Source organism: Ochotona princeps, chromosome 25 (genome assembly GCF_030435755.1).
Source record: "Ochotona princeps isolate mOchPri1 chromosome 25, mOchPri1.hap1, whole genome shotgun sequence".
NCBI classification, from domain to species: domain Eukaryota; kingdom Metazoa; phylum Chordata; class Mammalia; order Lagomorpha; family Ochotonidae; genus Ochotona; species Ochotona princeps.
In genome coordinates, this window is record NC_080856.1 from 16,352,493 (window position 1) to 16,423,977 (window position 71,485).

At 43.5% G+C, this 71,485-nt stretch overlaps 2 protein-coding genes across 6 annotated transcripts; one reads left to right on the forward strand and one right to left on the reverse strand.

Annotated features, from left to right (window-relative positions):
* The first annotated feature begins 6,899 nt into the window (after positions 1-6,899).
* SLC26A3 (solute carrier family 26 member 3) lies at positions 6,900-41,530 on the forward strand. The gene is made up of 21 exons (XM_058655049.1): positions 6,900-7,049; positions 16,482-16,703; positions 17,235-17,374; positions 18,795-18,905; positions 19,122-19,285; positions 20,894-21,058; positions 23,460-23,612; positions 23,992-24,074; positions 27,204-27,351; positions 27,444-27,557; positions 27,664-27,741; positions 32,583-32,678; positions 33,666-33,772; positions 34,730-34,799; positions 34,891-34,983; positions 35,727-35,822; positions 36,492-36,728; positions 38,267-38,321; positions 39,363-39,499; positions 39,624-39,689; positions 41,294-41,530. The coding sequence occupies exons 2-21, from the start codon at positions 16,573-16,575 to the stop codon at positions 41,315-41,317; spliced, it is 2,268 nt and encodes a 755-aa protein (XP_058511032.1). The 5' UTR covers positions 6,900-7,049; positions 16,482-16,572; the 3' UTR covers positions 41,318-41,530.
* Positions 41,531-52,280: 10,750 nt separating this feature from the next.
* CBLL1 (Cbl proto-oncogene like 1) lies at positions 52,281-68,938 on the reverse strand. 5 transcript variants are annotated; one of them, XM_058655051.1, is made up of 6 exons: positions 68,710-68,938; positions 63,271-63,438; positions 58,579-58,676; positions 57,820-57,903; positions 55,986-56,059; positions 52,281-53,724 (listed from the first exon to the last, which is right to left on the reverse strand). In XM_058655051.1, exons 1-6 carry the CDS (start codon positions 68,753-68,755, stop codon positions 52,689-52,691), a joined length of 1,506 nt encoding a protein of 501 aa, XP_058511034.1. In that variant the 5' UTR covers positions 68,756-68,938; the 3' UTR covers positions 52,281-52,688. The 5 variants fall into 5 exon arrangements, with proteins under 5 accessions (XP_058511034.1, XP_058511033.1, XP_004598645.2 ...); XM_058655050.1 differs by having other exon boundaries at positions 58,579-58,679; positions 68,710-68,936; XM_004598588.4 differs by lacking the exon at positions 68,710-68,938 and adding an exon at positions 67,710-68,019.
* Positions 68,939-71,485: the final 2,547 nt, after the last annotated feature.

Sequence of the window (71,485 nt, forward strand, 5' to 3'; positions counted from 1 at the left end):
AGCAGGGAACTGGGTAGGAAGCAAAACAGTCAAGACATGAACTGACACCCATATGGAATGAGTGTTGGCACCAAAGGGTAAAAGATTAGCTTGCTGTGTGACCATGCCAGTCCCTGGATATTAATCCTTTGTAAGACTTACTTGCTACCTGAGTTTCATCCTTTGTGAAATGCCTGTTCATGTCCTCTGTCCATTTCTTAGTTGGGTCCTTTGTTTTATTGTTGTTCAGTTTCTTCAACTCTTTAGATTGTGAAAATCAATCCTTTATCAGTTGCATAGTTTACAGATATTTTTCCCCGTTCTGTCAGTTGGGTCTTCAGCTTGTTGAGTGCTTCTTTTGCCGTATGGAAGCTTCTCAACTTGATGTAGTCTCATTTGTCTATTTTTCCTTTTATTACCTGTGCTTCTAGGTCTTTTCCAAGAAGTCTTTGTCTATGCCAATGTCTTGTAGTGCTTTCCCAAATCTTTCCTCTAGTAATTTGATGGTATCAGGTTATAGCATTTAGATCCCATATCTGTTTAGAGCTGATTTTTGTATAAGGTATAAGGCAGAGGGATCTTGCTCCATACTTCTGCCTACGTATGTCCGGTTTTCCCAGCACTAATTATTTGAAGAGGCTGTCCTTCCTTTCTTGCTGAATTGAACTCAGTTCATTTGTCAAAAACGAGTTGCCTTTAGATATGTAGGTTGATTTCTAGGATTTTTATTCTGTTGCACTGAGCTTCAGGTTTATTTTTGTGCCAGTACCAAGCTGTTTAGATTACAACTTCCCTGTAGCATATTTCAAAGTCTGGCACTGTGGCACTCCCAGATCTGTTTTTATTGTTTAAGATAGGGCTTCTTGTGTTCCAATGCAAATTTCAGCATCATCTTAATCTAGATCTCAGAAGAATGTCACTGGTATCTTGCTTTGTGTCACACTGGATTGGTAAATTGTTTGGGTAGTATGAACATTTTTATTATATTAATTCTTCCAAACCATGAACATGGATGAGGTTTTTTTTTTTTATTTTATGATGTCTCCTATGCTTCTCTCTCTCTTTTTTTTTAATGCTTTGTGATTTCCATTTCAGAGCTATTTCACATTCCTGGTTAAATTTATTTCAAAGTATTTACATTCTTGCAGCTACTGTGAATGGGACGGATCTTGCAAATTTTCTCAGTCAGGATATTACTTAAATAATTGGTTAATTTGAAGAAAATATGCTTATAATATTGAGCCTTATAGTATTTTCAGGTTTTATTTTTATCCTTAGATGGTTTTTTGCTTTTAAGATTTATTTATTTTTATTGGAAAGTCACAGAGAGGAGGAGAGACAGAGAGGAAGATCTTCCGTCCAATGATTCACTCCCCAAGTGGCTGCAATGGCCAGTGCTATGCCAATCCGAAGCCAGGAGCCAGGAACTTCTTCCAGGTCTCCCACATGGGTGCAGGGTCCCAATCCTCTGGTCCGTCCTCAACTGCTTTCCCAGGCCACAGGCAGGGAACTGGATGGGAAGTGGAGCTACCGGGATTAGAACCGGTGCCCATATGGGATCCCGGCGCATTCAAGGCAAGGAGCTTAACCACTACACTATCACGCCGGGTCCCTAGGCCTGTAAATAAGATTTAGTCCTATGGGGCTGGCATCATGGCATAGTGAGTAAGACTCCCAGCTGCGACACCAGCAATCTGTATAAGTGTTGGTTCAAGCCCCAGCTGTTCCACTTATAAGCCAGCTCCCTGCTAATAGCCTGGAACAAGCAGCAGCCGATCATTCATGGGGACCCATTCCCACAGAGGCGACCTGGAGAAAGCTCCAGGCTCCTAACTTTGATCCTGGCCAGGCCAGCTGTTGTGATCATTTAGGAAGTAAGCCAGTAAAAAGAAGATCTCCCCCTCTCTCTCTGTAACTCTGATGTTCAGATAAAGTAAAAAAATATTTTTCTTGTTTTGTAAGTATTCCTATGGATCTTTATAGTGTCTGTTACTATTATCAGTGGTATCTTCCCATTTGATTACTATTAGTATTTACATGTTGTTAATCTGATCAGTGGTTCTGAGGCTACTTTATATACAACTTTTTCCAGTTCCGCCAGCAATCAGACTTAATATACATTTTGATAAATGCAAAGAAGTTCTAAATAAATGTGCTGCATATTTGTTTTAAAAAAAAAGAGTATTTCACGGTAAGTGAAAGCACGAAAAAGCAGGGGCAGTATTTTTGGTACAATGAGTTAAGCCATCACAATCAACATCAGGATGATTGTTCAAGTCCTGGCTGCTCTGTTTCCAATCCAGTTTCCTGCCGATGCACCTGGGAAAGGAGAAGAGCATGGAGTAAGTGCTTGGTCCCCCGTCACTTATGTTGGAGTCCCAGATGGAGTTACTTGCTCCTGGTTTTGGCCTGGCCCAGACCTGGTTCCTACTTTCATTTGAGGAGTGAACCTGTGGATGGAAGACATTCTCTCTCTCTCTCCCTCCCCCCCCCCAATCTCTCAAATCTCTCAATTTCTGTCACTGCCTTTCAAATAAATAAATGAGCGTTTAAAAAGAAAATGCATGATGAAGTTATACGTCTTGGGTTCCAATTTGCTCCATAATTTAAAGAAAACTTCCAGATATTCATTTGTAAAATAGTAATAAAACTATCACAGCATATATGGCTCTTGGGGTTGCCATTGTGTCACAATGGGTTAAGCCACTGTCTGCAATGGCAGAATCCCGTATTCATGCCATTCAGGTCCTGGCTGCTCCACTTCTGATACAGCTCTGCTAATGGTCTGAGAAAGCAACAGAAAATAGCACAAATGCTTTAAGCAATTGCCACATATTTAGGAGACTTGGAAGACACTCCTGGCTCCTGGCTTCAACCTGGCCCATCTCTGGCCATTGTATCCATTTGGGAAGTGAAACAGCAAGTGAAAGATCTCTTCCTCTGCCTTACTTTTTGTAATTCTGCCTTTCAAATGAAGAAATAAATCTTCTTAAATCATGATGTATGTTACTTACAAAAACAAAATCGCGAAGTCCAACAAAATACATTTCACTGTTTCTGGCTCATAGAAAACATTGAACTAATGTTGTCCATTATTAATAAAAGCATGAGATAAATAATTCCACATCAAGTTCAATTACATGGTTGACACATGAGTGAGCCAGATTTAAACATGCAAATTGGATTAATTTAGAAAAAATTCTGGTCTTCTGTCCAAGTTCTTTTAGAATGATACTAAATAAGATATAATTCATTAATTGAACTGTCATTTAAGCAATCATTATTGGGTATTTTTTATGTTAGATTAATTCTAGAACTAGGAACACAATTGTGAATAAGAGAAGGTCTCTGCCTGCATGGTACTTTTTTTATGATAACGTGAACCAAACATTACACAAGTATGCAATTGTGTATTTTAAAATATGGCTATGTTTTAAAAATACAGATCCTGGGGTTGTCATTGTGGTACAATAGATGAAAACATCCCTGCACCCCATGTCAGAGTGATTTGAATCCCGGGTACTCCTTTCTGTCTAGCTTTCTGCTAATGGGTCTGATAAGGCAGTAGAAGATAGCTCAAGTACCTGGGTTACTGCCATGCATGAGGGAGATACAGATGACGTTTCATGCTCTTGACTTCATCCTTGTTCAGACCTGTCTACTCAGAAAATTTGTTTATGTATTTATTTATTTGTATTGGAAAGGCAGATCCACAGGGAAAAGGAGAGAGAGAAAAAGAGAGAGAGAGAGAGAGAGTGCTTCCATGCACTGGTTCACTCCTAAAGTAGCTGCAAAGGCCAGAGCTGAGCCAATCCAAAGCCAGAAGCCAGGAGCTTCTTCCTGGTCTCCCACACAAGTGATGGGTCCCAAGAACTTGAGCCATCTTCTGCTACTTTCCCAGGCCATAAGCAGACAGTAGGATGGGAAGTGGAGCAGCCAAGACATGAACCGGTACCCATATGGGATCCTGGCACTTAACGTTAGTGATTGGTCAGTTGCGCCAACGTGCTGGCCCCAGACTTGTCTATTCAAAGTCAGGTTTTGAAGAGTGAATCAGCAGATGTAAGATCTGTATCTGTCTGTTTCTCTGTGTGTATGCATCTTTCTTTTCATCTCTTTCAAGTATATGCAAATAAATATTTAAAAATAAACAAGTAAGTACAGATACTATGAGAGAATTTTACAAGAGGAGCTAATGGAGACTGGGAAATCAAAGAGGTTCTCTCTGAGAATTTAACGTTGAAATTAAGAAACAAATTTAGCAGCAGGCAGAAGTACATGTAAGCAAAGAAAAGGAGCCAGTAAACCCAGGGGACTAACTGAAACCTCTGTGGCAAGAGTAGATAAAGCAACAGCGAGAGCAGTCCAGAGACAGTTGGAGAGGTTGGCAGGGAAATAACATGCAAGGCTTTGGAGGTCTTTTATCCTAAGTGTAATTACTCCCACGAGGCAAAGTAGCATGAAAAGATCATTCCAACTCTCCTGTTGTCAAGAGAATGGGCAGACCAGCTGAGGAGCAAGAAGTGTAACCAGGAGCAGGCATTTGGACCTAGCGATCCAGACACTTGCAGTGAAGTTCTGGGTTTAAGTCTCAGCTCCAGCTCATGACTCCAGCTCGCTGCCAACACAGACCCTGGGAGACAGTGATGACTGATCGAGCAATGCAGCCCCTGCCACTCACATGGGAGACCCCGATGGTGTTCCTTGCCTTGTGGCTGCAGCTCTGCCTCAGTCCTGGACTTTGCAGTCACCTGGAGAGTGCCCGGGGGTAGGAGTGCTCTCCCTCCCTCCCCTCCTCCTCCTCCTTGCGCTTGCTTTCTCTCTCCCAAATGAATTGATTTTAAACACATTTTTAAAGAAGTATTTTCACAGGTCTTATGAGAAACAGTGCTGTCTTAAGCAAGGGAAGTGAGGACAGAGATGAAAAAATATTATCTTTAGCTGTATGAGGATATAGAGAAACATTTGTGAAAGAAAAGAGAAATTTATTTTGGTAAAAATGTCTTGAAAATCATGTGTAGTTTTTTCATAATTGACATATCCCATCAAGTTTTTAAAAACCACCCCCTGGGGCCTGGCGGCGTGGCCTAGCAGCCAAAGTCCTCGCCTTGAAAGCCCCGGGATCCCAGATGGGCGCCGGTTCTAATCCCGGCAGCTCCACTTCCCATCCAGTTCCCTGCCTGTGGCCTGGGAAAGCAGTTGAGGACGGCCCAATGCATTAGGACACTGCACCCGCGTGGGAGACCCGGAAGAGGTTCCAGGTTCCCGGCTTTCGGATCGGCGCGCATCGGCCCGTTGCGGCTCACTTGGGGAGTGAATCATTGGACGGAAGATCTTCCTTTCTGTCTTTCCTCCTCTGTGTATATCTGGATGTAATAAAATGAATAAATCTTTTTAAAAAACCCACCCCCTGTATGCTTGGATTTTCAAATGTTTGTATGTTAAAATGTATTTGTGTTTTTATTCCGTTTTTCACAAGCACTTTGAGTTTTCCTTGTATTGTGGAGGTGCACTCAACAGAACTTGGGGAGGGATGGATTGGGGGTGGGGCAAAAGCCTACAAGAGGACTTGTCCAGGGTGATTCACAAGCTCCTGATGTGAGTGGAGGGGAGTACTCTTCACAAAAAAATGGAGGAAAACTCGAGATGAGGCTGGCACTGTGCTGGTGTGGGTTAAGCCACTATCTGCAGCACTGGCATCCCATATGGGTGTTGGTTCAAGTTCTGGTTACTGCACTTCCAATTTAGCCTGGGAAAGCAATGGAGGACAACCCAACTGCTTGGGCCCCTCCACTTATGTGAAAGTCATGAGCTGGAGTCATGAGCTGGACAAAAATAGTCTCTTAACTCCTGACTTCGGCCTGGTCCAGCCCTGGCAGCTGTAGCCACTTCAGGAGTAAACCAGCAAATGGAAATGGAATCAATCAATCTCTCTCTCTCTCTCTCTCTCTCTCTCTCTCTTAAGGAAACAAAAAATGATAATAACAAAATTTAAAAACTAGAACTGATGTACATTTGGTTAGATCAGGATTCAGATTTGGATGTGTCAAGGTAGAGATGCTGAAAATGCAACTGAGCAGAGATGTTGAATCTATAAATGCATGGATCTCAAGGGCTGAAGCCAAAAATCTGAATATTACTGGGAATCATGGGATTGCTACTTAGGATGACAGCAGAGAGGAAGAGAGAAGAAAATGTAATGCAGACAGACCTTGTGAAATAACCAAACAGCAAACTGGATCAAGACAGAGTAGTCAATAAGTGCAGGGCACAACCAAAGAAATAAAAAAGGAAAGTATGGATAGAAAAAATTTTTTTCTTTGGCACGTCAGAAAGAAGAGATGTCAACCAAGAGTAGCCATCAGGTTCCAGGGCTAAGTAAGGTGAGGACTGGAGACATTCGTTGGCTATGACTCCACAGCATTGATTGCCCTTAGAAAAAGCAGTGGTAGGGGCAGGAATGGGAATGTGAACAGAGCTCTGTCACCTGGAGCTGGCACGGTGCTCCTCCGTGGGCCCTGGTGGCAACTCTGGTGGCTGTAGCTTGTTAAGAGTGCCATGGCATGAACCAACCAATAAGCAACACCTCTGAACTGCCACTCAAGCTGATAAGGTAAAATGTCAGGAGAGAGTCGTGAGGATGACCTGTCTATATCTTCCTTCCTTTTTTTTTTTTTTTGGCACATGTGTTGTGTTAATCTCTGCAAACCAATGAAATCACACACACACACACACACACACACACACACATGCACAGGTGCAGTGGGTGGTTCAATCTCACAAGAAACTTGGGAAGCTGTTGTCATCATCACTTCTGCTGATCAGAGTCTCAAAGGTCAAGACCAAATTGGACTCTTTCCATTGTTGTAAAAGTTAATGAAAGTTAATTATTAAAACTGACAGAAAGGCAACTTGCCCACTGCTTTATGTAGCCTATATATATAGACACCTCTAAACATATGGAGGCATGTAAAGCCTGATGTGCCAGGTGGTGAGACAGTGCCCATCAAAGCAGGGCTACTTTACTAGAAAATTCTTCTCTCCTGCTGAAGCTCCTACGGACGCATCAGGTAAGAACCCAATTCAGGGTTGTTGTATTCATACTGGTTTTCTATTTTTTAAAAATGCTTTTTTTTCCCAACCAAAGCCTCTTGAGAAATTGTTCTTATATTCTTAAGTTTATGTCATGAGCATGAATATTTCTAATGATTCCACAAGTAGGCTGAGAATGTATCTGGAACCCTGTTGTGTGAAGTAAATATCTAAGAAGTCTTTAAGTTGCCAAGTAAATGACTAGACACTTTGTGAAGGCCAAGATAGCCTTTGCAAAGGCAGCAGTGATATTGACCTTCATGATTCTGATAATTCCTTTAATGATCCAATTAAATCAGACTTTATAGGTGAATCATTTGCAAATCGAGCAAGCTTTTGAGCCAAGTTTCTCCAACAGATAGGATTATCTGTGATGGGGGGATTAAGAAAGCCCATTTGGTCGTAACGAGAGAGATTTATCCACCTGCTAGTGCAGTAAGTCCAAGGTTAAGGGAAGGGGGAGAGGCGAAAGGCAATAGGAGGAGGAAGAACAGAGAGTGAAAAGGGAAAAGGGAGCCAGCACAAAAATTGCCAGGGAAAACTTCTACAATGTTCTTTAGATGTGCAAGTGAGAAACTACTTATTAAGTCATTGGACTGCATCATTTTCTTTTGCAAAACAAAATTGTCATTTGGGAGAAACAGAGAAGTGAGCAAGACTGCCTACAGATCATTCCTATTCAGAAAATAGGCAGTAATGACTTCACTTCAGAGGCAAGGAGTTATACACTCCAGATGAATTAGTAAGTGTAGAAATACATGCGCAGAGGTGTACAAACCTACTAAGCTCACATTCAACTAAGAAGCAAAAGAGGTCACAAAGTGAGAATGGATTAAATTATTGGGAGAAGTAACATCCTACACTAATTCTTCTCCCCCGAAGAAAGGCTTTGAATCTCCAAACACTGAAGGAGTTTCCTCTAGCTTTTTGTGCTTGGGTAAGAGGAAACAAGTCATCTCCAGGCAACTGGACTCTGGATGACCCAGGCTTACAGTTAGGGTGTGCGCACACGCTCATGTGTGTGTGTGTATGTGTGTATATGGTTGACGCAAGGGGATGCTGTGAAGGGCACTCACTTAGGTTCAAAAGCAATGGCACTGAGGGCACCTCACCCAGAGCTCTCTGCTCTTGACTTGTGTCTCTTGGCTGTCAACAAGTCAGATCAGGGCAGAAATCAACCATGTGGAGAGCAGCAGTTATTCACAAGATACAGCTTCTCATCCCAGCTCCATCATTAGCGAGCCAGAGACTTGAGCAAGTGGCACATTCTCCTCTCTGATCTCAATTCTTTGCTTCCTAAGATGGTGGTCTACCTTCTCTGCCTACTTCAGAGGGCAAAGCTCAAGGGGAAAACTGAAAGTGTTTGGAAATACCATAAAGACACACAGAAATGGCCAAGGTTACTCTTGGTTCTTCTGTACGGCCCACTGGCTCAGCAAGCACTTGGCTCTGGTGCCTTCAAACACCTCTCTAAACACTTGGCCTTTTAGCCTCCACTGCTGATGACTTCTGTGTTGGTGTTGGATCTCTCACAATTCTTTAAACATGATTTTCTCATTCCCCACAGCTTTCTCACCACCCCTCCCAAATTTATCTGTTCTTTGAGGTTTAAGAAACCAGGCAGTTCACAAAACGAGGATGGTCAGATCCACAGGTCCTCAATAACAACTCCCTTCTCTGCAACCTGGATTCCCAAACTTTCTCTGAGCAGTTCTTATCTGTACCAATCATTCTGGACACTTCTGCATGTATAAACTTTGGAGTCTGAGATGACAGCATTTTTATATCTTTGGTTCATAATTCAACTTGTTTCGACAAACTTCCCTACATCCTTCAGATAGCAGGGATTTATATAAAATGGGGAAAAGCAATGGTTAAGATTTCAGCCTTGCCCATCAGGATGTCAGTCTTATAGCGGAGAGGAATGTAGACAATGACAGTACAGCACAACGAAGAGGAGAAAATTAACTCTGCTTGAAGGGTTCTACGCAGGCTTCATTCCATCATCTTATCTTCTACATCTGGGTTCCTGACCAACAATAAAACGATTGTCAGGCACAGCTGTGTATTTTTAAGGATGAAAGGAACTTAGCAGATCTTACAGGTGCAGGCTATAAATAAATGTATGCAAAAGAGTGCAAATGATAAATAGTATGGTGCCTTAAGTACCCTCCCTTACTATTGAGGGAACATAGGAGAAACTTAGGATTTAGAGCAAAGTCAAAAATACACAGGGCCTTGAATGCCATGCTTGTCCAGCACACAGATTCTAGAAAAATGATGGTCCAGTAAACTACAGTAAGAACAAAAAACTGCCACTTCTGGAGATAAGCTCAGAGTAAACCTGAAATCCCAGAAACAGCAGCAGCACAAACATTTTCCTGCAGGTTTCATTTGATTTAATCAAGTGCTCACAGTGATGTGCTGGTAACTCATATTAGACAACTTTAAACTCTGTCCTAAATCCATTTTCTATCAAGACAAGGCTAAGAAATCTCTCCTTTCCTTCAGGCTTCACAAGTCTAGTTTAGACTGGGCTTTAGTCTTAGTTTAGAAAAACTTTTTACAATAGCTCATAAAATGGATGTTATGAAATAATTATGCATTGGATTTAAAATGTCTAACAAAATAAACTCATACATTTAATCCTGAAAAAAAAAAAGAAAAACTAAGTTTTCAATCACTTGCCTGAAGCAAAATCTTCTAAGCAATAGCAAAGCCATGATTTGAAGCCAGGTTTATTGAGTTATCAAATAGACCTCATACATAAATCAGACTTGATTTAGTCTTTTCAGCAATCACAGGAAAATAGTGACAGACTCGGTGACTAATAATAATATCAGTGCTTCAACTAATATTTAAGCTAAAACTGCACAAAGTTCCTAGAGCACACTGTGAAGCCACTATGAATTTTAAGAGACTCAAGGAAACTTCTGCTATAGACATGCTTATGTTCTCTCTTACTGTTAAAATTGAACTAGAATTGTGCGTTTTTTTGCCATATACTTTAGTTTTTTAGAAACCTCCATAGCTTTTTCTTTTAGCAGCCTACTGGAGGAAGTGCTCTACCCTGAAGACCCTCACCCCAAATCCACTTTTATTTTTCAATGTTGTTTATTTATTTTAAAGTCAGAATCAAAAAGAGATACGGAGACAGAGATCTTCTGCTCACTGGTTCACTCACCAGACAGCCACAGTGGCTAGAACTAGGCCACGCCAAAGCCAGAAGCTTTACCTGGGTTTCCTGTGTGGCTGCAGGGACGAAGGCACTTGAACCATCTTTATGCTGCTTTTCTCAGGCCACTAGCGGTCACTTTAGATGCCTCCAATGGACTCATCCTCTCTCTGCCAGATGCAACTCTGGCTTCAGGAACAATCTGGGGGAGTTTGTGAGTGGTTAATAGCTTTCACATGATTATCACTCAACAGTAGGGCAAACAGGGGTGTTTCTCATCTTATAATGATAATGGGGTCATTTACCACGCCCACAGATAGAGTTCAGGTGAACATCTCTAACAGCTGAATTCATCTATGACCCCACTATGGTTCAGCATCACTAAAGGACAGGAGAAGGACAGTATTTAACTGGAAAGTATGGCCTACCCCAATCCCTCTGACCCCTGCCAGCGCCAGCCCACCTGCACTCTCCCATGAGTTACTGCTGAGGACCACTTGGAAGTCGTTAATTCTGTAGCTGGGGCCTCTCATCTTCCACCCAGCTTCCAGTGGAGTCCAAAACCCAGGGTAGTGTGTGCCTTTACATTCTAGACCCTCTTGGGCTCCTGACAAGCTCTCCCTCGGGGTGTTCACTGGGGCAATTATCCTGTGTGTTCTCCTCATTTCCCATTGCCTCCTTCCCCAGAGACCCTGATTAAGACATTCCTGTAGCTCCCATGGCCCAAAGACAAACGCAGGGAGCAGGACTGGCTTACCTCTGGGTTTCCACCAATTGGCATGAAAGCATTTTGAGATGCATGAGAAGGGCAGGTGTTTTCAGTGATGGGGCCAAAAAGACACTCCATAACCAGAATGGCTGATGTTAGGGGACGGTGTCATGAAGAGGTGCCTTGGGCCAGAGTAGAGGCAGCATCTGCATGGGCCAGAAAAAACCTCAACAGATCTGTTTGCCTTCTCATTGATGCCTGCCAATGCAAAACAAAGCCTAGCATCGCTTACAAACATTCTGGTCCAAAATCATTGTTTCCCTGTAGAACACACAGAGCTCCTGAAAGCCCGGAATCCACAACAGATCAGTGCGGCCTGCTGGGGAGGGGAAAGGCCAGGGCCACGGGACATCGCTCAGCCAGAGTGCGGCAGGCAGAAAGTTCCCAGGGAACTGGAGGCCATGCGGTGACATTCAGCTTGAAGAAGGGTGGCAGAGGGGCATGTATGTGACAGCCCCTAGGAATAGCAAAATGTTCTTAATAAGCAAACAATAATTAATTTGAGAAATTAAATTTCAGAAATTATTCCCAATATTAAGTTCCTGCTGGAACAAGCAAAAAAGCAAAAGCAAAAACAGAACAGCAAACTGTTAGGAATAAATCCAGCACCAGGAAATAAAGGATGGGGAACTGTCAAAAAGTTCATGGAAGTAATGGAAAAATAAGTGGATTTTGGAGTACAGCATTTTTGAAATCCATGTAAAGCTTTTTTAAGATAAAGCATTTAAAAAGAAAAGATCAAGCATTTCTCTATTAACTTTAAAAAATGTATGTATTTTTATTTGGAAGACAGAGATATAGGGAAAGGAGAGACAGAGATATAGGGAAAGGAGAGACAGAGAGAGACATCCTTCTATTCACTGGTTCACTCCTCAAACGGCTGCAACAGCAGTAGCTGGGCCAGTCTGAAGCCAGGAGCCAGGAGCTCCTTTTAGGTACCACCTGGTACAGGGGCCCAAGGACCTCAAGGACCCTAGGCTCCCCTCTGCTGCTTTCATAGGCCACCAGCAGGCAGCTGGATCAGAAGTAAAGCTGCCATGACCTGAACTGGCACCTCTAGGTGGAGGCTTAGCTGGCTACACCATGACGCTGGCCCCTCTCCATGAACTTGTTGAAATCCCCTTTGTACGTGTGTGTGTGTGTGTGTATGCACATATATACATATGTGTGTGTGTGTGTGTGTATATATATATATATATATATATATATATATATATATTACAGAGGCCCAAAAGGAAACTAAACTAAACTAAATAAACAAATAACGCTGAAGGTCCTAGCAGAAAGCAATCTCAGAATGATTGTCAGTCCTTCAAAAGCCTCTAACACCCAAAGGAAGTCAGAAAGAAATGAAGCCCCCAAGATAAAACAGAACACAGCCCGGCACTATAGGGGTTCAATATTTGAAACTAGAATTATGAATCCAGGAGCCCAAACAAGTTTTTATCCAAGTATCTTTGGCGGAAAGGTAGCATGTTCAAGTTTTTTAAAAAATCACTTTGGAATGCTGAACTCCCGTAGCTCATTCTCAAGAATCTGAGGAATGACAAGACGCAGAAGGCACTGAGTGTGGGATTCTTCGCCGCGTCTTTTCAGCAGAGACTCAGAGAGGTCAGTTCAGGAGCTCACAAACCAGCAGGTTACGTGTGAAATATGAGGTGACAGCTTTCAGAAGCAGTGATGGGAACCAGGAAAAAATGGCAAAATGGCAGACTGTGGCTCTCCAGGTCTCCCCCTCCGTTCTGGAAAGACTGCATAAGCTCTACGAGTTTTTCCCCTGGGTCCCCTATGGACCATGCTTGCCTCCAAGGAGGAGACCCACTTCAGGCAAGATGGTAGGACCTAGACTGGGTGCTCTGAGCTGAGTGGAGAGACCGGGGGAAGCAGGGGACAAGGGCAGGAGCCCACAAACAAGACAGCTCTGGTCTAGTCAGGGAAGAAAGAAGACAGAAGCAAAATTCTTTCTGCCATCGCTGTCCCAGGCAAACATAAGCCAATCAATAAAACAGAGAGGAGAGAAGGACCCCACCGAGATTGTCCAAATGCTCCTGGAAAAATGGGTGTTATGCAAACATCATAGAGATTCCAAAACTTTTTTTTGCACCACCAAAGGTTACCTTTAATTCCATTTTTTCCATGAACTGTTTGAAGTCCCAGCAAAGAGAAAAGAAGTACCTTCAAGATGGATGTTAAGGACGAGAAGCAATGAGTTGCTGTGAACCCTTGAGGTGATAGCTTGGAGAGAAGCCATTAAAGAGCAGAATGTCCTCTTGGGGGGCAGACTGGGTGGGGGGAGTAGCCGTGGTGGGGGTAGAGTCCGTAGCAACATCTGATGCAAGTTAAGACAACACAGCACTCCAGGCTTCCATTGGGTTGACCAGGCTGGATTCCCTCTCTGACGCTGTTCTGGAAGGACACTCTAGGCAGTTTGTGCAGCTCACCCAAAATGGCCAGACTCCTGCATCACTGATTAGCTCTTTTTTCTGTTTTTAAACTTTGTGTTATTTATTTACTTATTTGGAAAGGTGTATTTTTATGGAGCGAGGAGAGGCAAAGAGAGAGAGAGAGAGATCTTCCATCTGTTGGTTCACTTCCCCAAATGGCCACAGCTGCCAGAGCTGAGTCGATCAGAAGTCAGGAGCCAGCAGCTTCTTCTGGATCTCTCTTGTGGGTGCAGGGACCACAGGTCTTGGGCTATCTTTTGCTACTTTCCCAGACCATAAGCAGGGAACTGGATGGGAAGTAGAGTAGCCAGACACAAACGGGTGTCCATATGGGATGCCAGCAGTGCCCACAGGCAGAGGGTTAGCCAATCGAGCCATAACGCCGGCCTCAAGTGAGGATTAGCTCTTAAATGTTAACGCCCTAACCAAAATGTTGGTAATTGATGAATAAATAAATAAATAGACATGTGTGTGAGAGAACAAAACCTTACCTATACAGCCCACTTCATATGCCCACCTTCACTGCGGGTAGGGTGTGGCAGCTGGGACTGAAGGTGGTAAGATGGGAGAGGCAGTAGAGGCGAGAGGCAGGGAAGAAGAGGAGGGGAGGCTCAGAAAGGAAAGCCCAGGGGGGCTTCCAAGACAACAGGACAAAGATTTAGAACCAAGTTTGACCAAATACAGAATTTGCAGGGAAACTGATACAGCTGGGAGTTTCTTTTTTTTTTTTAAGATTTATTTATTTTTATTACAAAGTCAGATGTACAGAGAGAAGGAGAGACAGAGAGGAAGATCTTCCGTCCGATGATTCACTCCCCAAGTGAGTGCAACGGCCAGTGCTGTGCCGATCCACAGCCAGGAGCCAGGAACTTCCTCCAGGTCTCCCACACGGGTGCAGGGTCCCAATGCACTGGGCTGTCCTCGACTGTTTTCCCAGGCCACAAGCAGGGAGTTGGAAGGGAAGTGGAGCTGCCGGGATTAGAACCAGTGCCCATATGGGATCCCGGCGCGTTCAAGATGAGGACTTAGGCCACTAGGCCACGCCGCCGGGCCCACACCTGGGAGTTTCTTTTAGCTTCGGTGACCTGTGACTGCAGACATCTTTGCGTGTGATTATTGTTCATAGTCCTTGCCTAGATTCCTGATGAACTGTTTCTTGCTTGTTTTGGCTTGTTTATCCTTTTGTGGATTTTGTTTGTTTTATTTGGTGGAGCACTGAGCCTTTGGCTCTGATGTAAATTAAAAATATGTTATCTCATTTAAAAAAAAAAGTTAATCCGACTTCTGTTGAAGAGATCAAGGCCTGGGGTGGGAAGACAGCTGCTACAAAGGACATTGGAGGAGGCTAGGGAAGTGCGGCACAAGAGACTCAGGGTGGGTCCGAGAGAAGCCAGGGGAAGCAGGGAGCTGAAGCCGGCATCTGACTTCTGGTTACAACCCTAAGCTCCCCCGGTGTGTTTTAAAAGCACTCGCGGCCTCAGGGAGCACCATGTACCGAGATATGATCAAATGTGAGATGCTTCAGTCCATTGCTGTGATGGAAGTCAGGCAACAAAAGTCTGAACAGGACACATTATAATGCAGAATCAAGATGAAGGGCAAGAGAATGGCATCGCTTAGTTGGCATGTTCTTCAACGGAGAAGCTGCGTGTCATAGCCGAGAAGTCTGAGAATAGAGGTCTACTCACTGTAGGACCCCAGAAAAGTGTGCAGATGTTTTCAAGGGTGGTATGAATATTTTTTCATATGTAAGAATATAAGAGGGACCTGACATGGTAGCCTAGCTGCTAAAGTCCTTGCCTTGCACCTATGGGAATCCCATATAGACACCGGTTCATGTCCCGGCTGCTCCACTTCCATTTTAGCTCCCTGCCTGTGACCTGGGGAAGCAGTAGAGGACAGCCCAAAGCCTTGGGACCCTGCACCCACATGAGAGACCCGAAAGAAGCTCCTGGCTCCTGGATTCAGATCAGTGCAGCTCTGGTCATTGTGGCCACTTGGGGAGTAAACCATTGGACGGAAGATCTTTCTGTCTCTCCTTCTCTCTGTAAAATCTGACTTTACAATAAAAATAAATAAAATTTTAAAGGGAAGATAAGAATAAAAATGATTATACTTCACTCTCCTCAAGGAGTCGCAAGGAATAAATAAACTCTGTACATAGAAAAGGTTTTGTATAAAATTGATCTTCAGGGATAATAGAAACAGGACCGTAACAAGAATATAAGATTAGCTATCTTGTGCCCCCCCCCAAAAAAAAAGAAAAGAAAGAAAAAAGCTGGTATTTTATTAACTACCAATTGGCAACGTCCTATGTTGAGTGCTTAGGCACAATGCCATATGCCTTGAAAACATTTTCATTTAATCTCCACAACCATCTCGAAACTTGTTCAGCATTTTCTAAATTATTTAAACGAGGCTTGGAGCGGGTAGGTCTTTTTTCCTTAGAGATGAACTTCTTTCTCTTGGACTAAATATCCAAGCAAAGGTTTGTGCCCTCATTTCCTAATGATCCTTTATAAAACACTAACTCCCACGAACAGCAGCAAAATAAACAGATATCATCTTGGAATTCCACAAGTGAGAAGTGTTTTGTAAGAAATGTTGCAGAAATTCTGGTGGGGAAATCTGAACAGCCTTCACTGGACCAGGAGGCACGAAGCTCCTTCACGTCTAATCCTCCGCAGCGTCCCAAGCTTTGGAAATATTTCTAGGGGAAAAAGATGATAAGAGGATTTCACCTTATCAGTTTAAAAAAAAAACTGAGCTCACTGATTTTCAAACTGAATCAAATGTTATTGCTTTGGGAAAATCTTTTCATAAACTGAAACAAAACTTCTTGCTTTCTTAGCCAAAGGAGCTGTGTCCAGTGATATTACTGTCCCCAAACACAATCAAGGTCCCTGAATCCTGCCTCTTTTGATCTCAAAAGGTGGTAACATTCAGTTCAGAGCTCATTCATCTGTAAATTGCATCATATTCTCTCTGAGTTATTTAAGAAACAAACTCTGTTTGGTTTCAGGCATTTTAACCTGCTAAAGGCAAGAAGAAGGGTTCGCGAGGTAGTTCCGAAGGGTTTCCACTTGCCACCGCCACCCGCCAGACACAGCAAAATGATCGAGCCCATTGGGAACCAGTACGTCGTGGCCAGGCCAGTGTATTCATCAAATGGTTTTGCGGAAGAACATAAAAGGAAGGAAAGACGTCATAAGACAGTTCTGGATCATCTCAAATTGTGCTGTAGGTAAGATATATTTTTTTAAGATAGTAGGAATTTAAGAAGAGCTTTCTCTTACATTTTCCTAGCTTGCAATTGCTCCTTTCTGGCTGCCGTCCATAACCTCAAGGAACCTTTTTTATCTTCAGTTTCCAAGCCGCCAGCTCTCAGGCCAAGCTTGAAAAAAGGCAGTGTTTAGCACCAACACCCCATCCTGGCGACACAGAGCCTCTCTAAGTCCAATATCCTACAGTTAGAAACACAGGCAAAATCTCAACCACACTGTTGCTCAAGGGGAAAAAAAAAAAAAAAAAATATATATATATATATATATATATATATATATATATATATATATACACAGAGAGAGAGAGAGAGAGAGAAATCCCTTAATAGTGACCAGGAATGGGCAGGTGAAGTGTGTAGCAGGTGAATGTCAATGAAATTGCTAGTTGAATCTCCACAACAGTGTCATCTTCATTAATGTTCCACCTGCAGTTAGGTGCTGGACTAAAGTTTGGTCTTCATGGCCTGACCTGTGGCTTTCCATGTTTGCAGATGTTCCTCCAAGAAGGCCAAGAGGATTCTCCTCTCTTTTCTACCCATAGCATCTTGGTTACCAGGGTACCGGCTGAAAGAATGGCTCCTCAGTGACATCGTTTCTGGGATCAGCACAGGGCTGGTGGCTGTCTTGCAAGGTAACTTTTTTTTTTAAAGATAGAATTTGCTTACTGTAAAATTCACCATGTATTGTGTACAACTGGGTTGTTTTTAGTACATCTGCTTGGTTACACAGCCTCACCATGGAGTCCAGAACAGCTTCACCTCCTCCCCAGAACCCCCTTCCCATAACCAGTCACTTCACATTCCCATATCCACCGCTCACCTGACAATGCCTTGCTGTCTCTGTGGATGCACATACTTGGGATATTTTATGCAAGTGGAAGTATAACTCATGTGATTCTTTATGGTTCATTTCTTTCACTTAGCATAGCATTTCCAAGGTGTGTCTGTATTATAGCTGGATCAGTCTCTCATTCTGTTTTATGGACATGTAAGAATTTATTATCTATATGCAGTGTCAGGATCCACTGAAGTAGCAGGATTGACTTGTAATGATATAGGGGAAATGGGGGGGTGTAGGAGGAATGGGGAGGGTGGAAGGAGAAATCCCTGAGCCTATGGAACTGTATGAGAGAGAGTTTAGAGTCGATTGGGCTATTGGTGTGGATAGACCACTTGTTGCTTATCCATTCATCAGTCGATGGACATGTGAGGTGTTTTCACTTTGAGGCTATGATAGGTTGTGCTATGATGAGCTTCTATGTAACCTTTGTGTAAATATGTTTTCACTTTCTTGGGTATACACCTAGACGTGGTAGGACAGATGGTAGCTCCGTTTCATCACCTGCAGGAATGCCAGATTATTTTCTAAAGCAGCTGTACCATGTTACAGTCCCACTAACAATGTGTGAGCATTTAAGTTTCTCAATTTAATTTAATAAATTATCAATAAATTCCTCAACACTTGTTATTATTTCTCTCTTTTTTATGTATATGAGTTACCTTGGTGGATGTCCAGTGGCATCTCTCTGTGGGTTTGATTTGTAGTTCTCTAATGACTAATGATATCAAGCATTCTTTTGTGTACTTATTGGCTGGTTGCATATCTTTGGGGAAAATGTTTATCCCACGTCTCTGACTCTCTTTTCAGTTTTATCATTTATCTTTTTATCGTGGTGTTACAAATATTATTTCTTTATTCTGGTTACTAGGTTCTGATCCAACACACAATTTGTAAACAACTGCTTACTTCCTATAGGTTGTTGTTTAATTATTTTACTAATATCCTTTGAGAACAGGTTTTTTAAAAAATTTTTATAAAGATTATTTTGTTCTTGGATGCTTATGTCATTCGGTGTTACGTCTAGCAACAACTGCCCAATCCAAGTTTATGAAGATATATACCTAGGATTTCTCCTAGGAGTTTTGTAATTTTAGTGCTAGCATTCATATCTGTGATGTATTTTGGGTCAAAAAAGGCACAATGCTAAATACTAGAAAAACCTAAGGAAAACTAGCACAAAATAAACCCCCTTGCTGTTGGTGTCATTACAGGTTTGGCTTTTGCACTGCTGGTCAATGTCCCCCCAGCCTATGGGCTTTATGCGGCATTTTTCCCAGCCGTAGTATACTTTTTCCTCGGTACTTCTAAACACATATCTGTGGGTAAGTTCATCCCTGGGCTGATCCGTGGTTCACATTTGCTTTTTTTCTTCATTAATTCTTTTAACCGCACATTGTATCAGTTCCAAGTTGTACAAAATCCAAGAGAAGAGCCATAGTTTCTGGCTGGAATTAGGACTGGAGCTTGGGAAGAAGGGCAGGTTTCTCAGTTGCTCTCAGGAGGCACCCACCAACCACAGTCTACCCTCTGTTGATCAGGTCCGTTTCCAGTTCTGAGCATGATGGTGGGTGCAGCAGTAGTGAGACTAGCCCCAGACCCCGGTGATACTCCAGATGGCTCACCCAACAACGGCACAGAGGAACTCACACAGAGGAGGATAATGGCGGCCGCGTCAGTCACATTCCTTGCTGGAATCATCCAGGTGAGCACACATTTTTCTACTTTTTTTATTTCACAACTGTTGTCCCTACTCTTTGGGTGGTACCTCTCCTCCAGAGGCCCTCAAGACAGTACTTTAGGAAGCATCATGGCCCATAGCCAAAGGTGCTGGGGTAGGTGGCATTGCAAAACCAAGTGAATGTGAATCTGCATAGGAGTCCAAATGGGAGTGAGGTGGCCCGAGTGGAGAAGAGTGAGATGCTCAATAAACTCTAAGGGAATTGAGACAATCACATCTACAGGTGAGTGATAGCTACGCAAATAACTGGAATCTTTTTCTAACTCCTCAGTGACCATACTCTAGTTAGAAGGGATGGGCTTTGCACTTCCAACTGGCTGAAGCAAAGGTGGAGGGTGGGAAGAGCGAAAGAGCACCGTGGGAGGAACTAAAGCCTCACTCCCAAGCCACACCTTCACATTGTGGGTTGACTGGGGAAAACAGGGCAGTCTTTTCAGAACATCACCTATGTTTAACATCAGTGCTGCTACTGATTGAAACCATCTCTTAAAGAAAGAAAAAGTCAATCTCTTCAAGGACACAAGTGTGGTCCTATTGGTAAACAACGTGGCTCATTGATTCTAATGAATTTCTGAACCCAAGCACATAAATGGAAATCAACTGAACTTTCTTATCCACAATTCTGGTTGCATTCTGGGGCCATGAATGGAAAGACAAATATCTAAGAGAAAAGGAATCAGTCCAAATCATTGATGCTTTGGCCCTTGCCTTCAGCTAAAACCAAACACTTCCGGTATCCAATATGCAGTTACATATTTCTTAAGCAGGTGGAGCAGCTTGCTTGAGGGTGATCAACTCATGTTACAGGAGCTGAAAAGTGTAACTCTAACAGTCTCAGTGGTACCAGCATTGGGGTAGAGGGTATGGCTGTGCTTGTTACACTGGCATCCCATATGGACATCAGTGTTTGTCCCAGCTGCTTCGCTTCTAACCCTGATCCAAGCAAACAGCCTGGGCAGGGCAGCAGGAGACAGCCCTAGTTTTTGGGCCCCTGCCTCCCACATGGGAGACCCAGTTGAAGTTCCTGGCTCCTGGTTTCAGCTTAGCCCAACTCTGGCCATTGTGGCTATTTCCAGAGTGAATCAGAAGACAGAAGATCTCTTTTTCTTATTTCTCACTCTCTCTCTAACTTTGCCTTCCAAATGAAGAAGAAAATCACCTCAGCAATATTGATGAGAACTGATGTTACATGAGATTCTAAGGCTCTTAGTTGAGTCTTTAAATTCCTTTATATGTAGGAATATAAAGCAAATAGGTCTATTACTTCTTTGGGACAGGCCGGAGTCATATCCTACCTGAACATTATATGACATTCACTCTGGGGAATTGAATGCGCAGAAAGGAAAGGGGGAAAGGAACCCTGACAGGGATGGGAGAGGCTTTCCAGAAGGAAGAGGCACTGGTTCTTTCCAGGTAGGTGTAAGTGCTCAGGCTGATCATTTACAATTGGTATCATTTCTGTCACTGATTGTTGAGTTTGCCAAGTTTTCCAATGAAGGCTTTTCCTTTGGGATCATTTCCATAGCTGATCGCTGAGTTTGCTGACAGGGGCTTTTGGTCCTGTCTTTGCAGTTGGCCTTTGGGATTCTGCGGATTGGGATTGTGGTGGTCTATCTCTCTGAGTCCTTGATCAGTGCCTTCACCACCGCGGCTGCCCTCCACGTCGTGGTGTCCCAACTCAAGTTCATGCTGCAGCTGACAGTCCCCTCATACAGCGATCCATTTTCTATCTTCAAAGTAAGTAATCCTGTCACTTCAAAGTATATTAAAATGCACAAAACTCATCATTGATATTTTGTAGTGAACTTTGCTTTCATACGGTTGCTTGGGTACTTCCTCGTGATTGCTAAGGAACCAGAGAGTTGGCAAATATATTCACTTGAATAAATAGGTGGCTTAAAAAGAGAACACAGAGACTCAACCACATCTACCATACAACTGATGTTAACTGCAGAGATGAACAATCCCTTTCTTTACTACTTGACTCTGGGGCATTTCTAGAGAGAACAGAAATCTAAGTATATTATTAAATGCTTTACTCTCCTGGCAACGAATTTTAAAAATGTTCTCCAGATGTGATTTCTTTACCAATGTGCTCATGGAGTTACTACGTTACCCTGTTTCTCACAGGTATTTTAGATTTGAAGTGCTTGAGTCTCTTAGGCAAAAAAACAAAAGGAAATCAACCAATAGGAAGACAAGCCAGCGGTTTTCCCTTCCTCCAGAGGATGCAAAGCCAAACAGCATCAAAAGGCAAATTGCAACACTCCTGGTTTTATAAATCATTATTGTTTCAATTTTGTTTTTAGTTCTAGCATTAGCAGCACTCTGGATTTAAAAAGTGGTTTCAAATGCTCATAATTTAAGGCCAGAGAAAAGATCTTACAGAGAGTGAAAGTGAGGCACAAAGATAGCTCACTGGGTCACAGCTTGTATGCATTGTATTGGGACATGGTTTCTTGTGATTGGCTGAGACTCAGTTGCTTATTACAAGAGTAACTTTTAGGATTGGCATTGTGGATAGCAAAGTAAGCCTCTAACTGAGATGCTGGCATCCTAGATGGGTGCTGGTTCGAGACCCAGCTGCTCTACTTCTGATCCAGCTCCCTGTTAATGCACCTGGGAAAGTAGCAGAAGATGACCCAAGTGCTTGGGTTCCTACACCCAGATAGGAGACCCAGAAGCTCCTGGCTCCTGGCTTCAGCCTGGTCCAACTGGCCATGATAGCGATTTTGAGAGTGAACCAGTAGATGAACATTTTCCCCTCTCCTCTCCTCCCCTCTCCCCTCCCCTCCCCTCTCCCCTCCCCTCTCCCCTCCTCTCCTCTCCTTTCTTCCCCTCCCCTCCCCTCCCTTTCCCTCTCCTCTCCTCTCCTACCCTTCCTTCCCCTCCCCTCCCTTCTCCCCTCCTCTCTTCTCCTCTCCCCTCCCCCTCCTCTCTTCTCCTCTCCTCTCTTCTCTCTGTAACTCTACCTTTCAACAATCTTTTTTAAACTGTAAAAATAAAAACATGTTTTTTCAATAAAGAAAGTGGATTACACATTGGCTACCCATCAGGTTAGGTTATCAGTTTTATACCAAATGTATATAAATCCCTCCTTTCAGCTGATTGAAATTTGAGAAGTTGACCAAAACCTTGGGCTTTGGCTTCACTTTCCATCACCATCATAATTGAACATATTTGGTCTCATGTGCTGTTGGGAAATAGCAGAGTGGTGGGTTTTGTAAGATAGAAAAGAAGAAACAGAACAATAGACGCAAATGTTTGATTGATTAACATCTGGGAGAAAATAATGGTTAAAGCAAAAGTGACTACTTTTCTGCACTGACTCAAGCTGGAATCTCCTGCTTGTAGGGAAAAAATAACTGGTCTGTTGGGGTTTCTCCTGCTTCCTTAAAGTTTTGGCTTGCTTGTGTGTTGTTTAGCATAGATGACTCCATTTTGGATTGGTCTGACACACTGGAGCCCAACATAGGATTTCAATCCAAAACAGGGTGTTCCTATTTTTTTCCCCTTCACGAACACATATTGATCTCATTACTTCTGCCAAGATAGTCTTTGGCAGTCTGAGCCAGACTTTGTCCCAAATCGAAGCCAACATGCTCTCAACTCCCATCCAAAGCTTTGGCCTGTTCCAAGCCCTGGCTATTGCAGCTATTTGGGGAATGAACCTGCAAATGAAAGATTCTCTCTCTCTCTCTCTCTCTCTTCCTTTCAAATAAATCAATAAACTTTTTAAAGAGGGTAAGGTGGGGAGGGAGAAGATGTCAGCTATGAAAAACCCTTGGGGTTTCTAAAATATACCCCAGACAGAATAATGTGATGATTTTAACAACAAAAGACCAAAAAACCTAGGGACAGAGAGTATCAATTATACAAATGTGAGACGTACCCAACAAAATTTGACACTAATCGAAGAGATTTTCAACAACAACAAATAGCAGGTACATCCCGAAACTACAGTTACACCTGCACTAAACGAATACAGCCTTTTCCTTTCACAAACTTGATCATTGGAATTGTTATTGATACATGACAGAACTCGTGTGCCAGTGTTTCTTCTTACCTGTTTGAAAATGGTTGTATCTAAATTATGCATTCATAGGAAACTTTTATGTCTTTTTTTTTCTGATCATAGGTCCTGAAGTCCGTATTCACACAAATACAGAAGACCAATATTGCAGACCTTGTGACATCCTTAATCATTCTCGTGATTGTATTCATCTTTAAAGAAATCAACCAGCGCTTCAAATCCAAACTCCCAGTGCCCATTCCCATCGAACTCATTGTGGTAATTGGTCACCTTAAGATCTTCTGTCATAGTTTCTTCTAATATTCTCATGTTGAAAATCTTTTGCCATCTGCGAGTCAGGAGGTTTTCGTGAGCAGTTGGGTATCAGGTTTAGTATGGTTGGCTCTCCATTAGGATCGAGTAACTTTGTCTTACAATTTTGGGTTCGTTCTTCACACAGAAGATGAGAGTACAGAGAGCAGGAGCTCCAAGAAGAAGATAGAAGCAGTTTTGTTAATGGGTTGTGATTCTTAGACTTAAGGGTTGGTTTGGACAATGGGTTTTGATCTTGTGGTCATTGCTTTTTGCTTTGTTTTTGGCAAATAAGCTTCATGGTTGCTCCTCGTGTTTCTCACTTGAACAATTTGCCACTTTCCAGACTGTGATCGCAGCAGGTGTGTCCTACGGCTGTGACTTCGAACATAGGTTCGGCGTGGCTGTGATTGGGACCATGGAGAAGGGGTAAGTGTGTGCCTTTCATGACAGCCTCTCCAAGCTCTCAGCATGGAGTAAGCAGGCCATCCAGGAAAGGCATAAGCTGAAAGAAACTTTCCTGCACCTGTCACATGGCTCTGCTCCTCTGCAAAAAAAGAATATCAGGACCCACAGCTCTTAACATCAAAAGGTTTCCCCTTGCAGAAGTGCCCACAAACCAGGCAACCAGGGACCCACACAAGAGAAAGCAAGCTAGCCAAGCCATGGAACTGAAAAGTGAGGCAAGTTAAACTGCTTCTCCTCAGAGACACCAAGTGACACCAGATTTCCTTGTCCATAAATTACTATAAACAGTAAGCAGTGTCTTGTTTGAGGTTACTGTAGCCAAGGCCTTGGAGTCCAAAGGAGACACTGAGGGGACACTGGCATACCGCCTGAGTGACCCGGATGGGTACACACTGTCCTTGCTTGTGAACCAATGCAACACAGGACTCAAGCCCCACTTCCCACAGCGAGAGGCTGGGAGCCCAGTTCACAGAGAGTCTGCACTTTTGCTCCTTGACATTTAATTGGCTAGGAGAGAGAGGTCTGGTTACCATCAATTTTGTTTCTTTCCACCCTCTGGTCATAGATAGCATCAACTTCTTTCAAACTAACAGGAAAGTTTGTTTTCCTGTTGTTTTTTTAGGAAGATCTCTCAATATTCCCAGATTTAACAAGTGTTTGAGAATTCTGGACCTTACTGGTTATGTGTTATGTTAGCTTCAAAGTAGCCAAATCCTCTTAAAAGCAAATACACATGCTTTTTTAAAGGAAAAATAAAGAATATTTATCACCAGATCTTTGTGAAGGATTTAGTAAATCTGCACCATCACTTTTAAATTAGAAAATTCAGCAGTGGCAATTAGGCTACACATCAAAAGCCTTCCTAGGATTTCCATGCACCTGGCAACTTTGAAGGGCTCATACTTCATTTTATTGTTTTAGGAGACATAAGTCACATACAAAAATCACTAAGTGCGCAATAAAAGAGGCTCTCATCTCAGGAGTTTGGGAAATACATGATACGCGTATGATCACAGGGTGGTGATCTTAAGACTTTGTTTAGTAAACATATCTTAAATGTCAGTGGACTCAATCATAAAGTTTTTGGGTTGGAGAGGTGAATGCTTATAACAGCCCTCAGGCTCTACCCAGGAGCAGTGAAACTTGGTGAGTGAACTCTGGAAGCAGACAAAAAACTCAATTCTGTGCCGTGATGTCCTTGTAAAGGTAAAATGAGACAAAAAATAAGAGTTTCTACATCCTCCAAGGCTTCAATGATTTGATTCGTGTAACATGCTTAATAATCTAGCAGAATGCAATTGTCCAAACTACATCAACCCCATGACTAAATTATGCCCACGTTGGGGTGGAGTTCTAAGAATTGCCATTTTTTCCCCTGGGTGTTGATTGAGTGGGCATTTCTGCTGCTCATACATAGGTATTCCTGAGCGGTAATAGTGATTTAATAGGTCTGCTATTAGTTCCACTTTGGAAGTTACTCTGTGAAGGTACATCAACCACTTGGAAGAATCTTGCCTGCTAAGAAGGCTTATGGAAGCAGTAAAGGAAGCACAAAGGAGATATGTAGAGTCGAGAGGGATCCTGTAGCATCAGCCAACCTTGTGTCTCACACTGTGCAATCACTTTGTGTTCATGGTTTTTATTGTGCCCTCCTTCTAAAACTAAAGAAAACATGAATTGTCATCCTCACTTTACAAATGAGAGAACTAGCTGCAGGGAGAGTGAGCAGTAGAGCCAGGCAATGAACCATGTGTCACAGTACTTTACAGGGTTCAGAGACCAAAACAAAAGAAGAGTAGGGTCCTGGATATTTTAGTATAAAGCACAAAGTTTTATTGTATCACTGATGTCAGATTTGTTCTTTTTTTAAAAAAAAAAAAAACTTCCTTATTTCTTAAAAAATTTTTTTGAAAGTCAATCACAGAAGGAGAGAGACTTTCTGGTTCATTACCTAAATGTCCACAAGGGCCAGGGCTAGGTTGCACTGGAGTCAGGAGCCAGGAACTTCACCCAGCTTTTCCTCATGGGTGGCAGGAGCCCAAGGGCTTTGGCTATCATCTGCTGCCTTCCCAAACTGCATTAGTGGCAGCTGGACTGGAAGCAGAGCAGCCAAGACTTGAACTGCTGCTCCAATATGGGATTCCAGTGCTGCAGGTAGCAACTTAATCTACTGTGCCACCATGCTGGTTCTTAAAGCTAACTTTCTGTCTTAACAGCAATAGAGTATGGAATTATGGTACTTATTTAAAATTAGAACTGAAAAAGTGTTGTCATAGATAGTCACAAACCATGAAGCAGGCAGGTAGAAATTGTTGGATCCACTTTATCCACTGGCAGTTAGCTTTAAGTCACAAGCTGATGCATGCAAGAATTGAGCATTTGATAAACTGATGCTGAGTTAGTAAACCTTTTGCCATAATTTGTCACTGTAACTTAGTCACTCCAAGATTGTGAGGCAGAAGAGGTTCCCGTGAGCTGTCTGTACCTGAACTGAATTACTTTAAGCTGGGACTCATTCTCCATTGGCTCCATGGCTGGCCCTGGCAATTATATGGCATGAGACAGAGCCAGAAGCCCATCTATTTACTGAAGTTTCCATGAAAGATCATTGTTATCAATGAAAAAGTTGTTTTTTGTTTATTTGTTTGTTCTTTAGTTTGCTTGTTTGTTGCCTGCCTTGAGTCAGAATTGTGTTTCCTCAAATGGTTTTAATCCAGGGATAACTGTCAAAGACATTGTGGTGATGCTTTGTGACCCAATATTACAGTTCTGGTGGAATCTAAGACATTTTGAATGAAGATTATGGTGGTCTGGATGTACATCACAGTGTGGTAAAACTGGCAAAATCATATTCTGTTTACCCAAGTCATGAAACTAGATTTACGGCTTTTTAGCAAATATAAGCTTCACAACTTTTCAACAATAAGACAGCAGAGCTCAACTCTTTTGGTGGGAACAACTTGTTGGAAGTCATGCTCCAAAGTGAGGCATTGCTTGGCCAGGATTGCATTTACTCATTGATCTGCCCAGTGCTTAGATGCATTTTTAAGCAACTTGATGACATTTAGAATTGTTTAACTTCGATTTCAGATTCCAAACACCAACTGCCCCTGATATTCAGATTTTCCAGGATGCCATAGGAGATGGTTTCTCCATTGCAATCGTAGGCTTTGCCGTGGCCTTCTCCGTGGCCAGTGTCTTTTCCCTCAAACACGATTATGCGATTGATGGCAGTCAAGTGAGTATTCAACCTACACTGGATATGATGAAGCAACTTGATGTAGTGTGCGGTGTGCACTTCTCAACGTTTCCTGCGTATTCGCTTGTCAGGAATTAATAGCCTTCGGACTGGGTAACATAGTGGCCGGAGCATTCAGAGGATTCGCTGGAAGTACCGCTCTCTCAAGGTCAGCGGTTCAAGAGAGCACAGGAGGCAAAACCCAGGTACCTGAAGATCAGTCCTGCTTAGCGCCATCCTGGCATCAATAGCTGGGAGATCCCAGCCAAGGTAGATGGCGAATACGTGATGAGAATCATTTTATCTTTCCAGATTGCTGGAATCCTGTCTTCTGTCATTGTGCTAATTGTCATCTTAGCCATTGGGTTTCTTCTGCAACCACTACAAAAGGTACCTACCATTCCTGTCTCTTTAGATACATCCCTGTCTTTGAGGTGATAGGCTGAGGAGCCTGCTTTTAACCTCTGGAAGTATAAGCGAGACTGGAGGAAAATGAAGTAACCACAAACTTTCAAGAAGTCTTCTTAACTACTCCTCCATGGGCCAAAGATATTTCCTTCCTCTTGGCAGAAGTTTATCTGCTTTATCTGCTCTCCTCTTTGCCTGTGCGGAGCCCAAGGATAACTGATGTTTACACAGGAAGGCACTCTGGCCCCTCAGCTTCAACATGCCCTGAAGTGAAGATTTCCTTAATGGTTGAAGTCATCAGGTTCTTTATCTAATTCAGAGAGTGGTGCTACCAGCCACACAGCCTGTTCTTAGGAACACGCCCTACAGCTCCTAGAGATTTGGTTTCATTCCAAGACCAACACCATCAGTTTGCAGGATGAGAACAGAGAACCAGGCACAGACCCCACCACCCTTTGAACCTCACGATATTCTGCCTGGAAGTTTTGAGAATTTTTTTTAATGCTTTGTGAATTTCTAGGATATCCTGATTTTAAAAGTAGCTTCATTCCCTGGATCACAGCATCTCTAGGAAACTAGATGGCAATAAATACAACTACATGGCTCTTCGTGGGATTGTTGTTAAGATTCCTGTTTATTTACTTGGAAAATCACAATTACAGAGAGAGAAGGCAGGAAAAATGGAGAGAGAAATCTTCCATCTGCTGGTTCACTTCCCAAATGACCTTAAGAGCCAGAACTTGGCCCTGGCCAAGTCAGGAGCCAGGAACACCCACTGGGTCTGTCATAAAGGTTAGCAGGGGCCCAAGCACTTGGGCCATACTCTTGCCTTCCCAAGTACATTAGCAGGGAAATGGATTGGAAGTGGAGCATCCCGGACTCCAACCAGCATTCAAATGAGATGCCAGCATCTCAGTAGGTAACTTACACCACTGAGCCACAGCATGAGTCCCAGGGCCAACATCCTTGGCTAAATCTATCATGTATCCTTAGTTTGCACATCAGTTCACATTCATGTGAGGCAATAGCGGGAAACAGGATTTAGGGGCTTTCGGGATTGGAGGATTGTGCCTACAAAGCCTTCCTGTCCCCTCAGTGTGAATTACCATTGCTTCTCATGCGCAACATCTTGGAACTAAGGCTGATCAGGAAAAGACAGGTCTACAGGGGTATTTTTGATGCTGTTTTTCACCCCTCACAGCTGGGTCTATAACTACCTGGTTCTGAACTGTGGTGCTCCTTAAGGCAGAGCAGAGTGAAAAGGCATTTTAAATTTTTCATTTTATTTAATTTTTTATTAGCATATAGTCTTTGTACTCTCTTTTTCCCCCCTCAATTTTGAGAAGTAGAGAGACAGAGTGTGGAAGAGAGAAAAACAGAAAAACACAAAACTCCCATCCTCTGGTTCATTCCCCAGTGTCTACAGGAGCTGGGGTTGGGGCAGGCGGGGAATCAGGAGCTCAGTCCAGGTTTCAGTTATCACCTGCTGCTTCCCAGGGTGCACATCCGCAAAAGCCTGCAGGTACTCTGATATGGGTTGCAGGCATCCCAACCAGTGGATTAAGCACTACCCATGAGCTGAAGCTCAGCTGTGTACCTGCACATTTTTATGGGGTACAGTGCAATATCCCTTACATAGACAAAGCATAAACAAATCAAGCCTTTTATTCTCCTTATCTGCATTTGCAACCTACTTGCTCCCCTCCTGTAGCTTTTTAGCACAATCTATAACACGTTATTGTCAGCTGCCTCATGCCATTAAATGACTCTGAAACTAGTAATTTCTGTCAGCCTGACCTCCCTCTCTCTACCTCCACCCTGCCCATCCTGTAGTAATTACTAATCTATGTTCAGCAACTGTTTTTTTTTAAAGATTTTATTATTATTGGAAAGCCGGATATGCAGAGAGGAGGAGAGACAGAGAGGAAGATCTTCCGTCCGATGATTCACTCCCCAAGTGAGCCGCAACGGGTCGGTGGACGCCGATCCGATGCCGGGAACCAGGAACCTCTTCCAGGTCTCCCACGCGGGTGCAGTGTCCCAAAGCTTTGGGCCGTCCTCAACTGCTTCCCAGGCCACAAGCAGGGAGCTGGATGGGAAGTGGAGCTGCCGGGATTAGAACCAGCGCCCATATGGGATCCGGGCGCGTTCAAGGCGAGGACTTTAGCCACTAGGCCATGCCACTGGGCCCTCAGCAACCATTTTTAACTTGCATATGTGAAAGAGAAAATGTGGTCTGGGTCCTTCTGTGTCTGACTTTTTTCACTCAACGTCATGATTTCCGGTTCTATTCATTTAGCTGCAAATGTCAGGATTTCTTTCTTTCTTGTGACTGAATAGTGTTCCATTGCATGTGTTTTGTATATTTGATTTTTGTTCTCCGTTCACGTGTCGATGGACACCTAGGTTGATTTCATGCTTTAGCTCTTGTGAATTGTGCTGCAGTGAATATGGATGTGCAGGATCTGTTTGATATGCTAGCTTCAATTTCTTCACATATATGCCCAGACGTGGGTGAGCTGAATCAAATATTTTTAAATTTTTGAAGAATTTCCATGCTGTTCTCCTTAATGCTATATTAAGTTGCATTCCCACCAACAGTGTAGAAGAGTTTTGTTTTCTCCACCTCCTAGCCAACATGTCATTTCTTGTCTTCCTGACAATAGCTTTCACCACTTTTCAACTGGCATTCATTTATGTGCTATTTTTTATCTGTCATGTTCTTTTTTTAAATATCTCTCTATTTCTCTGGAATGCAAGAGTTACAGAGAGATGGAGAAATGCAGGCAGAGGGAGAGATCTTGCATCCACTGTTCACTACCCCAGATGGATACAATGACCAGGGATGAACCAGACAGAAACCTAGAGCCAGGAGTTCCACCCAGGTCTTCCACATGGGTACAAGGTTACAAGAACTTGGACCATCTATTTGTTACTTCCCCAGGCTCATGAACAGGGAGTTGGATCAGAAGCCAAGCAGCTGAACTCAAACCAGTGCCTATAAGGGAAACTGGTATTGTAGGTGGCACCTTAACCTGCTTAACAGCCCCTGTTCCCTTTTTAAAATTGCTGAAGACCATATTTCTTCTTAACAATGACTTCCATTCTCACACTAATTAAGATTAGCTCCAGAAATACTAAGATGTAAAAAGCATTTATGAAAAATTTTTAATACCTGGATCTGTTCAACAATCTTCAAGGCAGGCAGATAAATTTAGTATTTGTGTTTTCTTTGTACCCTGAGAGTCGCTGGCATGAAAGTAGTCAGAATACAAACTCCATTATCCATTCAGAGTGGAACAGCTTGAATTTGGTGTAGGGCTGGAGAGGGTGTATTCCTTCTATGGGGTTAAAATCCAAAGAGGAGGACCTGGCACTGTAGCAGAGTGACTTAAGTCCTCGCCTTGCATGTGCCCTGGATCCTATATGGGTTCTGGCTCATGTCGCAGCTGCTCCACTTCCCATCCAGCTCCTTGTTTATGGCCTGGGAAAGTAGAAGAGGGCTGCCCGCAGCCTGGGGACCCTGCACCCGCAGGAGAGACCCACAAGAAGCTAGCTCCTGGCTTTGGACTGGCTCATCTGCCATTTGGGGAGTGTACTAAGTGATGGAAGATCTTTCTTTCTGTCTCTCCTTCTTTCTATAAATCTGATCTGCCAATAAAAATAAATAAATCTTTTAAAAAAATCTGAAGAGGTGAGTGTCTTGAGCCAGCCGTCCAGCATTTTTTTTTACCCTGACCATCAGTTTCTACAAGACCACTTAGGTTGCTTGGCCTCAAGTGTCACTATTTCTGAAGTCGGGATTGAGTGGTATCACTGTTAGGGCTTCTTAAGTGGCCGTGTGGGGCGGGCATTTGACTTGGCAATTGAGACACCAGTTGAGGTCTTTTCCTCCTGTGTTCCATGCATTCCGTGCCCTCCTCTAGATCCTAATTCCAGCTTCCGAACAGTGTAGACCTTGGGAGGCAGTAGGAGGCGGCTCTAGTAGATGAGTCAATGCCACTCACTTGGGAGACCTGGGCTGAGATAATGACTCTTTGCTTCAGCCTCCTCCAGTGAGGCCAGTGTGCACTTTGGGGGAGTGAACCAGTGGATGGAAGCTCTTTCTGCCTGTCTCTAGCTGCCTCTCAAATTAATTAGCTAATTAGCTTTTAAAAAGAAGTTGTTTCCTGGATGGTTAGTACTGTCTGGGGAAGTATTAATTCATTATCTTATTATTTCATTGATTACTATTCAGTTGCTCCTATAGGCATGTGTCCTAAGAGTTTCTAGGGATATAGCGGGGAGCAAGAGAGACATGGCCCACGCTGTCCCAGAGGGTCTGTGTCAGGTTGCTGGTCTAGTCACCGATCATCACAAAGGTTTGAATTCGCATGGCAGAACCTAACACTGCCCAGGTTTTTTTTTTCCCCTCTCCCCTACTTCCACAGGACAACTTCCATTCCTTCAACTCCAATAAACAGATACACATGAGATGATGTCTACTTGGCAAGAATTTTTTCCAAGCCTGAGCCATCATAACTCTTAAGATCTAACCTTCTCCATCCTGAGGTGCAGGCTACTAAGTACCCTCAGATCATCTACAGGATAACGTCAATGGGCACTGCAGCCCTTGTCACCATAGTTGGGGACATAGCCATGTCTTGGGAATAGGTCAGAGTCCCAGTTCTGGTGTGTCTAACATAACATTGCACCCCAAAGGGGTGTGTCCTTGATAGGAGTGGAGGCCCTTAAACGATTCCCTTATCTCTGGCCTTCACCTTTGCCTCTATATAGTTTCTTTGATTAACTTCAAGTACATTTGATGTTTGTGTTGTTCACAGTCTGTGCTGGCAGCCCTAGCGCTTGGAAATTTGAAGGGAATGCTGATGCAGTTTGCTGAGATAGGCAGACTGTGGAAGAAAGACAAATACGATTGCGTGAGTAGAAGAAAGGATACTTGGAAATCACATGTAACACAGTGCATTTTAACGCTGATGTAAATCGCATATTTATAATCCAAGCTAATGGAATGCTTCTTCCTAACTATCGGTTCAAAATAATCTAAGCTGGTTACTTTATCTTGAATTTGCATGCTCTAAAGAGCAGTCCCTGGCATTTTAATATCAAAGAGCAGGTTGTTTACAAGAGGACATATTCCGTGAATCATGTAAGCAGCACTCCCTCAGAGTGGTGCTAAAAGCTCTCCCAATCACCAGACTCCAGACACTGGATTTCCGGTGTGTATTGTATGAATTGTTCTTCATCACATGTTGTTCCTTCCAGAGAACCCGTGAGAAGCTTAAATTCTGAACATTTCTTCTGGAAATCATTGTCTTGGGAAAAGGACACCCCTTGCTCTCAGCGTGACTCTCTGTGAGGAACAGAGTCCATAATTTAATCAGAGTCAAAGTCTGGAGTGTGATAAATGCTTGTTAGCCTGCCCCACGGAACTTTGGGAACACAAAGTAATAGGTCGTGTTTTGGTTTGCTTTGTTCCTGATTGGAAATAATCCTGGGGGATTTTAATGCCGTTTGACCTCCTGGAGAATTCTCGTGGAGATGGTTGCCACTAATTAGACAGCAGTAGAGATTAGTAAAGGTCCTAACATTTCATTTGGTGATTTTCATGAACATCCTACTAGGTCCAGAATTTTCTCTATGACAAACTTGATCCTATTTCTTTAACTGATTCCAGAGGTGCCTACAGAGCCTTTCAGTACTCTTCTATTTGCGGATTTCTAAGTCCCAGAACCTAAGCCAGTAGAAATGACCTCTTACAAGAAGTAGTCTTCCCTGTACACTTGTTCCCTGGCCCAAGAAAGCAACTCCCAATCTCTTGCTCACATGTTCTCATAATTGTGGAACCAAGACACTAGTTTTTCATCAAAGCTAATTGCGACGTGTGTCTCGCTCTCTGCTCACAGTTAATTTGGATCATGACCTTCATCTTTGCCATTGTGCTGGGACTCGGATTAGGTCTGGCAGCAAGTGTGGCATTTGAGCTCCTCACCATCATATTCAGGACCCAGTTGTGAGTATATGTTGGGCTCTGTACCAGCAAACTACAATGAATCCAAGCTAGAAGAGGAAGGTTGGGGATAGGGTTAGCGTTAGGGTTACGATTAGGGTTAGGGTGTAGGCATATAGCACCTGGTTGACCAGGACTTCCTTGCTCCAGTTACTCGTCTAAGGCCGCTGAGGCGCTCGAATGGCCTAGTGGTAGAGTGTCCGTTCAGGGAGACACCTGCTGCTGATCTGTTCCTCTGCTCCCTGCCTTGACATCAGTTCCAACAAATCATACAAATCATTGTGCATCCACCTTAAACCTCTCAAAGGCCACTCTTATTCTAGCTTTTCCTAATGGCCACTTGGAATTCTTCATGCTTCCTAGTTATCCAGCTCAAGTATCATTTTGGTTTTTAAACCTGTGCCATTTAATATCACCACCATGCACACGGTCACTCAGCCTGTACTGGATTGCATGGTGCAACGGAGAAATCAGACTGCACAAGCTGTGATCTTGAACTTAGCTCCTGATGGGTGGGCTACATGGGTGTTGAAATGTTCCTGAACTCCTTCGTTCATCTAGATTCTTGTTTGGGTCTGTATTGGGAACTCATCAAATACAGAGAAAAAATGAACAGTCACATAGGCATGTCATTATTTCTCCATGTTCTCACCTGTGTAACTGGGGGGATCTGATCTACCTTCTCCCACCCACCGAGTAACTGTGACATTCACATTCAAAATGACAAAAGTGCTTTGTAAATTGTAGTGCAGCAAATACGAGGCTTCTTGCAGGAGCTGTGCAGGGGCACAGAGATGGTAGTATATAGGGACTCTAATGCTGTGACAATTTCCCAACCTTTTAGATTTTGAAAAGTGAATTTGCACTGACATGCTAAGAAAAAAAATCACTGTTATTAGTCTTTCAGGTTAACAAATATTCATGCAAGCATGAGTGATTGGTTATTATTTTTCCCTACAGTCCAAAATGCACCACCTTGGCTAACATTGGAAGGAGCAATATCTATAAGAATAGAAAAGACTATTCTGACGTAAGGAAGATTCATTTTTTTCTTAGACTTGCTAAATGATACCGATATGAATCTAACAGGCACCATCTGATATGACCTCTCTGCCTTCCAGATATATGAGCCAGAAGGAGTGAAGATCTTCAGATGCCCAGCTCCTATCTACTTTGCAAACATTGGTTTCTTCAAGCACAAAGTGATTGAAGCTGTAAGGTTTGGGGTTATTTAACTTTCTGTTGTTGTGGTCATCTGCTGAAGGTCTGGAAGTGAAATGTTTGTTCGTGAGCTAGGAGATAACTGCCTTCACCTAGCCTGAGGTTGAGGTCTTGTTGTGTCCCAGATCCCAGGGCAGGTGAAACCACCATAACAGTAGTCTATTACTAGCAGGGGGCTTCAGAAAGTTCATGGAAAATGTATGTTATGAAACAACTATGCATGGATTTCAATGCTCTTATGCCCCAAAATAAACTTATGTTTTAATGTTATTTTTGCATGAACTTTCTTGGAGTTCAGTATAGAATCCTCAAACCTAACACTAAAATGATGAAATTTGTAATAAATATTACAAAATAAGTGAATAAAAATTTTACCAAAGACTATTAATTAGGTACCATACAAATTCAGCAAATAAATTAATTAAACTCCCGAAGATTTGTGTGTGTGTGTGTGTGTGTGTGTGTAAAACACAGAATCAGGTAAGGTTTAGACCCCTTCATAGACAATTTATGAATGAATCCTGGTGGGGACAGAGGCTTTTCAGTGTTGATACCTGCCAACAATCTGACCTAATATTGTTCCTGACGTTATTTAAACCATGTTGGAATTTTAAATCACAAATGCCATTTTTATGTATCTCAATCCCTCAACCCGTTGCAATCAATGTTATTAGAATTATCCTGTATAAACAGCAGACTATTCTGTACCATTGTAACACAGCACTGGGTTTTTCAGATTGGCTTCAGTCCACTCCGAATTCTACGCAAGCGCAACAAAGCTTTGAAGAAAATCCGAAAGCTGCAGAAGCAAGGTCACTTACAAGTGACACCAGTAAGTTTCTTCACTGTGTGTCCACAGGGTATCCCCAAAAGCTTAGTGAAATAGAATTCAGACTGTTCCATTTTTTAGAGGAGATGCCAGGTAAACTAGCTATTTCATATGCCCACTAATGTCATTTAAAAAAAAAAAGTTCTACAATAAATACCTGAAAAAAATGTGTAAAGTGTAAAGGCTTGAGTGGTTCACAGCTTTGAGGCTCAAGAAGAAGATCAGACAATCCTATTGGTCCAGCACGGGTGAGGGTGGCAGGTGGGAAAGGCAGGGAGCCTCAGGAGGAGGAGGGAACACAGAGCGAGCCAGGGAGCAGAGACAGCGGCTGGGCCTGACACAGGCTTTCACGCGAACCTTCTCCTGAGAGCTGCCTTGCAAGGGCGATTCCTAGTGACCTAAGCACCTCTGCTCTGCCCCTCCTCCTGAAGACCGTCCTTGGAATTTTTTTACCACCTGCTTAGGACCATCAGCTTATGACTTAATAGCTTCATGTCTGCCTGAGTTCAGGAGCCTAATCTTGTTCACACCACAGCAGCCTCTTTGAGAGTCTCCCCAAGGTGGAGCCGTGTCCACACCCCAGGGCTTGCTTCAGGAGCTCCCTGGCCCATCCCAGATACTCTCAGTGTTTTTGCCTGGTCAGAGCCATCATGCCTGTATCCTCTTCCACAGAAAGGATTCATATGTACCGTCGACGGTATCAAGGATTCTGATGACGAAGAACTGGACAACAATCAGATCGAAGAGCTGGATCTGCCCATCGACACCACCGACCTGCCCTTCCAGATCGACTGGAATGCTGACCTTCCTCTCAACATCGTGGTCCCCAAAATCAGCCTCCACAGCCTCATCCTCGATTTCTCAGCCGTGTCTTTTCTTGACGTGTCTTCCATGAGAGGCCTCAAAACGGTAATTCTTCCCCAACTCCTTCAGTCACTACAGGAAAAAAAAGTATTTGTGGAAGATTGCTTCATTTCAAATAAATTATACTGTTAGTATATTCCATGGAGAGGTTCAGGGAGGCTCTTTAAAAGTACATTTCCTAGGACGTGCATTGCGGCACAGCTAGTTAAGCCACCTTTGGGGCACCTATTGCCTCTGCCATCAAAGTGCCTGGTTCAAGTCATGGCTACTTCACACTTTCAGTCCATCTTCCTTCTGATGAGTCTGGGAGGCAACCAATGATGGTCCAAGTACTCGAGTTTGTGCCAGTCACATGGGTTACTCCAGTGGAGTTCCTGACTCTGGCTTCAGCCTGGCACAGCTCCAGATGTTGTGGCTCCCTGGGGAGTGAACCAGTAGATGTAAGTTCTCTTTCTCCGTGTCTCTCCCTTTCTCTGTCATTCCATTTTTCAATAAATCTTAAAAAATAAAATAATACAAATGCGCTTCCCATAACTCTGTAGAACTTCAAAGACAACCAAGCCTACAACTCCAATGAATGATGAACCTGTAGTTCACAACTACACTCACCTATCAAATATCAAGTGTGATAAGCATCACATCTGAGTTATGCTAAAGGCAGGGAAGATCTGGAAAAGTCCTGGGAGGAAAAATGGAGCAGTGGGTCCTATTATTTTTATTCTCATTCATTTCAGTTGATTTAATTTCACTTACTCAAAAACATGTCTCAAAGGAGAAAAATGGAACACCTTTCACTGCTTTTCAAGGCCACTGGCAGGGAGCTGGATCAGAAGTGGAGCTGTGGGGACTTGAACCAGCAATCAGCAGTGCCAACTTTACCCACAATGCCACAGTGCCAGCCCCAACAATTCTTTTGTTATCCTACAGTACAGCACAGAAGACACACACTCTGACTTTTGTTGCTTGAACTCAGTCCCTAAATCAGTGCGTGGCAGGGATATTCTATAAATATCAGTTAATGATGATGACAGTATGCTCATCTAACCTGATAAGAAAATAAAGCTATTTTTCTTATCTTCTGTGATCTTAAGGATATCAATACTTATATTTGCTCATAGCCTATAGGTCAGAATTGAATAAACATTCATTAATGCTGCATATATTGTCACTGAAGAACAATGAACAACTTACAAACCATAGATCCTTGTTTGTTTTATATTGTTTACTTTTAGACAGAAAGCTCTAATCAAGATCATCTCATAAAATATATTATTTTAAAGTTAAATCAGAATTGATCTTCTGTGTTCAGGAAGAACATTTTCCCTTAATACAGCCTTGATGAACAATCATTTTTAGCTTTTGCCTAACGAGGAATACTCTTTCCTTGTAGTTTGTTTCTTCCTGTCATGGGGCCTTGTTTTTAACTTTAGTAATTCTGTATACTAAATCTCTTTTCAAAACGTAAATGGTTCTGGAAGCCGTATCTTCCTAGTAAGATACAATTGTGGCAGCTTCCTTTGCTATCTGACAAATGAAATTATTCCCTAAGGAAAATCAACTTGCTGTTGTTTTGTTTTGAACAGATCTTGAAAGAATTTTCCAGGATCCAGGTGGATGTGTATATTGTTGGAACTGATGGTGAGTTGTTTTTATTTTGTGTCCTGACAGTCACTTCAAGCCGACTTCCTGTCCCAAAGAATAATTATTGTATATGATCACATGAGGGAAATATAATTTGCACCTGAGCCAATGGAAATCCCTACAGAAGTGTTGTTTGTCTATGTTCACATGTAATTAAGTGAATTTGCCGTTTGAACCCTGATTGATAGACAGTAGTACATCAACCATTTCTACTCGAATCCTCATGAGAGTACCCTAGCTTTCTGTCTCTCTCCCTACCCTCCCTTGCCGTCCTCTGCCCACACCACATTTGCTTCTGCTTCACCCAGCTTGGGAGACTGCCTTGGCATGGTTATCTGTGACACCCAGATTGACAAGGTCCAGTGCTGCCCTCTGGGGTTCCTTCTGCTGGGATTGGCTTTAGTCTTTAAAATGCCCTTGCTCCCTGACTTGCGCATGACCGTATTCTGATTCTCCTTTCTGAGTAGTCTTCCCTGAGCTCCAACCTTCAGCTCCAGCGTTCTAAAGCCACGGGCTCTTTCTAGCCAAGCTCTACAAGCTTATGACTTCAAGCACATCTACATGTTGACGAATCCCCAACTTACACCTCGAGCCCAGACCTGTCTCCCGAGCTGCAAATCCCTTAAGGTTTTGCCTAAACAGAAAGCCCACTGACAAATAAATGATGCACTGTTGTTTTGGGGTTGCTAGACTTGCTATTTCTCAGTTACTAAACCTGTTTTCCGAAACTGGCTGATAAATAAGCCACACTCGATGCTCCAGTCAGCTGAGCAGGGAAAGTAACTCACATGGCTTTTACTTAAATAAAAGCGGATTCATTTCCTTCCCAAAACAACTTAAAGTTTTCTTGTTGAATCTTTTCCTTTTGACATGAGTGCACTCAACATGCATGTTCCAAGAGAATTGTTCTGTGACACATTGGTACTAACCCTTGGCAACCCCTAAACCCGTAAGTCAATGAAGGGCATAAACTCCAGGGGAAACCTGTGGCCACAACATGACTCCTCCTAAGTGCTTTTGTTTCTCGTTTCTTTTCAGACGAGTTCATTGACAAGCTTGCACAGTGTCAGTTTTTTGATGATGAAGTCAAGCAATCAATGTTTTTCTTAACAATCCATGATGCTATTTTGCACATCATGATGAAGAAGGATTACAGTGCCTCCAAGTTTAATCAGGTACTAGATCTTTGATGACTTTCCCATTTGTAACTAACCATCTACACTTTGTCTTAAATGTTTCTGTATAGTGTAGCATTCTTAAAAACTGGTCTTTAATCCACAATTCCATTCTTTTGCTCAGGAAAAAGAACCAAAATTTGATTTTACCATAAATACAAATGGAGGATTACGTAATCGGGATTATCAGGTAATATCCTTTGACTGATCTATCTTCATCTAGGCACCATAGGAATAACATCCTCAGAAGCAGTAGGGCCAGGCCCAGTGCAGTAGCCTAGTTGCTAAAGCCCTTGCCCTGCAAGCGCTGGGATCCCATATGGGCACAAGTTCTAATCCCAGCAGTCCCACTTCCCATCCAGCTCTCTGCTTGTGGCCTGGGAAAACAGTCGAAAACAGCCCAAGGCCTTGAGTTTCTGCATCCACATGGGAGACTTGGAAGAAGCTCCAGGCTACTGAATTCTAATTGGCTGAGCTCTTGCGGCCACTTGAGGAGTGAATCAGTAGACAGAAGATCCTCCTCTATGTCTCTGTTCCTCTGTGTATATGCAACTTTCCAATAAAAACAAATAAATCTTTAAAAAAAAAGAAGAAGAAGAAGAAGAAGAAGAAGAAGAAGAAATAATAGTAGCAGCAGTAGTGGTAGTAGTATAGTGGTAGTTGGGCCTCTTGACCTGCAGAAAGCCAGGTACTTTTTTGAGTCTCAGAAACTCCTTTCTAGAATATTGAATCAATGCCACCCGGTCTTGTAGGGAGTCTTGAAGTGAGCTCAAACTAGCCTAAAAATGTGTTTGGTGAGAATCAGTTGATCTGTATTAATGCAGTATTAGAAATATATTTTTCATCTGTGATCTTATTTCGGCCTTGCAATAATCAATGAGATAGGGAATGTGTCACTATCTGCATTCACAAATTATTGGTGGAGCTGAGGAATGAGTACATTTCTTCTGATACCCAGAAACACAACAACATTCATTTCTAGAATGTTCGCTTCTTGAAGGCCATGTCTGTAGTTGGGCAAAAGCATAATCACAAATCCAAACGAGTTTCTGCTATGGCCGGGAATGTGGTAGATGTGCTACATTCATGACCCGAATCCTTGCAGTGATAAACAAAGATATCTTCATTTCACAAATAAGGGCACTGAGAAACAGGCTCAGAAAGCCAAGGCACACACCAAGCCCAGCAACACAATCTGAACTATGATCTGGCTGGTGACAGGACCATGTTCTGCTCACTGTAGTTCTCCACCTCTATTTTGTTTTGTTTGGTAAAAGATGGATGGACTGGGTATCCTGAAGGGACTGCCTTCACATACATCAAGTGACATCAAGTAGTAAAGATCAGATGGAAAAGTCATCCCAGAGTGAGTTAGACCCTAGAGAAGAGAAATGCCTAAAGGAACACCTTGGGACTGTCTCTGAGGGCTGGATTCCAGACTCAGCTCTTGCCAAGCTTACCTATGAGGAAAGCCTCGTACAAGAAACTTACTCTCCAACAGTTGGATTCAGATTTGTCATCCCATGTTGAGGGATAGGGCATTCAGAAAGGCATCCCTACCTGAAAAGAGATCTAAACTTTCAAAGCCAGTTGTCTCACAAAATGTGGTCAACACCATGACATCCCTTGGCTTGCCTATGATTAGCAAAAGAAACATTTAACACCAGCGCTTTGCTTTGCTGGAGGAAGATGAATTAAGGATTGCAGATGACTGTTAAATCCTGGCTACTGAGTAATGATTATTGAAAGGGATTGGATATTACAAATCTTTTAAAACTTTCTGTCTTATTCCAGATTCCAAATGAAACAAGATTCTAAGGAAGGCATAACTCAGAGGGATTGTCACACAAGAACAACTTTATGCCAACACACTTATTGGTAACTTCATACGTTGTATGAAGACTATTTGTATTTGACAGAACTATGTTTCAAACTTTTGGAACGAGTTTGTTCTAGCATGGTACAATAAGTTTGACATGTCTAGTCTGAATTTATGTAAATATTGCTACTTTTATACTATGTAGATTTGTCAGAAGATTTTATACTATGTAGATTTGTCAAAGATTCTCTGCTTTGTATGTGTTTTTGTAGCACTGGTGGATTGCCAACACACCATCATGGGTGTGTTTTACAGTTTATTTACACCATTGCTTTGAATCTTGTAATTTGTACAGGTAATACTAGTGTGTCTCCATTTCAACGATTCGTTGTACAGTGAATCTATCTTATTCTGTCAAATCTGTTAGTTTGTTGGAAGTTGCTTGCGGTGGGTCCTTTCTAGTGGTTCAGCCAGAAACCTGATGCCTGAGAGTCTGCTAACAAACCTTATAAAAAGCCGTCATCACCCAGATTTTGTGATCATCACTTCAACTTTTTACTTCATCTAACCTTATATTAGATTCAAATACGATCTTTCTGTTACTATGTCCTTACAACTCATTTTTGAGGTGAATGTTTATTTTCCCCCTCCCACTACTTTTTAGTATGGAAATTATACAATGATATTTGAGAAAGATTGTGGAAGGTCAGAATGAAAGATACATCTTTTGGATGCAAAATATATTTATATATTGAAAGCCATGCATACAAAGGTCTGCAAAACATTCACAAAAGATTCATATTATGAAAATGAATGGATCTCAACAATGTTTCACATCCAGAGAAATTTACCTTTTCTTTCCTTTTTCCACTAACTTTTTCAAGAACGCTCAGGTAAGCTAATAGGAGCTACACAATGGTGAAGCAGGAAGGTGAGACGTTGGCCATCATGACAGAAGCTAGTTCTTCCTGGTCTCAAAGAGGGAAAACATGACGGGGGAAGTGGGACTTTGCAGTTTTCATCGCTGGCCATCCTCATCTGCAACTCACATGGCAGAACGAAAGCTCTGGCGCTCCATTTTAACTGGACAAGGAGGTTCAACAAACCATGTCTCTCTTTCATAAGCAATGTTCTTTGTTCAAATTTGTATTTGTGCATGCCATGGAAATTAAACATCAACTCCAACAGAACAAGATGTGGTACCCTCTATTAAACATTGAACCCATTTGTCAATGGGGAAAGCTGTTTCAGGTGTCTTTGATTTTTACCTTCCAATGTGTGTTGTCAGAGGGCCCTGCCATCCTTGGCTAGTGTCTTTACTGAGAGAGTTTGCCTAGTAGAGTTAAATCCAAAAAGGTAGACTTAAGATGTGTTCCATGGTAATCTTATTAAAAACTAGAATACCAGTGTCACATAATACAATGTAATTACTGAAGTTAAATAATAAATAATTTAAAAAAATAAAAAAAAAAAAACTAGAATACCAGCACATTTTCTAATGCTTCTTAAATTCCTTGAGTTACAGGCAACTTAGGGAATTTCATGTAAATACACATCTATGATTACTATAAATCACAGGTTAAGAACTTCTCCTTTATAGAAAACAGAGCAGAAATGGAAACAGAAGCCTCTGCAAGTGAACGTTGGGCCTGAGAGTGAGGCAAACTATAGGGTTGCTATGGAGCTGTCACTGAGGATTGCATCTTGCCAAGCCCTCCACTACACTTGCCAGTCCACCGAACAGGGAACCTGCACAGGTGCTTCAACTCTGGTGCCCATACCACAGTATCTCCCCCCTTAGCATCTCAGAGGTTCACACACCCTCATCTTAAATGCTGCTTTTCTCCCAAGTCACTAAGGTTGATACGCTTTGAGTAATGGGAAGCTGTGGGGCTGGGCCTCTCCATGCCGGCCTCAGAGCCGATACTGGAAACTAACTGGTGCAGAACTCTGACTCTTGAATTTAGGAAGAGCTGGAGATGAAGATAAAACACATCAATCTGAGAGACTGAGGGGAATAGATGCAACTGAGTGGCAGAGCCCCTTGAGAAGAGCAAGTTACTGGAATTAAGTCAAACGCTAACGTGTATTGAGCACGTAACCTTTAAAAATCATTTTATGGAGGCTGGTGCTGTGCTGGTGTGGTAGGCTAAATCTCTAACTGTGGTGCCAACATCCCATATGGGCACTGGTTCTTGTCCTAGTGACCCTGCTTCCCATCCAGCTCCCTGCTTATGACCTGGGAAAAAACAGTGGCAGATGGCCCAAAGCCTTGGGACCCTGCACCCATATGGGAGACCCGGAAGATGGATGTGTTTATGCCCACTTCATCTTCACTGTGAGTTCAACCCTGCCCCATCTCTACTTTTAACATATTGGTTACTCATTACTATGTCAATTAATTCCATAATTATGTACATTTTTGCTGATGGTATGTTGGAGCTTTTAATGGGATGATACTCTGCTGGCTCTGTTTTCAGACCAGAGAGGGTATACCTAAGAAGCCGTTGAACTTGACTGGACAATAAGATACTGGACTCTATGTTTGGTATATGCTTGCAATGGGGGAATCTCAACTGAACTTGAATTGTGGTTATGCAACAAGGTGGAGGAATCCACCATGGTGGGAGGGTTTGGGGAGGGGTGGGGAGAATCCAAGTACCTGTGAAACTGTGTCACATAATACAATGTAATTAATAAATTAAAAATAATAAATTAAAAAAAAATAAAATTGCAACCCAAGCACTACCCCACACCCTTACTTTTCCTTTTGGTCCATAGGATTTCTATTACACCTCTTATCTGGCAATTCAGTAATGTTTACAGATTGCCCGTCTGAACAGTAATGTATCCTAAGTGCTTTGCACTGAGTCTATCATATAAATATTTAAATGAATCTTTGTGTTGTACACTTTAGGTACCCAGCATATAGTTATCAAATATGCAAGTGCCTCAAAAAAGCTCACGGAAAAATAGACTAGAAGGTAAATTTATTTTAGTGCAGTTCCATTGGCACTGTCATTTTTAGGAGCGACTTTCCCTTTCTCGAAGTGAGGTATCCAGCCTGTTACCACCATTTCCACCAGAAACTGGCACTAATGCATTGGGCCGGGGTTACAGCCAACTCTCTTGTTGTTGCTGAGGGTTGTTTATTTTAATTTTTAGTTTTTAACAGATTCATTATGGTTTATACAGCTCTAAGAGAATATCATAGTGATATTCTCTTTCTCTCTTTCTCCCTTTCGCCCCCTCTTTTCCCTTATATTTTAGTTTTTAAGATTATTTTAAATTTATATTACAGAAAAAAGGCTAATACTTCAGCAAATAAGAAGTTTAACAATGCAAAAGGAAAAAGACAGGTCCAGTGCAATTAGCTCAACTAATTCTTCCCCTTTGCAAGTGCTGGGATCCCATATAGGTACTGGTTCATGTCCCAGATGCTCCACTTCCCATCCAGCTCCCTGCTGGTGGCCTGGGAAAGCAGTCGAGGACAGCCCAAAGCGGCCACTTGGGGAGCGAATCAGCTGACAGATCCTCTCTGTCTCCTCCTCTCCGTATATCTCACTTTCCAAAAAAAAATAAATAAATCTTTCAAAAATCTTTTTGTTTTTGCTTCCTTTGCTTCAGAGGTCTGATTTTAAAAATTTATTTTGTAATTATCATGACATTTAGAAAAATCTCCTCTGGATTATAAGAAGTTATTTGAAATAGTAGTAAATTGACATGGATGAGGAAGATGAAAAGCAAGCGCTGATACAAATAAGGACCCCCAATCTTATATCCCAATCCCCCCAACATTTTGGATTTTTGATTTCCCATTTTACACCTCTCTACGATTCTTGCTACTTCACCTATTATTAAAATTTTAATGATTATTCACTGTCACTGTGGAAACCTCTCGCTAGTGTTTTCCACCTGACAGTTCCTGTATACTTGTCAGCATCTTTCTTCCAGTTCTCAGAATTTCCTTCAGCATCTCTCGCCTTCCAGATGTGGTGGTGAGCAAGTCCCTTGGCTTTCGTTTGCCTGGAAACATCTTCAGCATTCCTTCCTACCCACCTAATGCTATGAGTGGCTGGCAGTTCTTCCCTTCAGCACCCTGAGGTGATCATGCCACGCTGGTCTGCCTCCATGGTTCCTGCTGGGAAGTCTGCAGTCAAGTGCACCGGAGCCCCTTTGTGCGTTCCTTGTTCCTTTACCCTAGCAGGTTTGAGGATCCTCTCTCCATAGTTTTAACCCTGGAGAGCCTTACATGAGTGCTGGGAGTGGGTTTGGTTGAGTTCAGTCTCGCTGGTGACGTCTGATTTCCCTGTAGAGTTGTCTCGTCGTCTGTAGGTGTGAAAAACCTTCTCTTGTTACTCTTTTTTACTATGCCTCTTTAACATGTCCATATCTCTCTGCATCCTCAATTACTCAAATACTTACTCTTTCCATATTGCCCCAATGACCCCTAAGCTTCCAACTGTGTATTTTCAAATATTCTTTCAAGTCACTGATTCTTCTGTTTGATGTATTTTACTAATGATGCTATCAAATTTTAAATTATGCTTAGCATACTTTCCAAATGAATTACTGCCTTTTGAAAATTATTTTCCCCTGCTCAGTCTCTCTGTTGGGATCATTAAGTCAGGGCTGGCAGTGTGGCACAGGGGATTAAACCATTGTATGAGACCAACAGCATTCCATATCAGTTTCAGTCCCTGTTACTCTGCTTCCAATCCAATTCCCTGCTCATGTGCCTGGGAAGGCAGCAAGATCAGGTGCCTCAGCCCCTGACACCCATTGGGAGACCCAGATGGAGTGCCAGGGTCCTGACTTCTGTCTTATTCAACCCTGGCCATTGTGGCCATTTGGGACAGAAGCCAGCAAATGTGCATCTCCATCACTTTGCCTTTCAAATAAAATCATTTTTTAAAAGAGTAATTAAATCATTTATCTGTGTCCCCTTGAAGTTTGTTATTATAAAACAGATATTTTCAAATTTTTCATCCAAACACTTCACAATGTCATAGCCCTAGATGGTTGGTTTCTGGCAACTTATTTTGTTCTTTGGGTCAAGTCATGGTTTCTTAGAGTTCTTAATGCATCTGAGAATTGTAGCTGTCATATGACATCATCTGCACATTGAAGGATTAGTCGCTTTTTTGCAGTCTTCATAATCTTTGTGGTTGTCCCACAAATTGTGAATGGTTCCCTTAATATTCTCTAAACCTGTGGACAGTTCCAGGCCCTCAGCACTAGGTGGCGCCCTACACTTGCGGCTTCCCGCAAATCAGCTCCCAGTGTGCCTTGACTGCCCCGAGGTCAGACTTCACGCAGATCCACAGTTGGCAAGCCAATCCGAATAAAACGGGAGGAGGAGCATTAAAAAGTTGTCCATCTCCACAAGTCTCTTCTCAGGTCCCAAGCAGAGGTACACACCCAATTCTGTAGCCACCAGTGCCACACCAAAACCCCACAGCCTGCCAGTGCAGGGACCAGAGCCCATCCTGTTACGGTCCATCAGCTGCTGAGACGGGCTCATGGCCTGAAGCCACAACAACTAGACCCTTAGTGAGGCAGGCTGGAATGTTAAGTCTGACCCACTAGAGACATGAGACTCCACCTGGCGCCAGGGCAGATCCAGAGCTTTCTCCACATGAGGCTGACGGTGATACGTGCTGGGCTACGGACCTCTCTACTTGAAGCTGGGTCAAGTCTGCAAGTTTGTTCTGTGGTCACTGGCATGCGGATCGTGAAGAGGTATACCCCAGGTTGGGTTTTACCAGCAAGGCACTGAATTCTAAGATGCAATCCAGTGGTTCCTCGCTTTCTGCTCAAGGTTGACAGATGGCCCAGGGGGCACCCAGGTTGGCGCTAAGCTGCGTCACCTGTTTAATCTTGGGGGTACACACCAGGCCAAGGGTGATGGTACAGACGCGAAAAAAAGGCAACTCCCACAGGGTGCACGTTTCCAAAGCCAGACAACTAAGGAGAACGCACCTACAGTGCCACACAGGAGCCAGGGCCTTCAGGCTTCATCAGGCAACAGGGTTCACAGCAGTGGCTAGGAGACGCTGCCCTCCTGCCCATCCACTGCAACCTTGAACCACTGATGGAGACTGGAGGAGGGGTGACAAGCAGTTCTTTAGCTGCCAGTCTGCTGGTCTGAGCCTGATACCAAGCTTCAAGTGGTGAGATTTGGACTCCATTCCTTTCCTTTCTGGTAAGCGAGGGGAAGCCACACTGGGAGCCCCAGCAGAGGTCATGAGGTCATTTTCTGCTTTCTTCGGTGCCAGTGCAACTTTTCTGATCATACCCAAACCAGGTGCTGTGTGGTCTCTCCCCTGGCCTCTGGGAATGCACGTGAAGGCGAACTGGTGCTCCCGGGGGGTCATCGCCAGCTTGCCCTACCCCTCCAACCAAACCTGCAGGACTTTCATGAGATACTGCATGGAGTATGGCTCAGGACGCTTCCCAGGGCACAGTCCATCTAGGTGCCAGATCTGCAACCCAAATAACTAGATCCACAGTATCAAAGGGTGTTTTTTGTTTTGTTTTTTTTTTAAGCATTTACTTTGCTTGGAAAAGCAGATTTACAGAGAGACAGAAGGATGTGTCCGCTAGTTCACTCCCCAAGTGGTTACAATGGCCGGAGCTGAGCCGATCTGAAGCCAGAAGCCAGGAGCTTCTTGGTATCCCATGCTACTGCAGGGTCCCAAGGCTCTGGGCCGTCCTCAACTGCTTTCTCAGGCCACAATGAGGAGCTGGATGGGAAGCAGAGCAGCTGGAATATGAACTGGCGCCCATATGGGATCCCGGTGTGTACAAGACGAGGATCTAGCCATTGGGCCATCACACTGGGCCCGGCATCAAAGCTCTAAGAGCATGTATATCTAAGGAGAAGACTGGTCCCCAGGAGACGATTTGAGGGTGTTGCTACTTTTTAAATAATTTTACATTTTCTCAGATACCTGGCTCTTGTGTGGCTGAAGGTGAGTACAAATCTAAAAACAGAAAGTTTACAGGTTTTAAAAGTAACAGGAAAGAAAGTACGGGCCTGGCGGCGTGGCCTAGCAGCTAAACCCCTCGCCTTGAAATCGCAAGGATCCCATGTGGGCACCGGTTCTAATCCCAGCAGCTCTGCTTCCCATCCAGCTCCCTGCTTGTGGCCTGGGAAAGCAGTTGAGGACGGCCCAATGCTTTGGGTTCCTGCACCTGCATGGGAAACCTGGAGGAAGTTCCTGGCTCCTGGCTTCGGATCAGCGCAGTACCACCCATTGCGGTCACTTGAGGAGTGAATCATTGGACAGATCTTTCTGTCTCTCCTCTTTTCTGTATATCTGACTTTGCAATTAAAAAAAAAAAATCTTAAAAAAAAGAAAGTAAAAGGGAGAGAATTTTGATCTGAAAGAAGCAAAGGGGAAAACAATTTTAGAGGCAGAAATGGGCTTGGTGCCCGGCACTTGGCTCAGTGGCTAAATCCTTGCCTTACAAGAGTTGGGATACCATATGGGAACAGATTCATGTCCCAGCTGCTCCACTTCCCATCCAGCTCCTTGCCTGTGGCTTAGGAAAGCAGTGGAGGACAGCCCAAAACCTTGGGACCCTGCACCCATGTGGGTACCTGGAGAAGGATCCTGGCTTCGGATTGGCTCAGCTCTGGCTGCTGTGGCCATTTGGGGAGTGAACTAGTGGACAGATCTTTGTCTCCTCTCTGTAGATCTGCCTTTCTGATAAAACTAAATCTTAAAAAAAAAATTGGGCTTAAACGCAGCATGAAGGGTTGGTCCTCACAGCTTAGAACAGAAATGGAAGTCTCAAGTTATAATACAAAATATCACATTTTGGAATGATTTCTTGTTTCAATCCTATGATTCTATAATTCAGCAAAATTGAAAAATTTAAAGCAAAGAAAATGAGAAAGTCAAAGTTTCACACTGAAGTGCTATTTTAACAGTTGTTTTTAAACTTTCCCCTTCAATTGAGGAAAAGTATTAATTAACCAAAACAAGTCCAAATTAGCTTGACTTCCACTGTGAAATCTCTCCTAAGCCTCATACAATGAGTACTGCTCTGCATGTAAAACTGCTCCCCGAGTTCTGGCTGGTTTCCAGGACATAAATCAAAGAGGAATAGTACATCTGCTTTAATCAGAATATATGCAAGTATGATTATGTCAAACTCATTTGACATCAATATGCTAATCTGATGGCTACTAAGGGAAATGCTGTAAAATGTACCCTGTAAATTTTATTCAAATATTCACAAATGTTTTTCAAAAACATCTATGAAAATGGACTGAGGACCTCCAAGAGATGACAACTCTTCCACTGTTTTTAGGACAAAGCCTCAAGCAGCTCTATACATGAATACAGAACCACTTCCTGTATTTCCACAAGAACTGCTCCGCAGGGTCTGTGTTACGACATGGTGGGTTAAGTTGCTGCCTGCAACACCAGCACCCCACATGGTCACCAGCTTGAGACTTGGCTGCCCCACTTTTGATCCAGCTTTCTAGAAAAGCATGGCCCAACTACCTGGGCCCCTGCATCTCGGTGAGACACTAAGACCCAGGAGAGGACGGGCTGCCCTGGCTTTAGCCTGACCCAATCCTAGCTATTCTGGGAATTTGAGGATTGAACCAGCACAACGAAGCCGTTTCTTTCTGTGTAAATGATTTTCAAATAATAAATTTTTAAAAACGTGTTCAGGCGCCAGTTCCATTCACATTTCAGTACATCCAATGAGCATTTACACAGCGACCTAATAACTGCTTTTTCACAGAGACAAATTGGATCATTTCTTAAAGTTTTTGCAATAAATTTTTCCCCAAATATTACATGTTCTTCACATGCCACTGGAAGAGCTATAGCACTCAACTTGTTGCTTTTAATCTTGAAAAAGTGATGCTAATTTTACCGTATGACATTAACAACATACATGCGGAACGTGTTGCATCTTCCCAAGTACGTCATCATGAAGAATTCATCTAGGCAAAGCAGTATTTATGCTTCCATTTTATTGTTTTAAGAATTAACTGCCACCTCAGTAGTCTTCAGAGCAATATAATGAAACATACATACATTTAGTTTAGACTTCTGATCATCATAGCTTCAAAGGAGTCCCTGAAATAAGGCTGGGATTCACACGTTTCCTTAAGGAAAGAAATGCTAACAAATTTTGTAATCCTTGTACCTGCCTGCCCTCATTCAAACCATTAACTAACAAATTCAAGTCTAACACCATTCAAAAATTTTGTCCTCTATAAGACATCCACCTGACCTGCTTCCTGCATAATAACATTGACTTATTAACTAACTGAAAATAGGTCTGATTGTAAAGCCTCTAATAATTCTCTTAACAAGTGGAACTTTATGACATTTTTTTTTAATTCACTACATAGTCTAAGTGGTGACTTAACCACATTCAACTCTAAATTTCAATAGAAAGAGAGCTCTTCTGAGAAGCTCTGGAGAATCTGGCTATCTTGTTATTACGTGAGGCAGAGAAAGGCTTGGATTTCCACCAGTTGTTTTTACAGCTCCTAAACAGAGGCATGAAGAGGAACCAGGCTCACACCTGTCCAAGTACCTACAGTACTGCGGCAGAAGCACTCACCACTGCGGCTCACACCCTCACTCCCATGCTTCTAGTAACAAGAACTTCTCACTAGAAAGAGTGCATTAACACTGGACTCTCAAACTGCTAAGGGTGAAAAACCACTCACTTAAAAGAAAAAAATGTATTAATTATTTTTGGCCAAAACAGAAATGGCCATTTGTATTATTTCTAACTTCTGCTCTAAGTTCAGAAACGACTTTGCATCTGGATTATCCAAGGTGAGAATCTGTTTTACCTGTACCTGACAGAATAAAAGGGTAAATTAGCAACAGCTTACCTTTTTGTCAAACTATCTAATAAATGATATCTGCATACTACACATTTCATGTTTTTATTATGCACCATTGGGGGGGGGGACTTCACAGGGGTTGATTCAAAGGATACAGAAGAACATCCTAAGAATGCTGATTTAGACTGAGTTCTGTATAAACCGTAAGTGGTCATCTCTGCCGGACTGCAACAAGCCCCTAGCATGTAAAAGCTGACTCTAAAGGCACCTTAGAAAGCACTGAAAGTCACAATTTAGTAATCATTTTTTTCTTTTCCAATACAAAATTATCTGGTAGTTTTCATCGTTGACTCCATGCTAAAGTGTAAGCAACAGAAGGAATAGAAAACAATAGTTTTTAAACGTCAAGTTAGAATGGGGCGGGGGAAAGAAGCTCATCACACAGCAATGAAACCTGAGCAAATGTAAGTTGGTGATTACCAGAAAAAGTCCTTCATTAATACAGTATTCAAATTCCTCCATGGCAGTCAAACTGCAGATTAAAATCTAATCAAGAGCCCACTTAACACAGGATCAAACTCTACCATGAAATGAGGAACTATATTATAAAGCCTATTTAGTCCTAAATAGTTAGCTTAAGAAAATGAACAGAACACATTTCATCTAAATAATACCATTTAAACAGTTCTACATAAAATAATGTTAGTAGAGATTACTAAGTGTGGTGCATCCTGCGATTCCAGCCATTCAGTAGGAAAGCATCAATGAGGGACGGCGTCCCCCACCAGCATGGTGCCCAGAGACGACTTTGGCCTTATCTTTTCGAGTCACTCGTAATGTCTTCTAGGATGACAGACGCAGCTCAGTACAAAATTCCAATGCATTCTCTCTGGTGCACCCAGGCTGCCTCAAATGGAAAGGCCTCCAAGTGAAGTGCATTATATGTTTAGTATACCTCAAAATTTCAGTGCCTATAATGTGAAATAATTCTTTATCATTTAACAGTCTGCCTTACAGCAATTTTTAATAGGTTTTTACCTTTAAGATTTTATTGTAACTTTGGGAAATTAGTGGTAACACGTGGTTTTTAAAAACAGTATGTGGCTGCACTTAAATTCACATAAAAATAGTATTTTTACAACCATACTGAAATTTAATCCTTTTACACAGGTTAACAAAATGTATCACAAGGAAAACTAAACATTGGGTTTAACAAAAGCAATACTTTTCAAAGTGGAATAATGAAAATTGTTTTCAATTTTTTACAAATCGTCACCTCTGGGTCTACTGCACTCAGGGAACAGAGATGTTAAAATATAACTGTGCTCACCCGAGCCTCATCTCTGTACTATAGTACTTGAAATCAATCCTAAGGTCGAGATTTAAAAGCATTTCAAGAGACCAGACCCTATGTTTTACCGCCACCTCAGTAAGCGGCACTGTTCAGTCCCTACACAATCCAAGCTGAATTACAACATTGACTATACACAAGTTTTTTTTTTTTTTCCTCATCACATCTTCAGTTCACAATACTATTATCATTGGTAATACGGTCTGTATCTTGTCTGATCTGGATGATGTGGTCCAGGAAGTGGGGTTTGAGAAGGCGGACCCTGCATTCGTGGAGGAGGTGGTGGCCCTCTTGGTGCGGGCCATATACCAGGACTCATTCCCCCTGGCTGAGTAAATGGAGGACTCAAAGTTCCTTGATCTTCAGTGAACTGGGGTAAAGAGTTAGGATTATAATGGTGAGGAGGGGGTGCAGTTACAGGTGGGCCACCATGCTGAGGTGGGGGAGGTCCTGGAGGAGGATGGTTCATATAAGGTGGCAATTGGGCAATAATATGTCCCGGGGGAGGGGTGATTGGTGGGGGAGCAGAGGTCATTGGTGGAGGTGGAGCTTGGCTATATACCAAGTGAGGAGTACCTGCGGCCTGGGGAGGATGTGGCATTGGGTGGCTTATAGGTGGTGGAGGAGGTGGGGGTGGTGCATAATGCTGCTGTGGAGGCATGAGATGATGAGGGTGCGACACCACCGGCTGACCCTGGTATTCAGGATGGTGGTGAGCAGGTGCTGGGCCAGGAGGTGGCGGTTCTCTAGCCCCTGAACTGGAGTCATCCTGAATAGGGACCGTTATTAAATTGCTGTGTTTTCTTGTTGAAATACGAAAGGTTTCCTGACTGACCGAGCGAGGTGGAGGAGGAGCCATGGCCAATTCTGCCGGCGGAGCACGGATATCCTCGTGAGGCTGGCTGTAGTGCTCGTGCGGCACGTGCTGCAGGGGCGGCGGGGGCATCAGGATGTGCTGCTTTGGCGGAATGTGGCTCATGTGGTGCTTGTCTGGCGGCATTATAAAGCGCTCAGGGATTTCAGCTGGAGGCGGGGCAATAGGCGGATGAACGGTTTCCAGCGAAGCTCGGGGAACAGGTTTTCCAGCTCTCATGTGGCGATGGTTGATGTGCGCCTGCAAGTCTCTCTGCGACAAGTATGTTCTCTTGCAGCCCTGAACAATGCTACACATGAAGAGAGACCCTCGTGTGCACTGCTCAATTCGCTGCACAGGATCACTACAGCTAAATCAGAAGACGAAAAATTTTGATTTATTAAAACATTTTTTTAATATGCTCATTTTAAACCATGGTACAAGTTCACAATTAAAAGTTATAGGTACTTAAAATGAGACTCCAACTTCCCTCACAGTTTTTGCTCTATTATCTATGGAGTATCAGCATTTCTAACACCTCAGAAATACTAACATGAGAATAAATTTAAAACTATCAGAGTGTTTTAAGAGACCTCATTCTTGCTGAGATTTGGAATTCATCTAATTGTCTCAAACAACTAACCATTACATTCATTTACAAAAAAATCACAGAAAGAAAAAAGGGTCTTGCTGATGACCATGGACTTGGAACTAATATAGCATTACCGAGCAACAGCATGTGTTGCACAAACAATAGTAAGTGGAAGAAGTTAAGTGGAAAATGCCCATAAAAAATGCAGTATAAAGATGACCTGAAGGCTCAAGGGTCATTGATTAATCTCAACTACACAGTCTTCAAAGTTTTTCTGCACTGTCAGACAAATTTACTACTAAAAATTAGTACAGTTCCTGCCTTTTCAGATTGGGATTACTAAAATTAATAACATTTTCTTAATGACTCAGACTCAAAATTCAAATTAGTTTCCATTTACTTTATTCTTGCCTTTAGTTTTCTTGACATCATGTGAAGAGGACTGAGGTGGAAATCCCAAGCTCTGGGATGTACCACAATTTATCCACTCTCACTTTTTTTTTACTATTTCACCTTAAGAATATTCTTAACATAAAATTAAACAGGGAGGGCCCGGCGGCGTGGTCTAGCGGCTAAAGTCCTCGCCTTGAATGCCCCGGGATCCCATATGGGCGCCGGTTCTAATCCTGGCAGCTCCACTTCCCATCCAGCTCCCTGCTTGTGGCCTGGGAAAGCAGTTGAGGACGGCCCAATACTTTGGGACACTGCACCCGCGTGGGAGACCCGGAAGAGGTTCCAGGTTCCCGGCATCGGATCGGCGCGCACCGGCCCGTTGCGGCTCACTTGGGGAGTGAATCATCGGATGGAAGATCTTCCTCTCTGTCTCTCCTCCTCTGTGTATATCTGGCTGTAATAAAATGAATAAATCTTTAAAAAAAAAAAAAAATTAAACAGGGAAAGTCTTTAATCATCAGTTAAGCCCTACATATGTACAGATAAAAGTTATTATTATTAAATATGTCAGTTGATCAAACCATTAACTGAGTCATTTGATCATTATAAGTCATTTACTCTTACATTAAATGTTCTGTATTCTTGATTCTGAGTTGGTTATAAATCTGGCGCTTGTTTCTAGTATGCCTCCTCCCTTCAAGACAGCCCCAGATGGACCTAGTTTTTCATTATTTGTTTGAGTCTATGTCATGATGGTACTATAAGACATACTCGACACAGAACTGGATCTTACACCTACAATTGCTTACTACGTGCCTAGAAAGCTAAGATAGATACACAGACACCCCTAAAACTAGCCTGAGAAGTAGGGACATTAGCAGCCATACTCGACTAAGAAACAGCCTGTGTCACTCAGCTAACAGACAGCTGAAGACCCTTGGATTTCAATTCTGGAGTACTTGTTCCAAATCCACACCATACTACCTCTCTAATATTCCATGAAGAAAATTTTAAATAACCCTTTCTGATTGATACTACTACTCAAAATTCTACATGGCAGATTCATCATTTTCCCCAATAGGAACAGACAGCAGTTACCTCCTCATGACTACACACTGGACCTGATTTTCCACACAGTTTATGAATCATTCCACTACAACCTAAACTGTTTAAACAAGATGAGGGCAGGTGTCTGGACTAGCATGGCAATGCCCTTGCCTGTACTGGAGGGCCCGGGGTTGGGTGCTGGCTCTACTCCCAGGTTCCCCCTGATGGGCAGCAGGGGATAACTGATGTTGTTGGGTCCGTGTCATCCACACGGGAGACTTCCAGTCAGCTCTAGCCTGCCCCAGCCTTGGCTGTTATAAGCCATTTTGAAAGTGAACTAGTGGGGCTTGGCAGCGCAGCCTAGCAGCTAAGGTCCTCGCCTTGATCCCATATGGCTGCTGGTTCTAATCCCGGCAGCTCCACTTCCTCTCTATCTCTCCTCCTCTCAGTATATCTGACTTTGTAATAAAAATAAAATAAATCTTTAAAAAAAAAAAAAAAAAAAGAAAGTGAACTAGTGGATGCAAGTGTTCTCTTAGAAAAAAGAGAGAAAGGAAAAATATTTCATAAATTAATAATAAAAATGATGATCTTCTTACCCTGGACACATCTTATCTCCCTTTTTCTCATGTAAAATAGCACAGTCATAGCAAAAAACATGCTTGCATGGAATCTGTAAACAAAGACATTATAATTAGGCATACTAGAATAACCTAAATATTTCCATAAAAACATCAGTAAGTATAATAACCTACAGCTGGAAGGCACTTCAGCACTTTTTAAATGAACACTTATTAACTCTTCATTATACAAAAGCAAGTGAACCTTTGGCCCTTTTCCTAATAAGTTAACGCATGGACGTTTGTTTTTAAGAGATAAAAATCCTGTAAATCTTACTCATGACCTTTGTAAGTTAAATACTTCTAACAACACTGCAATTATATTTCACCTCATCTTGTTTCTCTTGAAACTTATAAAGAGGTAAAAATAACAAGTATGTACTATATTTAACTAGCTTTCTTCCTGGTAGTCTTACATGAATAAACTCATAAAAAAGTTCTAACAGTAAATCAGAACACCAGTAAAATGCTGCTGGAATCACATTTTAAAATTTACAGTCCAATACTGTTACTTTGGTATGATTGCAGCAAAGCCACAGTGAATCAACCATGCTCTCCATTTACAGACATGAAAATAATAGAGAATTCCGTCTTTCTTTCAAACACAAATGCAAAGCTATCTTATTCCAAGACAGAACATGTTAAAGTTACCATAAAATTACAGTTAGGGTCATAAAATTTTTTTCAGTAATTACAATTCAAATTTCAGAAATTACAAGTATTATCTACTCAAGTTTGTATTTAAAAGGTAACCTTCAGTCTCTGACAGTGTCCATACCTACATTGTCAGGAAACACTTCAATAACAACATGATGGACTTGTGGGGAAGTCAATGGGGGGGAGAAGGGGAGAGTCCTGGGGAACGGCACAGGCAACCCCAGGGCCTTTGGAACTATATCATAAAACAGAACAAAACATGTTTAAATGTGAAAAAAAGAGTAACCTTCAGAAATGAGTAAATGATGTTATTCTAGTCTGTTAAGAACATGGTGTTTCCAAGAATTTGGTCTGGGTTCACCTCAGACAAAGTTTCTTTGGGGATCTCCCCAATTGAACTGCCGAACTCAAAACCCTAACCATGGAGAGAAGTGCAGGTTCCATGATCTGCCATGGAGTGCAAGTGCCAGAGCCAAGCCTCCTCAGAGGCTCAGACGGAGCGGTGGAGAGCATAACCAGCTGCACATGGAGGATACGGCAGTGTATTGGAACCTGCAGAGGACACCTGGCACCACAACAGAGGACAGAACAAATCAATCAACTACCCAAGCCACACGGCAGTGAAACACTGGGCAAACGAAGACTCCAAGGTGGACTATGTCAATCAGTGGATTCTGCAGCAACTTCATTGTGCTGGAATGGCAAGATTGCAGTAATTCAGAACTGCTGAACTATCAAAAACACTCGAACAAGACCCTCAGAGCATTCCCCACATTGGGGACCTGGGATGGGTGAGAGGCTGGGTGGGGCTTTTCCCTTTATCTCCCCCTTTGCCCCAGATTCAGAAAAAAAAATGTGAAAATAGTCTTACCCACTTTCCTGTAGCCCTTGAACCTTTGTGCCCTAATTAATTATGTAAGGATCGTCAAAAATTAAAAAAGGGTGTTTCCTTAAAAACCCACAGTAAGTATAAACTAATTGGTATCAAACAGACCAAATTTCCCAATTCTCTTAGCTAGTTCACATTTGTTCATATTTATTTGAACTAAAATGTCACAAACTAAGTTTTTAAATAATGATTATCTACTCAGCAAATTTCAAGATCCTACCTGGACACAAATGTATACATTTACAAACCACATTTGAACAGGCTTACCATCCGGCCGTAGATTTTAATAGGTAATCCACACTTGTCGCAGAAGTGAACTGGTGTATCATCCTTTTCACCCAAGATGTTTATCTGTTAAAATGATATAATTAAAATTTTCTTAATCCTAAAAATTATATGGATAATATAATTCCAAAAAGCCTATCTATAGTAAATAGCTGGTATTTTATAAAAGATGCTGAAACAATTAGAGACCAAAGGGGTGGTACTGCACGCTAATCTTCTGCCTATGACACTAGCATACCAAATGGGTGCTAGAACTAATCCCGGCTGCTCCACTTTCAATAAGCTCCCTGCCAACGACCTGGGAAAGCCACGGAGGATGGCCTACACTCACATGGGAGTGTAGCTCCTGGCCCCGAGTTTTGGACAGGCCTAACTCTGGCCATTGTAGCCATTTTGATCTCTCTCTCTTTCTCTCTCTTTTTCAAATAAAATAAATACATCGTTCAAAGAAAACTTCAGAGGCTTCCTGGTATAACACCCACATATACATCATCATTTGCTGTGCCTTAGTTCATGTTTTTCAATAGCTAATGGTTATCAATCACATTTGACTTTACTGAAAATTATTGCAAATTATTTTTGGAAACACAACAAGGCATTCATTAAACAAATGACTTGTGTGTATTCAAAGTTGTAACATTAGGAAAATCCTGTAACAGAAAACCTTACGTATTCTACGTTGCTCTAAGAAACACTTCAAGTATTTAATACCTATTTTAACGCATTCATTTTAAGTCTTACCTGAAAGTCCCAAAAAAGGTGTCCAGGAAATCTTCGCTGATTTCCAAACAGTTCACCCCCTTTACAGTCATAGCGTTCTTCTTCGTTATAATCAAATCCTTCTGAGAAAAGAGAAGAGTTTTTAATTTTTTAAATCTTAAATTTCATCTGGGAAATGTACATACATAACAAAATAGGCTTTTTCACTGGCAAGCACACCCAATGACTTTCAAAGCTCTGCTATGAACGAGATAATCAAGACTAGCTTGAAATAGCAGTAAGAAGTAAACTTGGTGATTCTCTGGTCCAACTCTACTGAGAACACTACAACACAGAGATCTATAATAAGGCCACCTAGAAGGTCAGGGGAGGTTCAGAAACAAGCTCAGCCCTCAACTCGCATCAACTCTCCAGACCAGCTCTAGCACGAAACGTCATGACCACCACCACCATTTGCTGCACACATTTTTACTGTACACTGGCCATTACTTATTCTAATCCAGCTACAGAAGCAATATGCTGCAAGACACTGATTTTACTGCAAAAAGGAAAACAATAAAATCAAAGAATTCTGCAGACTTTGTTTCATAGTAAATTATAAACCACACTTTCTCTTCTTCAGCTCTAATCTGAGCTGATTCAGGAATCAATACATTCATTCTTCATCCTTTCTCTTCTTTCCTGATTAATCCCCAAATAACAGGAGCCATATGAAACTTACAACTATCCCATCCTATACTGCACATATCATTATCAATAAACTTAAGGCAGGCTGCAGATCAAGTAGGCTCAATTTCTCTGGTCTGATTAAAATGCTGATGGCAACTCTCTCATTTTAAACAAAAGAACAGAGAATCAGTGAACAGTCTGATGGGAATTCTAGATAGAATCCAATTACCTAAAGTAAAGCTGAGAAGACCAATAGATCTCTCCAAGGTACCAGGCTTCTCAGGGCTCTTTTGGCCCTAGAACTGTAACAGAGTAGCCAAAGCATACAGGGTCAACTTTACCCTCCTGGCTAAATTACAGCACCTGTGCAGACAGACACACACACCACATACAAATGGTGAAGCAAGAACATTCTGAAGTTGATAAGAGATACTCCAACAAACGGCAATTAAGCAACTCCAATATAAATGTACAGTTAAAGTAAAGGTGGGCTTACAATCTACACTGGACACCTGCTACTCCTTACGTGACCCGTCCATTCCTTATGAAAGGTGGTGTCATGCACAATTCAAACTAAGAAAAACAACCAATTTTTCAAATCCAGAAAACTACTGAGATCAACAGCCAAGGAAATTAATAGTGTATTATCATTTTTCAGAGTAGTTCAAGTTGTATTCTTATCATTATGTTTCACACTCAGATACACTGGTACCCAAAACTCCATATTTAATTAATGCCTAGGGAAAAACATAATTTCCTTTTGTTTTAAATCAGCTAATTCTAAAGTTTTCAATAATCATCTTAACAACTGTTCCCTCTAAAAAGGGTTATGGGCTTGAGAACAGGAGGAAATGGAGGAAGGAGAAGTGAGAAATTTTTTTTTTTTTTTAAGATTATCTATTTTTATTGGAAAGTCAGATACACAGAGAGGAGGAGAGACATAGAGGAAGATTTCCCGTCCACTGATTCACTTCCCAAGTGGCCTCCACAGCTGGAGCTGAGCCAATCCGAAGCCTGGAGCCTCTTCCAGGTCTCCCACGTAGGTGCAGGGTCCCAAGGCTTTGGGCTGTCCTCTGCTGCTTTCCCAGGGCACAAGCCGGGAGCTGGATGGGAAGCAGGGTCGCCAGAATTAGAAACGGCACACATATAGGATCTTGGCGCGTGCAAGGCGAGGACTTTAGCCACTAGGCTACCATGCTGGGCCCACTATCTGGCGTTTTACTATCTGGCCTTGGGACCTTGCATCCATGTGGGAGATTCAGAGGAGGCTGTGGGCTCCTGCCTTCAGATCAGTGCAACTCCAGCCGTTGCAGCCACTTGGGGAGTGCATCAATGGATGGAAGACCTTCCTCTCTGTCTCTCCTCCTCTTTGTATATCTCACTTTCCAATACAAATAAGATAAATCTTTAAAAAAAAAAAAAGCCAGATAGTAAATCCTCCCGGGCTTCATGAGTCACATGGTGCTTAGCACAATTACTCAGCTCTAGCAACACTGTATGAAAGCAGACATACAAAATACTACAATAAACAGGCAAGGCTGAATAGCAATAAGGCTAAGTGAAACAGGACCAGATGTGGCCCACAGATCCTAGTTTGCTGACCTGTACTGACTGATAAGATAGGAAAACTGGCTCATGCACATGGAGTAAGGGAAGGCCATTCTAAAACCATCATAAAGCCAGGAGGTAACAAGGACTGGGCATCTGATGCATAGACTATTGAAATTCTCTACAACAAAAACTTCACAGACAAAATTCAAAAGATAAATGGGGAGCATCAGCTTTATAAAGAACTCAAAAAATCTGAAGAAACAGCCAAACACAAAACTGGGGAGAGGACACTGGGGTGTGTATTTAAGTCCCAACTCCTCCACTTCTGATCTACCTTCCTTCCAAAGCATCTGGGTAAGCAGATGATGTCCCCAGTTGTGTGGGTCTCTGCCATCCACTTGGGAGACTGCTGAACACTTCCGGGGGGTGAACCAGCAGACATAACGTATCTCTATCACTCTGTCATTCAAATAAGTGTTTGTTTTTTTAATAAACATCAAAATGTGTACAAAATGCAGAATTCTACAAAGTATACATGAACAAAGATATCTGCTCTAACACTGTTATAATAAAACTCAAAACTATTTATAGTTTACTCATAATGAAATACATAAACCTATTTTTGCAAATGAGGTACACCAATACATGCCTAAAGAACCTCAAATGCATACTAGTTTTTAAAAAGCAGTTATACACAAAACATTTTAAAAGGCATTTAAGTCTTTTTTTTTTTTAAAGGCACTTACATGTGCAGGCTGGACAGCAGTAATCCCCCCACACATCCTTCTCCCAGGCAAACTCTAGATCTGGAGATGGAATTGGGCCTACTAGGGAAACTGTGCACCTCTCTGTGGGGCTGCTGTTTCCTCCATGAAGCTTGAGTGCCAGGACTGGGGACAAGCCAGGCTGGACAGGACAACAGCACACACACGTGTGCTGAGTGTGGGAATGGGTCAGGCTGACCTAAGCTGCAGCACCCGTGCGTGTGTAACCCATGGATGGGATGTAGGACAAGCCAGATTAGACTGTTGTACATGCTGGCACCCTCAGAAACTGAGGCTCGGACAGAGTTGATAGGAATTACTGGGGTCACCACTGCTAGGCTACAATTCCTGCTAGCGTGCATAAGGGCTGAGTGTGTGGCAGGGAGGGTTGGGCTAGGCCACAGCACCTGTTGGTTTGCATGGAAGATGGCGCTGGAGACAACTACATTCATGGGTATGTGCATAGTTTGATGCGGCTGAGAGACTGAGCCAGACCCTGCACTAGCCGGCACACACCAAAATACAGGTCTGGGGTCACCCCCAGCATGGGTTCTTGGGGGACTCTGTTGGACTCAAACTCTGGCCAGAGAGAAAAATCGTAACATATGTGGTCCAACCTTTAAAGGCATGTGTCGGGACTGGGCCTCCTCAGTCATTGCTGCCTGTGCAGTGGACAGCATGTACAGATGCACATGCCGGATATAACAGCCAGCTCACCTAGGCCAGCAGAGTACGTCGAGTCCCTTGCCAGAGGATGGAAAGCAGAACAGGCTAGACAGCACTCCTGGCCAAGTTTTGCACCATGTTCCTGGGACTGTGGATGCACTATGGCAGACTTTGTCAACCAATAGACCTTAGAAAGATTTCCTCAACCCTGGAGCAATGAAACCAACCACATCTCAGAACTATCAAAACAATTCAAGTGACACCCTCGGGAACATTTTTTCCCACCTTGGGTCACTAAGATACATCAAATGACTGTTTCCTTTCTCCCCACAAGATACAGAAAAAAAAAAAAAACAACTGGAAACATGTCTTCCATTCATCTTCCTCCACTCCTCAACCCAACCCATCCTATTCAGTGGCCCACATGCGCATCCATCCTTCTCAACTATGTAAACATTACAAATAAAATTTTTTAAAAAGGGGGAGCAATTATACAGAGCCAATCTTCTGTATAAACAGTCTTTAAAAAGAATCTCTTTGAAAGGCAGAGTTAAACAAGGAGAGATATAACATCAATGATTCACTTCCCAAAAGGCTGCCATAGGAAGCCTAAACTCCACTTTGGTCTCCAGCACGGGTGCCAAGAGCCCTGGCGTGGCCAGCTTCCACTGTTCTCTCAGGCGCATCATCAGGGAGCTGGACTGCAAGTGGAGCAGCCAGGACCTGCAATGCCAGTCCCTAAAAAAGCCTAGCAGAAATTACTTTGGAAGACGTGGATTGTGAGAAGAGAAAGGCACTGAACTTCCCGTGTCAACGCTTTCTCCAGTACTGTTTAGATCGAAAAGGAGGGAGGGGGCAATGCTATTGTTACCAACAAAAGAAACCAAACCAAAGTATCTGAAGGGAAGGAAAAAAAAAGCAAAATGTGCCAAAATAAGAAGTGAACAAAAAGGGAACGAGTAATAAGGTTCTTAAAAGAAGAGATAGTTATGTTAGGCAGACAGAATAACATGGACCTCCTGGTGCAAGCAGATAAATCCGAAAGGCGGCCTGATGTAATTACCTTCCTCGCCAGCAGCAGCCTTGGCGGGCATCCTGTTGATGGTCCTCTGAGTGCGAGGGGCAGGCTTGGCTTTGTTGGCCTGTTTGGAGATGAGCTTTATAGGAATTCGTCTGCGAACGTCAAGACCACCCAGTGATCCAGAACTGTTAGTGCCTTGTAACTCATTGTCTGTTAGAAGAGGGGGAAAAAATCATAATTTCATTTTGTTTTTGTTTTTTAAGACTATTCTGCCATGGGTATCAATACAACATATCCAACAGTATCAAAGATTAGAAAACTGGGTTATGATTTTTACATATTGTATTGGTGTAAGTTTAACCACTCATTTTTTCTATTTTGGAGAAACCCTTAACACTGTACCTTTAACCCTTTTTGATACAGAAACCCCTTAAAATATAATAAGTGACACAACCTAAAAACAATAAAATTTCTGTAGAATTTGAGAAGAATTACAGACACATAAAACCCTTAATAAATCTAACGCAAGAACCTCTGTCTTTAAGTTAGCGTCTAAAAGAGAAAGAGAAAATTATCAAAACTACCCTTACTTCTACATCTGATGCCAAGCATGTAACGCAAGTACTCAATAAATTTGAAAAACTGAACTTGTTGTCAGGATAACTGAGCGCAAGGGAAACACAAACTAACGCTGGCGAAAGCAAAATTAACCAATGAATCAGAAAATGTAAGTACATTTTAAGGAAGGTGATTAGTTCCTAAAATGTAAAACAGCTTTTCTGAAAAGCATGTAGGAGTATGGCAATAATTATCATACCATTTAGTAGCACAAACAAGTGTTAATTATCTGTGTTGTAACATTTCTAGGGCTACTTATGTGACTCAGTTACTCTGGGCACTGAATGGGAAACCCTTGCTCAGGAGGATGCAGGGGTTCCACACTTGAACTGGGTCCAAGTAAGTAACTGACTTTTCCGATTCTGAGTCTCTGCTTGTACATCACCTATGAAACCAACACTCAAGTTCTCCGATGGGAGAACAACTGTATACAACTGACTCCATCACAAGCCTATCGGCTGCTCTTTCTCCAAGCACAGAAAGATACGACAAAGAAGATAAACACTGTCTCTCCAACACCAGAAAGTTTCTTGATGGTTTTGCCTTTGGGAATGATGCAAATAGCCACCCCCATGACTTTGGAGTCCTTCTCACAGCAGTCTGGACACGATCTGGAAGAGCCTGCAGTTTCCCTCAGCGTTCTGCCATGTGCCCCACAGAGTGCAATTCACACATTTCACAGTGAATGACAACATTCTGGGTTTGTTTCCATTACGAATCAGAACATACAACACAATTCCCTTTTCAATACAGTAATGGAATGCAAAGCCCATAACCATAAAAAGTCTTTGAACATTATGCAGAAAGTTAAAACTAAGAGTAACTGGCCATTCAAGGCGAGGCCATTTTAAAAAAGCATACTACTTTAACATTATATGATTTTTCTAAAAAATTTCAGGGCTTTGTTTTGAAGGAGCTATGAATATTTCAAAGTTTGTGTAAATCTAACAAAGTATTAATTCAAGAAATGAATCAATTATTAATTGGGAGTCTCTTGGAAAAATTTTCACAGCAAGTTTATTAGAAAACATTTCTTCCGGGCACAGCACAGTAGCCTAGTGGCTTAGGTGCTCGCCTTGCATTCTCTGGGACCCCATGTGGGTGCCAGCTTGTGTCCTGGGGGCCCACTTCCCTTCCAGCTCCCTGCTTGTGGCCTGGGAAGGCAGTCAAGGATGGCCCAAAGCCTTGGGACCCTGCACCTGCATGGGAGACCTGGAGGAAGCTCCTGGCTGTGGATCGGCACAGCCACTGTGGCCGCTTGGGGAGTGAATCGGCAGATGGCAGATCTTTCTCTCAGCCTCTTTCTCTCTGTATATCTGGATTTCCAATAAAAATGAAAATAAAAAAACTGCCGACATTTAAAAAAAGAAGAAGAAAAAAAAAGAAAACCTTCAATTTCCATTTGAGCTTTTCAGCATTATCCTTAAAGGGGCCATTTCTGCATAATATGCAAATGTTTCATCAGTCTTCCCAAAGGCAAAGCCTTTTGAGCTGCTTATTCTGCTGGAAGTCTTCAATCATCTAGCTAACAGGCACTTCTCTCGCCAAAAGCACACACGCAGGTGTGTGAATGTGTGTGCGTGTGTCAATCACAGGTCTCAGGAAAAGTTTCACTTTTTTCTAGGCCTGTAACTTCACCTCAAACAACCTGAATCTAGATTCTGATAGGTAACAACAAGGATATTGGCTCATGAACAAATACATATTTAAAAAAAAAAAAAGAAGAAGGAAGGAAGGAAGAAGCTGGGGGGAAATCTGAAAGAGAATTGGGCGGCCAGTTGTTCAGCTTTATTTTCATTGTGAGATGACATTACCTCCTCAGGCAACCTCAGAAACTGGACTCAGAACTCTTATTTGATATACCCACCCATGCAACAATTTTCTAAACTAGCAGCCTGTGCTGTGGTGGGGACTTGACTCCCAGCTCCCAGAGGAGGAATATTCTAGCTAAACTTCCATGTTTGCTACTCTACTATCAAGTTTCAACTCCACGACGTTTCCAAACGCTGGGGTTCCGTACAGCCTGATTCTCCTCTGGGCTTCCACCCGGGGTCTCCGTGGAGGGCTTTCACCCACGCTAGCGCCGGCAGGCATCAGCGAGAGGGCACTGATTCTCAAAGATCTGCTTCTGCTGGCCAGCTTCCCTTTGAACAACTAACTTTCCCCTCCCTAAGCCTCACACACAGCTCACACTTGGCAATTCAAAATCAAACTTTTGCGCCCAGATTCCTGTGTCCCTGCCTCAAAAAGAGAAGAAAAAAAAAGAAAGAAAGAAAGAAAAGAAAATCTCAACTCTAACACTATTTATTACCAAGCTACTGAGGCCAGAAGATGTCACTTCCCTTTGCTGCCAGATCCCAAACAACGTGTCCGCACAAGCTGAAGTTCCACCATAAAGCTATCCCACCTACCTGTTCCTCTTCCTTTTCACTACACGAAGCCACCTTCACTAAACCAATCCTCCTCCAGGTTTATTTCATCATCTCCTAAACGTTCTATTTCCTATTCTAGCTTTTTCCCCTTACACTGTTCTCCATGGGAGCGAGGGGCGATTACAGTTGTGGAGCATGTCCTATTCGATGGCTTCACATTCGCTTAAACTGCAGGGTTTTTGAAACAGCTTGTAAAATCCGGAAGCACGTTGCCCCCGCCTGCCTTCTGCGGCTCCTCTTAGGGCTCCTCTCTCCCCCTCCTGCTCCCTGGGCAATGCAGAGGCCCTCTCCGCTGCAGAGGCTCTGCCTCCACGGCTGGCTTCCTCTCACTCCCCAGGCCTCGGACGTCAATGTCCCTCTTCCAGAAACACCAGGTCTGAGGGAAAACTTCCTACGAGTCTCTCGGTAGCAGCTGGTTATCTACTTGAAAGCATGCCTAAGGTGTGTAAACATTTAGTTCTGTTTCCTAAATCACTTGTCTACCTTCCCCACAAGGACCGGGCCCTCTTAGGGACCACTGCACCTGCAGGCCTGCAGGTACCAGGAAGTGTTGGATATAAACAAACGCGCGCGCGAGAGAAGACACTCCGGTAGATTAACTTGCTGAAAGCGGACGTCCAATCAACGCGTGAAAACGAGGAAACGCCTTCCCCACCCAGCCCGTACCCCCTGCCCCGCTACTGGTGCTCGGGCCGGTGTGGGGACGCAGCACTTTTGAGACGACAAAGGCGCTCACATTCACTCTCCGAAAGCGGAAGCCGAGACACACACACACACACACACCCATAACAAAGGGTGGAGCCACTCCGACTTGGGAGAAAGGGATGAGGGCGCCTTAGTTTTCAGACCTCCCCTTTGGATAAGCTCAGGATGAGCAGGGAGGAGGACCACGGCCGTGGGACGCCGGGCACGTTCAAGGGCTCAGGTCTGCACGCTGCTCTCCGATTTAGGATTCCGAGAACTCTGCTGCGGCTCCCCTTTCCAGGGAACGTCCCGAGGTCCCCCAAGGAGCGCACACGGACAATAACCGGCATCGGAGGCGACCGCCGGCAGCATCCGCCCCCAGCCTGCCAGTCCCACTCCCAACGCCCGGGCTGGGAGCTCCTAACCGCCACAGTGCCCTGCCACCCGCACCCTGTCCCCGAGGGCCGCAGCACGCCGGGCCGAGCCCCCGCAGCTGCGGGCCGGCTCCGGGGACGCGGGTACCACCCGGGGAAGCACAGGCCGGGCGGCAGCAGCGGCAGCAACAGCAGCAGGCCCCCGCCGGGCCCGGGAAGGGGGCCTCTGGGCGGACTTGTTTCTCACCGCCACCTTTCACAGTGCTGAGGGGCGAGAGGAATCCCACCTCCCCTTATGGCCTGCCGGGAGAACCGTCCCCAAGCCGGCCCAGGGGGCATCAAACAGGGACCCCCGGTGCCTCCGCCTCCTTACCACTGTGATCCATGATTCGGCTCGCGGGGCACAGTGGGAGCGGAAGTCGGCCGCGCCGGAGTCGCAGCGAGCGCGTGCGCACTGCCTTCCGGGAAAAGCCCCGTAGGGGCGGAAGTGCGGCCAGGTGAGACCCTCCCGCCTCACGCCTCGTCAGCTGTGGCCGCGGCCAGTCCTTGTCCGGCCTGCACTACCGCATTCCGGTGAGCAGTGGCCGGAGCGGGCATAGCCTGGGTGCCGACGGGCCTCCCACAGAAAGCAGGCTGTAAGGGTGGAAAGGACACCGGCTGGGACGAGAGGGTGCCGGGGAAGAGAACGATAACGGAGGGAAGGAGTGTGTGAGCTCGCGGCAGGTAAGGCGACAGCGGCGGCCCCGCCCCCTGGCGGAGCGTAGCCTTCTGGGACTTGTAGTGCGGAGCGGACCTGGAGCCGGCTCACTGCGCAGGCTCGGCCGTTGGGCTTGGCCCCACCCCGGCGGGCAGGGGAACGGTTGGTTTGGAATCCGCCCCCCACCGCACCCCTCATCCCCGGGGTCCTCGGCGCACAGGAGTCCCGCAGCTGGTGTCCTTCTGGAGGCGTCCTCGGCTGGGAGACTGTGCTCAGGGAGGACACCCGCCAGGCAGAGGGAGACGGGAGGACGGGGCAGTGCGCATTGTCTACATGTTGTGTTTGGTCGTGCCCGGATACCCAGAACCGTGGCGCACGCACTTGGTTATCCTGTCCCCCTCCCACCCAGCCGATCCCCCACTACGTCTGAAGTTTGCAACTCAGAGAGTCGGACTAGTAGTGTTACCTACGCCTGGGACTGCACGCTCTCCGAGGAGGGCCGGGGACGGGGTGACCGGGCGCGTGCCGCCTCTTAAAGGGGCACCTTTGGGGCGGTGCAGAGTGGCGCTGTAGGAAGCAGGGGGTGAGGGGTGAAGGGAGCGCTCCCAGCTAAGGTTCTACAGGGAAGGCCTCCACAGCTAGGAAGGGAGAGAGAGGTCGCCCCACAGGCAGGTACCTAGTTCCAGTTCCTGGTCCCAGGGGTCTGTGCTGGCCGCTTTCATCTTCTTCAGCGCCAGACGAAAGCGTGCCCAGGGTCTCGAGGCGTGTGGACGTCCACCCCGCGGCCTCCACCTGGCCCACTCGGCTCATCGGGGTCCGCACTCCTTCCTGCAACCCCTCTTTTTCCACCTGATGCGCTCAAGTGAGCGGAGAAAGGAGCACAATTAGTGCCAAACACAAGCTTGGGAGCCGAGGGATTTGGGTTCTATTCTGGTCGTCCCTCGGTGACGACATCCTTTACCTTGGCGTTGTTCACACTTTGAGTGCCAGGGGCCTCGGCTCCGGTACCTGCGGGGGAGCAGTGTGGGGCCGCGGGCTGCGGCTGTGTGGTTTGTACAGTAACAGCTGCAAAGAGTGCGATCAGGACTGAGTGCCATTTTACTGAGACCTTGTAAAAAGCCCACATCTTCAGCTTCATAAATGAATGATTAGATGTATTCATAAGTAGGGACATTTACTAATCACGTGACACTGCCTTTTGTTAACATGTCCTGGTAGGTTTTAAAAAGGCTTTCCCTTGCTGGGATTAAGGGAAACTAAAGTCCCATACCTCCCTATGTATGCTCTTACAGGTAGGCAGGTGTTTTTTGTTTGTTTGTTTTCCAGTTTGGCGTTCTAAAAGAAAGTAGGTTTCACCAAAGAGGTGTTGCTTTTTGTTTTGGGGTTTTTTTTACCCTATCCCAGTTCACCTAGCAGTTAAACTTGAGGTTGGTAACAAGGAAGCAAGGACCCGTGTAAATCACCACTTCCTCAAGGTAGGCATTTACATGTGGGTAGCAGAATGTTGAACTTGTAACTGGTCTTGGAGAACCATCCTGCTGTCATAAGGGGGAATGGTGGGAAAGGAGGGAATCCCTATACCTACAAAACTGTGTAATGGAAATAATAAAAATAATGTTAAAAAAAAAAAACTGGTGACTGGTGTTGTGGCTCAACAGGCTAATCCTCTGCCTGCAAGTACCAGCATCCCGTTGTGGGCACTGGTTCCGTCCAGCTTCCTGCTTATGGCCTGGGAAGGCAGCAGAGGATGGGCCAAGTGCTTGGGACCCTACACCCGTGTGGAGGCTCTGGCTTCAGATTGACTCAGCTCTAGCTATTGTGGCCATTTGGGGAGTGAGCCAGCAGGTGTAAGATCTTTCTTTGTCTCTCTTTCTCTGTAAATCTGCCTTTCAAGTAAAAATAAATCTTTAAAAAAGAAATGGGAGCGAGCAGCTTATGAGTCTAAAGTAAAAATATGTAGAAAAAATTTAAAAGACCAGTAATTCTAAGAACACTGTAAAAGACCCATATAATCGTGTCTTGAGCGTTGAGAAGGAATACAGTGCTGCCGTACCATCTGAGAAAGTGCTGAGCAGGGGGTGAGAGGACGGGGTCGGCCTTCTGGAGCGATAGAAGCTGCACCTTGATGAACAGGTGGGGCTTAGGAGGTGAGCAGTGACGGGTGCACTGCACGGAGCAGGGCCGAGAAGCAAGAGGTGGGAGAGCTGTGGTCTGCTGGAAGGCGAGGATCGGTCTGACTTCTGTCAATCCAGTTGTGGAAACCCCAGAAAATGAAGTACAGTTGCAGAGGACCTTTAAAAAGTAACATTTTGCAGCCGTGGTTAAGAAGTGTACAGTTGGGCCCGGCGGCATGGCCTAGCGGCTAAAGTCCTCGCCTTGAAAGCCCCGGGATCCCATATGGGCGCCGGTTCTAATCCCGGCAGCTCCACTTCCCATCCAGCTCCCTGCTTGTGGCCTGGGAAAGCAGGAGAGGACGGCCCAAAGCTTTGGGACCCTGCACCCGCGTGGGAGACCCGGAAGAGGTTCCAGGTTCCCGGCTTCGGATCGGCGCGCATCGGCCCGTTGCGGCTCACTTGGGGAGTGAATCATCGGATGGAAGATCTTCCTCTCTGTCTCTCTCTATGTGTATATCTGGCTGTAATAAAATGAATAAATCTTTTAAAAAAAAAAAAGAAGTGTACAGTTCATCAGCTGTTTTTTCCAGGCCATTGGCAGGGAGCTGGCTCAAAAGTGGAGGAGCTGAGACATGAACCAGCACCCCTCTGAATGCCAGCGTCACAGGCAGTAACTTTACATGCGGTGCCACAATGCTAGCCCTCAGAGACACTTACACACCTAAGCTTCACAGGTCTTACAAAACAGAGCAGTTAAGTATTACTTTGTTTTTTTTAATATCTTACTATGAAATTTTAATAGTTACAAAAAAGTAGTTTAACAAAAGTTAGCATAGGGTTCTGGCATAGGGGCTCAATTAGCTGCTCCTTCCCATCAAGCACTGGGATCCCAATTGAGAAGTAGTTCATGTCCCAGCTTCTACGCGTCCCAACCAGCTGGTGGCCTGGGAAAGCAGTGGAGGATGGCTCAAGTCCTTGGACCCCCTGGCACCTAATGTAGGAAACCTGGAAGAAGTTCCTGGCTCCTGGTTTTGGATCAGCTCAGCTCCAGCCGTTGCAGCCCATTTTGGGAGTGAACCAGCGAATGGAAGATCTTCATCTATTTCTCTGTAAATCTGCCTTTCCAAGAAAAATAAATAAATCTTTAAAAAGCTACTCCTTCTACCCCCCCCAAAAAAAAAAAACACCTAGAGAACATTCTCTGAAACTATCAATCTGTACTCAGAAATATCAGTATTGGGGCTGTCATTATATTTTAAGAAAAAGCTAGCTTTGTATATTCATATCAACAGCACAGTCCAATGAGCTACCTTTAGAAATAATTAACAAATCTTACAT

Coding starts and splice junctions, on each gene's coding strand:
- SLC26A3 (XM_058655049.1), top strand. CDS start 16,573: ATGATCGAGCCCATTGGGAACCAGTACGTCGTGGCCAGGCCAGTGTAT. Junction 16,704..17,234: donor CATCTCAAATTGTGCTGTAG/GTAAGATATATT, acceptor CCATGTTTGCAG/ATGTTCCTCCAAGAAGGCCA. Junction 33,773..34,729: donor ATCATATTCAGGACCCAGTT/GTGAGTATATGT, acceptor TTTTCCCTACAG/TCCAAAATGCACCACCTTGG.
- CBLL1 (XM_058655050.1), bottom strand. CDS start 68,755: ATGAAAGCGGCCAGCACAGACCCCTGGGACCAGGAACTGGAACTAG. Junction 63,439..68,709: donor GGACCAGGAACTGGAACTAG/GTACCTGCCTGT, acceptor CTCTTCTAACAG/ACAATGAGTTACAAGGCACT. Junction 56,060..57,819: donor TTAAAATCTACGGCCGGATG/GTAAGCCTGTTC, acceptor CTTTGTTTACAG/ATTCCATGCAAGCATGTTTT.